General features: G+C 38.2%; 2 protein-coding genes across 5 annotated transcripts; both read left to right on the top strand.

The window, feature by feature from the left end:
* The first annotated feature begins 24,906 nt into the window (after window positions 1-24,906).
* LOC104232658 (two-component response regulator-like APRR2) lies at window positions 24,907-31,817 on the top strand. Of its 4 annotated transcripts, none has more exons than XM_070153034.1 (12): window positions 24,907-24,976; window positions 25,779-25,976; window positions 26,633-26,712; window positions 27,018-27,084; window positions 27,451-27,497; window positions 27,608-27,685; window positions 27,783-28,337; window positions 28,974-29,114; window positions 29,623-29,901; window positions 30,209-30,277; window positions 30,404-30,478; window positions 31,124-31,817. In XM_070153034.1, the coding sequence occupies exons 2-12, from the start codon at window positions 25,844-25,846 to the stop codon at window positions 31,289-31,291; spliced, it is 1,692 nt and encodes a 563-aa protein (XP_070009135.1). In that variant the 5' UTR covers window positions 24,907-24,976; window positions 25,779-25,843; the 3' UTR covers window positions 31,292-31,817. The 4 variants fall into 4 exon arrangements, with proteins under 4 accessions (XP_070009135.1, XP_009784220.1, XP_070009134.1 ...); XM_009785918.2 differs by lacking the exon at window positions 24,907-24,976 and adding an exon at window positions 24,990-25,165; XM_070153033.1 differs by lacking the exon at window positions 24,907-24,976 and adding an exon at window positions 25,172-25,306.
* A 19,772-nt stretch (window positions 31,818-51,589) lies between these two features.
* LOC138876198 (uncharacterized) lies at window positions 51,590-53,157 on the top strand. The gene is made up of 3 exons (XM_070155103.1): window positions 51,590-52,142; window positions 52,352-52,521; window positions 52,591-53,157. Exons 1-3 carry the CDS (start codon window positions 51,590-51,592, stop codon window positions 53,155-53,157), a joined length of 1,290 nt encoding a protein of 429 aa, XP_070011204.1.
* The last annotated feature ends 18,932 nt before the right edge of the window (window positions 53,158-72,089 follow it).

Below are 72,089 nucleotides of genomic sequence, written 5' to 3'. Positions count from 1 at the left end.
GGCTCAGAACCGCAGAACCGAGTGGATCGGTACTGATGACCGACAACAATTGGTCGAACAGAACAACAGGTTGGTAGAAGAAGTGAAAATGCTGAGACAGCATGTGGCAGACATGTATCAGGCATGGATAACGGGAAAAGCACCACCCCCTCCACCGCCAAGCCTCTTGAACTCGGTCATTTCCCAAGCACCCAACACCATAATGGAAGATTCTCCATACTCTCCATCCCAACCCATTTATGGCAGCTTTCCCAGCTATCCGAGTAGCTCCATCACTCTTCAATGTTTCTCCGCTCCCCAACACCACTTCTTTCCCCGTGACCTCAAAAGCCATACCTCACTTCCCAGGTACCCGACTCCACGAAATGCTTACCCACCCATACAAGCCTACCAAAAGCCATCTGGATCAGGTTTCCGGCCCTGTCAACATGCAAGAATGAAGAGGTTGCTGAAACGAGAAAAGGCTCTCACCCCTATCGGGGTATCTTATGCCAGTCTGTTTGAAAGGCTAAGGCATGCTGGCTCGATTGAACCACTCCCCGCATGTACTCCAAATCCACTTGCAAGGAGCTTTGATCCGGCAGCGCGATGCGCCTACCACTCCAATGTCATAGGGCACAACATTGAGAGCTGTCATAGTTGGAGAAGGGAAGTAGAGAAAATGATCCAAGAAGGGCGGGTTGTGATTAATAACAGTGACATGGTGCACTCGAGCCCCCTCGAACTTGCCAACGGATGTTGATGATATTGAAGCTGGTAATGGTCTTGGCAGTATCGATGCAAAGCTCAGTGGCTAAGATGTCAGTCTTGATAAAGTGGAAGGACGCTCTGTTCCTTGGTTAACAAGAAAGAAGCTTGTGGTGGCTTATTTTGTTGACATTTATGTTGTTCGGATTATTAGGGTTATAAGTCGGATATTGTCTTGTCCAGTTTGTTTTAGGATTTTGTTCTGGACTATTTTATTTGTTTTGTTATTTAAACCATTTCACCAGTAGTCTAATACAAAATCCGATCTTTCTTTATTTACAGTCATCTCTTTGTTTAGTCCTTTTATCATTTTTGTTCAGTGCCGATTCTAGTGACATGACATGCGCACACAGTTTGGGCCTAACTTTAAAAGTTAATCGTAAAACCCTGGAAAGGCGATCATACCATTTAAAGGAAGTAAGAACGGTTTGGGATTATTTGAAGCCCGAGTCATGTGGAACTGGGGCAAGTTAAACACAAAGAAAACCGTTAAAATCAAGATTTGCCAAATTGGCGTGAGGGTCATTCATGATAATGAGAGTGTCGCCCAACGATGTTTTAGAAATAACAAAGGGAAAAGCAAATGTTTAACATAATTGTCAAGCCCAGCACCGTCGGAAGAGACTATAAATCTATTGTTTGTTGTGTTGTTTGCATTTGGCATGTTTTGAAGACTGGAATGACGAAGGCATTTTGTTCTGCTACCTAAACACTTTATCCTTCGTTACCCCTTTTTGAGCCTTACTTATTTTTCTTTCATACCCCTCGTTCGGAATTAGTAAAAACGACTAGAAAACGCGAGCATGGCATGAAAACATAAAAAAAAAAAACAACAAAAAGAAAAAGAAAAGAAAAGAAAAGTGATAACAAAAAAAAGTCAAATGAAAACAGAGGAATTGGGAACTACGTTTGACCTGATTCCTCAAAGAGGATACGTAGGCGCTTCACAGCTCGGTCATAGGGTGCATAGTGTGCATAATGTGCATGGTATGCATGGTGTAATAAATAAAAAAAAATTAATAAATAATCCCCAAGCAAGAAACTGGGGCAAGGGTTGCGCTTGTGGTAAGCAAAATTGGTTCTGAATGTTGTAATTTTAAACCTCCAATTTATTTTGTTTTGAGCCTTTAATACCCTTTCTTTCTAAGCCTATCCAAAAAACCCACATTACGGTCCAAAGAAAGACCTTCTGATCAGTCTGCAAAAGATGCCAAGTCAGACAAATGAGAGTCTTACCGGCGAACATAACACTCTGTTCCACAACAGAAAGAACTCTAATCTCCAGCAGAGAGAGTCATACCGGCAACACTCCAAATCCCCAGCGGGAAAGTGATACAAATGAGAGAGTCTTATCGGTGAAAATCTTCACGGACACCATAAGGCGATGAAAGCTGAGAGAAAAACCAAAATGAGAGAGGCTTGATAGTGAAAACCCTTCGGGCACTACAAGTCGAATAAGATTAGGAATCAGATGGAGAATTGCCAATTGAAGGTCTTGAAAGACGATTGACGGCAGAGGATAGGCCACATGTGCATGTCATGACCATTAGAGTCGTTGTTTTCGTTTGATAGGTTTTTATTTATAGTTTCTTTTGTAAAAGAGTCATCGTTTCCTTTGTCTTTTATTTTGTTTCTTTTATCTTTCTCCTTTCATAGAAAAACTCCCCAATAGAGTCTGTCTGGTCATAACAAGTGTGAATTGACTTCAAAATATGTCATCAGCTTCCCAATTATACAAAATGAGATCTGACTAGTGCATCCAAATGGTATAGTCAGCGAGGAACAAATGCGAGGCCAGTGTCAAGAAAATATCCCCAGCAAAAGGGAATTGACAAAAGGATTGACGAGTGTCAAAAGGGATATCCTTGCCAAAACCAAAGTTATAAACCTCAAGGCCAAAACCCGTGGGCAAATCAAGGAGAGCAATGAGCATGATTTGGGAAATTCATACTAGGACTAAAAGGTCGGGGAAATGCCAGCTTCCGAGCTATGTCACAAAAGAAGACGGATATCCCCAGCAGGAAGGGATTATCCCCAGCACATAATATCATCCCCAACAAGCTGTGGAACGCAGAGCAAGGAAGGAGAAAGGGAAAAGCCATCCCAGTAGGGGTATCACAACCAACCACCATGTTTTAAACTAACAAATTTTGTTTGATTTGAAACAGGTAAAGGAAATGGCATTGATGCCAGAAATGCATGCCGCAAGGGATATTATCAAACTGGGGCAGAAAATTTTCCTTCCGCTTAGAAAATTTTCTGGAAGTCAGGTACCCATGCGGGGAAGAATAAAGATAACACCAGTCTCAAGGGAAGTGGTCTTAGAACCAGTGTTGCCCCCAACATAATAAGTTTCTATGGAGGAAGTTGTTCCCCAGCAAAGGGATGAAACTTGAGCTCAGTGAAGCACTAGTTCTGAAAGAATCAGAATCCCCCAACGGTGTTATCCTCGACAGCGTTATCCCCAGCTGATAACATTTTACCCCCCAACAGGTAAGTAAATAATTCCCCAACAGTGTTATCCCCAGCAAGTATTCGAGGTAAGACATTTTCAAGTCTTAAGGGTATTTTGGGTTCATCCGCCCTCGAATAGGATATTTTGGGTTCATCCGCCCTCGAATAGGATATTGTGGGTTCATCCGCCCTCGAATAGGATATTTTGGGTTCATCCACCCTCGAATAGGATATTTTGGGTTCATCCGCCCTCGAATAGGATATTTTGGGTTCATCCGCCCTCGAATAGGATATTTTGGGTTCATCCGCCCTCGAATAGGATTTTATTTTCAAAGTTGTTGTTGAAGCCAGGCGCCCACCTGAATAACGAGAGGAATACTTTTCTTGTCTGTCCATTGCATATTTTAGGCGCCCACCTGTATAACAAGGGAATACATTCCACGCCTTTGCCAATAGGAGACGCACTTCCTAAGTCTAGTTCCGCCAATAGGAGACGCACTTCCTAAGTTAGTTTCACCCATAGGAGACGCATTTCCTCCTAAGTTTAGTTTTACCCATAGGAGACGCATTTCCTCCTAAGTTTAGTTTACCCATAGGAGACGCATTTCCTCCTAAGTTTAGTTTACCCATAGGAGACGCATTTCCTCCTAAATTTACTTTTACCCACAGGAGACGCATTTCCTCCTAAGTTTAGTTTTACCCATAGGAGACGCATTTCCTCCTAAGTTTAGTTTACCCATAGGAGACGCATTTCCTCCTAAGTTTAGTTTACCCATAGGAGACGCATTTCCTCCTAAATTTACTTTTACCCATAGGAGACGCATTTCCTTCCTAAGTTTAGTTTACCCATAGGAGACGCATTTCCTCCTAAGTTTACTTTTACCCATAGGAGACGCATTTCCTCCTAAGTTAGCATTGAAGTTGGGAGCCCGCCCATATAACAGAGGCATACATTTCTGTCCTTTTACTTTCTGTTCTAGGTCGCCCACCAGTAAAATGCGGGAATACTTTCTGTTCTAGGTCGCCCACCAGTAAAATGCGGGAATACTTTATGTTCTAGGTCGCCCACCAGTAAAATGCGGGAATACATTTATGTTCTAGGTCGCCCACCAGTAGAATGCGGGAATACATTTCAGTTCTAGGTCGCCCACCAGTAGAATGCGGGAATACATTTCAGTTCTAGGTCGCCCACCAGTAAAATGCGGGAATACTTTATGTTCTAGGTCGCCCACCAGTAAAATGCGGGAATACTTTCTGTTCTAGGTCGCCCACCAGTAAAATGCGGGAATACATTTCAGTTCTAGGTCGCCCACCAGTAAAATGTGGGAATACATTTCAGTTCTAGGTCGCCCACCAGTAAAATGCGGGAATACATTCATGTTCTAGGTCGCCCACCAGTAAAATGCGGGAATACTTTCAGCTCTAGGTCGCCCACCAGTATAATGCGGGCATACATTTCATAATTTTGCATTGAAGCAACTTTTTAGTCTTGTATTACAGATTTTGGAATCAGTAACCCCACCAGAAGGCGGAAGGTTACAACAGGAATCACCAGCAGTAAACAATAAAATCCCCAGCACCGGGAAGAAGAAGGTTGCAACAAGAGGTCCCAGCATAAACTCAAGTCCATGTGTCAAAAGGAAGAAAAGCATCGGAAGAAAAGCACCGGAGGAAACACAAGCCGACAAGAAAGCAAGGCAACAAGAACAAATTTTAGTCTAGCCTAGCTTCTTGTTTTCTTTTAAGCACGGTGTAACAAGGAGATCGGTAAGCAGTGATAACAGCATGCAACAGCAGTAACATCGCAGTCCCACGGTAGTCCCAGCTACCAAAAACTTCCCGAACTACATTGACCTGATTCCTGTTTAGCCCAGGATATGTAGGAAACCTTTGAAGCAAAGGTTCGGTCAAATCTTTTTCAAAAAATGCTTCAACGGAGTACTCGGATGGGCAAAAATCGCTCGCTTTATCTTTGCACGAAAACCCTTCGTGTCTCCGGGCAAAGAGGGGCAGCTGTAAGCACGTGATTTTTGCCCTATATGAGAATTACTCCCAAAAAATTCAAAAATAAAATGATTTTTCTTTGGTGTGCAATTTTGTGATATTTTGAAGAATTATTTGTATTTGTCTGTGCGTGTTTATTCGCTAAATTAATAAAAAATACAAAAATATGTCGCATTTTGCATGTAGGATTTAATTCTACAATTGATAGTAATTAAAATTGTTTTACAAAAATTAAAAATTACAAAAATAGGCATCGTTTGCATTTTTAGCATTTAATGTCCAAATATACAATTTTATGCTTAATTAATACTTAATTGTGCGTTAATTGTTATTGGGAGTTAATTTGCGCCTTTATAACTTAATTTAGTTCTTAATAATAGTTTAAGTATTTTTATAATTTAGTTTTAGAAAAATAAAAGAAGAAAAGAGAGCGAAAATATAAAGAAAGTCGGAATTGGGCCTCTTCTTCAATTTCAAGCTATAGGCCCAAAAAATGGCCCAATATTCCCTACGACCCAGTCCATTTCGAACTGGGTCGACCCAGTCCATAACCCAAAAGACCCAAACCCCTTTGTCTTACATTTTTACAACACAAAACAAAAGAAACAAGAAGAAAAAACCCTAAAAAGACTAAGAAGTCATCCGCCCCCCTCCTATCTTCTTCTTCTTCCTCAAGTTTCTCCAAGGTCATCCACGGCTTCCCCCTCAAAGCTCAACCATGGCTGCCCAACGTCACACTCACACACGCACAACCCCTCGTCGGACCACCCAAATCGACCCCCGTCCGCCATTAAAACCAAACGACCACCTTCAAACTTCGACATCCGTGGTTGTCCCCCCCCCCTTGTTTCTTCGTCGTCTTCTTCACCACGTCCATTCATGGACGACTTCAAACAGCCCCAAGCAGCCATGAACGAGCAGCCATGACGAGCAGCAATGACTCCCAGCAACTACACCATCTTCGTCGCGTCCAAACAACCATCGTCGCAGCTGTTTCTGCGTCATCCATGTCGCCGCTGCTGCATCCTTTTTTGTCCGCCATTGCTGCTGTTTTTGTCCTCCATTGCTGCTGTTTTTTGTCCTCCATTGTTGCTGCTTTTTGTCCTCCATTGTTGCTGCGTTTCCATTGCTCCATCGACGACGAACAGCTCGTCGACCTTCACCAAACATGCTTGCCGCTGCTGCTGTTTTTTGCCTTCATCTTCTCTTCGTCTTCGTCGTCATTTGTTCGAGCTTTGGTCGAGGCTCGGACAGATTTGTTTACAATCAAAGTTCTTCGTTGATTCATCTTCGGTTAGTTGTTTTTGAGTTTTATTTTGTCCATATTTCGTTTTTATATTTCTCGAAGTTAAAATCGTTAAAGAATTCAATTCTTGTTTTGTTCGTTGTTCATCGTTGAAATCATTTTTCTAGTTTGTTCATGTTCATGTGCTTTGTTAAATTAATTTTCAGATTTCAAAATAGAAGTTTAATTAGTTGTTTTCATATTCATTTCATGTTTGTATTATTGTTTAAGTGAATATTTGTTAGTTTGATGTTTGTTAGATTCAAATTGAAATTTAATTAACTATTTCTTCAATTTGTTTCATGTGTTTATGTATTGTTGGAAATTGTTAATATTGTTAAGTTCAAGCTTAAGTTCATAATTGTTTATTCGTCAATCTTGTTATTTGTCTAAAAAGAATTTAGTTGTGTTAAAGGAAATATATTGATTTAATCGTTTAATCCGTCATGTTTGTTGTGTTAAAATAGATTCATTCATGTTCATACTTTGTTTGGATGATCTTGAATCCGAATTTTGTATAGTTTGATTTCTTGTTTACCATTTGTGATTATTTCTTGAATTTGTCTCATAAAGTTTAATATAGGAATTGTTGTTGTAATGTTGTTAGAGTAGTTGATTTTAAGTTCAATATTATTGAATTTAGAAATCAAAATATACTTGTTTGTTGTTGTTGTTGAATCCGAAAATAGGATTGTTTGTTGCTAAAATATTGTTCAATCAAATTTTAGTTGTTCTTTGTTGTTCAATTTGTGTTCATGTGATTTGTTGTTGAAATGTTGTTGAAATCATGTTCATGTGCTTTGTTGTTGAAATGTTGTTAAAATCGTGTTCATGTGATATTGTTGTTATGATGTTCATCCGTGTTCATATTGTTGTTTGAACATTGTTAGAAATTGATCATATTGTCTATATTTTGGTTAAGTTTGATTAATTGATGTGTTATAGCTGATGGGTAGTTTGGTAAATTTGTAGTACGTTCAGGGGTAGTTTGGTAATTTCAGTAAGGTCGGAGGGGGTAGTTTAGGAATTGTACATTTTGAAATTGTTTATTTGAAGCATGGGGGACAAAATGAAATGGGGTGGGTTGTGATATGATTATTTAATATAAAGGGGGGACAAGATTTAATTTAAAGGGGAATCTTGCATTATTTTAAATGAAGCATGGGGGACAAAATGAAATGGGGTGGTGTGATATGTTTATTTAATATAATGGGGATGAGTGGGAAGATAATGGGTTTGGTAGAGAAAATGGGTTGATTTTAATTGATTAAAAGATTTATGGGATGGGTTATAATAAGTCTTGAAATCAGAATAAAAAGGGGGACAGACAGAAAAAAGGGGAGAGAGAAACAAATCTGAAAATAAGAGAGAAAAGGGCTGAACATTTAAGAGATAGAAAATTCCGAAAAAATATTTAAGCTTTCAAATAAAAAAAACTAAAAAAATATTCTGCTTTCTTTTGTTGTTTGAAATCAGAATTGATTGTTGTTTCATAAAAGCTGAAGCTTTTGTTTTTTTTGGATTACTACTCCACCGGTCTGTTACTGGGTTGTTACTGTTGTTGGGCTATTGTTGTTGTGTTGTACTGATTTTACTGCTGCTGCTGATTCTCATCTTCATTTTCTTTTGCCTCCAATATCAGGTACACAACTGACACACTGGTTATTGTAATCCGAAATATGAAGCATGAATACGAAAAAATGAAGAGTTGAAATTTTGAATTATATTTAATTATATTCTGAATTTTATTTGTATGTATAAATTATGTAGTTTGCAAAAAATCAGAATCATGTAGATATTTAATACATATAGTGGAACATTCGACGATAGCTTAACAAATGAACTATCTACATCTATTGCCTAAAAATAAATAAATGGTGTAGTAATTCCGTTGAATAAAAAATCAAACGAATAGGCCATCTAGTAGGAAGTTGGTAGAAATTTATTTAGTTAAATAATATTGGTTAATTTCAGCATATAAATGGTCTAGGATTAAAATTAGAATTGCTATATTTTTTTTAATTTGACAAACTGAGAACATGCCTAGTATAATGTAACTAGGTAATAACATGTAAATAAATTAAGATATTTCTCCTTTATTTTGTAGAGACAAATTTCAATAAAAAATGTAGGCATTTTAGGACTGTCCTTTTAAAAATAAAATGAGATGAGCCTCGCCCAATAAAATGCACTAATTGCGGGGCCCTCAATAAATATTTAATTGAGTATTTAGAATTCGGGATGGACTGTTTAGTGAATTCCACAGTCTTACCCATAAATAATAATATGCTAATCGCTTTAGGCACGATTTAATAATAATACATTCTTAAACATGGGTGCGCATTTATGCGACCCAAATCCAAATCCTAAAACATTGAATAAAAATACGTTCCGGATCGCGGGTGCATTTTATGTGACGCAATCCAAAGACATGTTTTTAAACGATGTTCACATTCTTGTAAAAATAATAATAATAATAATAAAGTGGTAAAGAGTTAAAATTGGCACATCGGTTCATAATTGTATTAAAATCAGATAAATAAGCCAAATATGACAATTGAGCGACCGTGCTAGAACCACGGAACTCGGGAATGCCTAACACCTTCTCCCGGGTTAACAGAATTCCTTATCCGGATTTCTGGTACGCAGAACTGTAATATGGAGTCATTCTTTTCCTCGATTCGGGATTAAAATTGGTGACTTGGGACACCCTAAATCTCCCAAGTGGCGACTCTGAAATAAATAAATAAATCCCGTTTCGATTGTCCTTTAATTGGAAAAAACTCCATACGCCCTTCGCGGGGTCGAAAAAAGGAGGTGTGACATTTGTTATTGACTTCTGACCTTCATCACTAAATATCATAGCATAAGCTTGATTAACCGTAGGTACTGGACTCCTCATTAGAATCTGACTTCTAGCCTGGGCATACAAGTCATTAAGTCCCATTAAAAACTGATACAACTTAAGTTTTTGAAGATATACCACAAACTCCTTAGATTTAGGGCAATCACAACCTGGTGCAGGCACCAAGGCTTCAAACTCTTCCCACATATCCTTAAGTTTTGAGAAGTATACTGAAACAGATGCAGTACCTTGAGACAATGTTGCAATTTCTTTATGCAGATTAAAAGACCTTGAATCATCTACCTTGTTAAACCTCTCAGACAAATCTTCCCAAACTACTTGGGCACAAGATGCATACATAATCCCTCCTAAAAGATTTTTAGACACATAATTCATAATCCACGAGAGTACAATTGCATTTACTCTCTCTCAGTGATTCCATAGAATTTCTGGAAATGTTTCTTTCTTACATGAGCCATCAATTAGTCCTAACTTATTTCTTCCTAGTAAAGCAACACGCATAGATCGATTCCAGATTGAGTAGTTCTCAATACTTGTGAGTTGAAATGAGATGATTTGAATACCGCTCACATCGGCTGGAGACAGGAACAGAGGATGATTATAGTCGACTCCAACTGGTTGATTTCCAGTTCCAATAGTTGAATTTTCAACTCCAGAGTTCAATTGATCCCTTGCATGTTGTTGAGATCCAGATCCACGACCTAAACCTTGTTCGTTTTCCATTGACAAGAATTCACAAAATTTTCGAATTGTTTTTCTGTAAATGAGAAAGATCGATAACACGAGCTAGAATTTCAAGCTCTACTGCTCTGATACCATGAAGTTAATACGCAATTTCTAGATTATGAACTCCAGAATTCAGAGGAAGAAGATGAAGAATGTCTAGAAGAAGACTAGAGAGAAGTTAGAGAGAGAATGAGTGGAGAAGATAACGAAATCATATATTTTTCATATTAATGGAAACAATCGCGTAATTACAATATATATAGTTAGGTAATTAACTGATAATCTAACTCAACTAATTGACCTCTTAACTAACTAATGGACATCTAACTACCAGTAATTAAGAAGACCAAAAAGACTAAAATGCCCTTATACTTTAACAATTACGTTACCCCTTTCTCAACACTAAAGAAGAAGAAGAAAATCAATTTGCGAGACCGACAATATCATTTTAGTGCTCCAAGTTTCTAACTTCGCAATGATTAGATTTAATTAAGTTATTTACGCTGACAGGGTGTGGAAAATGTCTTCAACCACGTAATAATTTGAAACATACCCTAAAGCAATTGAAAATGTTTCAATATATCTCTGCATAATTGAAAAGTTCAGATATCTACATGGCTTCCATTTAATTCCGCCAAATCAGACCAATTTTTTTTAAGTGACGGAGGCACAAATGAGCTGCCTTTTTCACATTTATGAACCGATATATATATATATATATATATATAAGCTAAATTGCAAACAACAAGAGCAGATGTGAACCTTTCTCCTTTTTTTCCCCGGGACAGTATAGCAGGAATTTAGTGTACTGGGCTGTTCTTTTGTCCTTTTATAAATGTAGCTCAACTTATAATGACAAACTAGTTAAATTTTTATACAATTATTTTAATTTTTATCATAGATAAAGATGTGGTTGTTATTTACGATACCAATGCTTATATATCTTAACTAAATCCAATGGAAGAGGAAACGGTGGCTTCTTGATGGTATAATTTTTTAATACTATTAATTTTAATTTATTTTAAATAAAAAATCGATCAAAGTTGATCGATTTTATAAAAAAAATTAAAAAATATAATATTTTGAAAAATCGACTAACTTCAATATATGTTTTCCGGCCGATTTATTGACCTAGCTTTGATCGATTTTTGTCGAATTTCTAGTTGTGAGAGTTCAAATCTACGTGCTATTAAATCTATGTGCTAGTTCTGTCTGTGCATGTACCCACCTGTCCAATTACCATCAAAAGTGTAATGATATATCATCCATTTTTGTGATGGATTGACATTAAACCTGTACTTTTTGCTTACCATGCTCAAATGTTTGCCAGAAAAGGTCAATAGTAGTACTTTCTATCCAAGGTGGTAGACAACTTTCCTTACCTAATTCTTGATTTGGATATCATCATTTAGCACTCTCTTCTTGTTTTTTGCATTAATATTTTTACGGCTTGTGGAATCATTTTTAAGAGAAAGGCTATTTTATTCCCTTGATTATATAGCCATTGATCTATAAACCTCTTTTCCTTTGAAATTAAATTTGAGAATTAGGCATTGATTTTTATGTCATTATGATATTGCTTCACTTTCAATTAGCTTGAATCTATATATTAATAGCTCATTTTCTGCTTTCTGTGTGCTACTATCTCCATGCATGGGCTAATATCTGTTTTTTTTTAAAACATCTTTTTAAGCCAAACTTAAGTACTCTACCTAAACCTAATCTTTGAGTGGTCCATTTAAGAGATTGATTACTCTTCATTTCTATGTTGCAAGTACCTTCCCCCCCCCCCCCCCCCAAAACCCAATAATGTTGTGAGTACTTGGATGACATCTTCTTTTTGACCGTCAATTACTCGTCAACTATATATTAAAAAATAGTATTATTTTTTAATTATTAGTGTAGCTACGAAATGCTTGTTCGTGTTATATTCCATGTTAATGTATTTATACTAAACATAGTAGCGCCATTAAGTAGAGTAATCTCTCTATTTTCTCTTTCCCCTTTCTGATATTAATACATGCCCCATATTAAGCTTTGTTAATATACGTATTATTTTTTATTTACTACGTACATGCTCGTCTCACTTTGTAGCGACAAACATGCATATGTATATTTTGCAACTTTAATCAAATTACAACTATGGTACTCAACAAGGAATTCCGTTTTATCCCCAAATATTTAGTTAATACACTCGTTATAATTTGTACGTGTATAGTAGCTGGTTAGGTTTTAAATGTTCTGTAAAAATATTTTCTACCACACGTGCATAGATTTTAATTCATATAACAGTTAAACTTTGTTCGTGAGATCAACCACCCAAAAAATAGTTTGCATACAAGAGATGACTCATTCATGATAAGGAGCCATCACTATTGAATTTTTTTTGCTCATTCAAGTGAGAGAAAGAACAACGTCTTTAATTTGTTTTTTTCCCTGTTCATATTGGTTTTGTTGTTTGTGGGATTGGAAAACAAAAAGTGGATTACTGAGTACAGTAAAAGATTTCACGTGGGAGTAAAGGTGTCAGTCATAGTGAGCTCGTGAATTCCACATTTCATTTTCTACCCTTATCCAGTTATAGGAGCGGAGTCCGTTTGGCCATAGATTTTCAAATTTATTTTTGAAAAATTTGATTTTAATAAAGTTTAATTTGAAAATGAAAATGTATTTGGACATTAATTTTTAACACATATTTCCCAAATTTATTTTGGAAAAATATAAAACATAACTTATACCCACAAGTTCTAAAAACTATCATGTCACGACCCAAACTGGAGAGTCATGACTAGCACCCGACCATACTTGCCGAATACTAATGTATATTTTATCTAACCTTCTTTATTATCTTTTAGGGCTGACGAGATCAATATAAATGGTAGACATGGATCATGGACAACCAACAATAAAATATGATGGCATGAACATACATAACATGGGATGACCAGACAATCAAGAAACTACATATAAGGTACGAGCAACCACGCTACCATGAAAGACTATACAACAAAAACCAGTCGACAAGGCATACCAAACTATACATGAGTCGACACCTGTCTATGAGCCTCTAAATGAACATAAGTGCTGCAATATAGCCGGAACAGGGCCCTGACATACCCATAATGTCTATAACAAAAATGCATATCAAGACCACGGCAAGTCCGGAGAAGGGATCTCGCCAATCACTGCTGAACTGGACAGCCTACTGTGGTGGGGGAGCTGCACCTGCCTGTCTATCAGGGCCTGCAGCATGTCATGTAGCGTCCACAAACAAAAGGACGTCAGTACGAATAAAGTACTGAGTATGTAAGGCAGGGAACCATAAATACGAACAGTAATGTAAGTAGGGATAGAGAATATACAACCTGTAACATCTGAGTACCTCTGAGGGCTACTGACATGAAATGCATGATACATATATATATAAATACATAAACTTTTAAATCATACGCCTCTGTGGGCATCATCATCATCTTATCGTACCCGGCCGTAATAGGCTCGGTAAAAAAAACGTACCCGGCCATCATAAGACTCGGTAGTATCGTACCTGGCCACGTGGAGCTCGGTAAAACCCAACCGATTAGTGGATGCACAATAGATGTCGTACCCGGCCGACTATAGCGCGGCTCGGTAGAGTAAAATAGATACATATATATAATGCATGCTCGACTCATGGAATCAAATTCTAAACCTTTCGGAGTGATGTAAGGTCGGTAACCTCTGTACACGTTATTAGGACTAACTCTTCACTATGAACCTTATAAGAATCAGGAAGTACCAACAACATTGATAACATAAGAATAAGAGAAGCAACATTAACATCAATCGTTCCATAAGAGGGAAAACAATGTAAGTACTGCTAGCTTCTAAGAGTAGAGTATCTTTGGAAGCTCGTTCATTACATTATGTACAATCGGAGTCGTGCAAAAGAAGGAAAGGGATAGCCTCACATACCTTGTATATACTGCCCCAATCTCAAGCTATGCAATTGTCAAAACTCCTTAGTCTACAATAAGAGAAACGATACTATCGTTATCATTTAAGCGTCATAACTATTATGTATCGACCACAACCTATTTTACGATGAAACGGACAGCACCTCCCCTATATATATGACCTCACACCATTCAAAACAATCACCAAACAGCCCAAACAACATCAATAATAAACATATTGAGCCTCCCAAAATAGTCCACACACAGCCTAATCACTCCATACATACGACGACCACCGTAGTCGTGTCAAACAACCTGGAAATGTTACGAATAACTATCAGCCCATAACCCTACATATATATGGTGTTTCTCCACACCCTTCCTCCTCCAAAACTCCACAAGATAGTAGTAAAATACGCAGCCCAACAACAACGCAAAACAGTCCACAAAACAATAACATTACTACCAAGCCTTTCGATATATATCTCACAAGTTCTAGCTTCAATGGCTTAGCCGCAACTTGGATAATCTTAAATACATATAGAGTAAGAGGTTCCTTACCTTTATACAGAAAGAACAACTCCAATTTGACCTTAAATTTCCATGAAATATCCCTCCAATGCTGCCACAACAACAAAAAAGCGAAACTAGCGATCAATTAGTGTTTTTCGGCACTAGAATCACTTTAGAAGGCTTGAAATCACCTAGGATTGATATTAAGAACATTAAAAGTTCTCTCTTGGCCGACTTTGGGACTTTTACTTTTGTCCTCTCATTTTGGCAAGTAGGTGAAGCACCTACTTGTCACCTACCAATCTGCGCAGACTTGCAAAAATACGAATATCTCTATACTTCGAGATCGTATTGACAAACGGTTTAATGCGTTGAAAATTAGACTCATAGATCTTTAATTTGGTGGGTATATCACCCCGTAATTCCTTGTAAATTGGGAGAAAAGCTTAGAAATATTTGACCTAATGTTTAAGTAAAATTATGAACCTAAGTTGCGACAACGTTTGTCGACTTTTGTTTCATAACTCGTTTGACTTCAAGACTTATGATACGGATATTATATGATTCAAATACCTTAATACATGACCTCTTGAGTGTATTAAGAACCTCTAGGTTTACCTGAAAACATGAGTTACAACATCCTTAATTCGTTTAACTTCTAATACTTATTAATTACCCTAGTACACCCTTGTATCACTTAAGACCAATAGGATTAACTTCTTATCATCTCAAAGGTAATTCCTTCTTGGATTTATGTTAACTAATATATGACATGAACTAACGCGTGTGGATATGGGTTGTAACATATCACAAATATCCAATAGTACCATTATCAATAATATTCATTATATTATCGAACCATAGTCCTGAACATAAATAAATTTGGTACAAAATTATTATTTTTATAATGAAGTACATGATACACTATCAGATGACCGAGAAGACGAAGCAACATTGTTACAAAATAATAATTGGTTGGCTCTTTTATAAAATACAAAAGTTTGAAGCAATTTTTAAAAATATAGTAGTGATATTTTGGCCCAAAACCAGCTCAATAGCTGGTTTTGGGATTTGGATTTTGCCAAAATGTAGGCAAAATCTATGGTCAAACAGGTCCTTAGAATAATGTTAAAATTACTTCCGTATGATTTATAAATTACGAGTTCAAGCTATAAAATTAGCTATTAATATTTGCATGCAAATAAGTTGCATACATCATATTCTTTTGGGATGCGATCCTTCTTTGAATCTTATGTAAACATAAAACATTTCGTGCACCTAACTGTTATTTTATCATTATTCAGTTATACACAGGCATGACAACCTCTGCTTGTACTATGTGAATATTAAAATAAATAAATTTTGGAGGACACGTTAACAGGTGGAGTCAGAATTTAAAATTTATAAATTTAATTAAGATTATAGTTCATTTAAATTACTAAATTCTAAATTAGTAGTTTGTATATTAATAAATTTCTTAAAATAAATAGAAAATTTGGACCAAAATTATTGAATTCGGCAAAACCCTTAAGAATATGCTAGATCTGCCCTTGCATGTTGGTCCGTGAATAGTAAAAGGGGAAACGAGATCCTGTCCTTCAAGTGTGCAAGGAAAAGTTGCAGTCCCTAAGATCTAGATTTTAAGAGTCAATTTGGTATAATTCAAAAAGAAATAAATAGGTTAAATTGGAATTAATCTTTGAGGTATGTTAATTACATTTGTAATTTGAGAATATAACTTCATGTAGGTTTACTAACATCTCGTTTGGAAGGTTGTTATATCACTACTAGAAATCCGGACAAAAGCGATCACAAAAAGCGACCAAAGTTGGTCGCTTATGGCATAAAAAGCGACCAAACACGCCTGATAGCTATATTGATGGTCCCTTTTATTTAGGGACCAAAGTTGGTCGCTATTTAGCGACCAACTTTGGTCTCTAAGCTAAAAGGGCCAAATATTCTGATTTTGACTTTAGTGACCAACTTTGGTCGCTATATTAATTTAATAATATAAATTTAGCGACCAAAGTTGGTCTTTACATATGAAATACGTTGTTTTTAATTTATCATTAATCATTAGAAAGCGACCAACTTTGGTCTCTAATCCAAATATTATATTTTAAAATCTGGACAATAGAGACCAAAGTTGGTCGCTAAATTCAAGAATTTAAATTTTTTTTAAAGATAAGCGACCAACATTGGTCGCTATATTTCCAGAAATTGTATTTTTTTAATACAAATCTGGGCAGGTAGCGACCAAGATTGGTCGCTATTGCTCAGAATTTTTTTTTTTTATAGTGAAATGCGACCAAATAGAGACCAAAGTTGGTCGCTTTTCTTGGTATATTTTTGGCAGAAACTGCCTGTTTTGGCAGCTACACCACCTGCCAGCTTACCAAACATCCTAAACAGGCATTTTATGCCAGCAACAACAACAACAACAATTAAAAGCAACAATCAATAGAACTAACACATTAAGCTAACAAAACTAAGTTAACGCTTATTACAAGCCCATTCGAACTAAAAAGAACTAACACAATAGAACTAAGTTTTTTTTGTCTAGTTCAAAGTATATAAAGTACTCAAGGAGTGTTCTTTCAGCATCCTCGTCCGAAAGTTGGATTGCCTCGCCCGATTCATTAGGCGGTTGACTGCGTATGAATTCTCCCACGTCAGTTGCATGTGAAGCGAACCTATATAAAAAATTATATATATTGAATTAGTATTTCAAAATTTATATAAAAGTAAATCAAAATACTTAATGCAAAAGTAAAAAACTTACATGTATATAGTCGAGGCTCGACCCTCCTTTCTGAATCAGTCTCTTTCTTATTCTTTACAATACGAGTTTCATTGAATAGCTCATCTTGCTTCATTGGCATCATAAAGTTTTCTGGTGACTTTGGTGATTATCCTCGTGGTACTATTACTCGGGATAAACTTGGATACAGAGAATAACTTGGATACAGTACCTGACAGGGTGTGTCTTTGATCAATTATTGATCTCTATAGCTACAATGATAATGAGAAGGCAACGACATGTGTTTCAAAATAGTGATGGTAAAGGTAGGATTTAACATTTCCTAAGTAGATAAAAGAGGTTATAGAGGAATTCTCTACTTCACTTTCTAAGAGGAAAAGAAGTTTGATTGATAGTGACAACGTTGATGAAGACGGAATGTTTTCTGTTGGTCATGGTAGTTCCCATAAAGTGGGGATCATAAGACTCTATGATGACAAAGATTATAGGAAGTTTTGTTCTAAACTTTCTTCCAAGTCTGATCCGTACAAGCTTAATATGATATTGGTGATATTTCTTCGGATTCAGACAATGATTTGACCGACAAAAGTATGGAAATGCTCTTAAAAAGAATTAAAGGTAAAACGTTTTTCTTGGTAGAGAAGGATGCTGAAAAGATTTTACCTTTAATTCTTTTTAAGAGCATTTCCATACTTTTGTCGGTCAAATCATTGTCTGAATCCGAAGAAATATCACCAATATCACATTAAGCTTGTACGGATCAGACTTGAAAGAAAATTTAGAACAAAACTTCCTATAATCTCTGTCATCATAGAGTCTTATGATCCCCATTCTATGGGAACTGCCATGACCAACGGAATACATTTCGTCTTCATCAACCTTGTCACTCTCAATTAAACTTCTTTTCCTCATGGAAAATGAAGTACAGAATTACTCTATAAGCTCTTCTTTTATCTACTTAGGAAATACTAAATTCCTACCTACACCATCACTATTTGAAACACATGCCATTGCCTTCTCATCATCATTGTCGCTAATGAGAAGAACAATTAAAGGCACACTTTGCCAGGTATTGTGTCTTAGTTATTCTTGGTGGAAGTTCTATTGCATGTCTAATAGCGTTATCAACCTCTTCTAATAATCGTCCGACAATCTAAAATTCCAAAACATAAACTAAAAGTTCAATTCATATCCTAAACCTTCAATTCATATCCACAAAAGTTCAACTCATATCCTAAAAGTTTCAACTCATATCGTAAAAAGTTCAAGTCATACATAAAAGCTTCAATTTATATCGTACAAGTTCAATTCACAAGAACAAAATCTAAAAACTAAAAGTTCATCAATTCTTATCCTACGAGTTTAAACATAAACTAAAAGTTCAATTTATATCCTAAAGGTTCAATTCATATCCACAAAACTTCAAGTCATATCCTAAAATTTCTATTTATATCCTAAAAATTCAACTCATATCCTAAAAGTTTCAATTTATATCCTACAAGTTCAATTCACAAGAACAAAACCTAAAAACTAAAAGTTATATTCATATCCTACGAGTTTAAACATAAACTAAAAGTTCAAGTCATATCCTAAAGGTTCAATTTATTTCCTAAAAGTTCAACTCATATCCTAAAAGTTTCAATTCATATCCTAAAAGCTTCAACTCATTCCTAAAAGATTCAATTCATATCCTAAAAATTCAACTCGTATCCTAAAAGGTTCAATTCATATCCACAAAAGTTCAAGTCATATCCTAAAGGTTCAACTTATACATAAATGCTTCAATTTATATCCTAAAGCTTCAACTCATACCTAAAAGGCTCAAGTCATATCCTAAAAGTTCAACTCATATCCTAAAAGCTTCAAGTCATATCCTAAAATTTCTATTTATAACTAAACTATCAAGACAATACAAAGATTCAAGGTTCAATTTATATCCTAAAAGTTATATTCATATCCTACGAGTTTAAACTTAAACTAAAAGTTCAATTTATATCCTAAAAGCTTCAACTCATACCTAAAAGGTTTAATTTATATCCTAAAGCTTCAACTCATACCTAAAAGGCTCAAGTCATATCCTAAAAGTTCAACTCATATCCTAAAAGCTTCAAGTCATATCCTAAAATTTCTATTTATAACTAAACTAGTTTTATCCTAAAGGTTCAACTCATTGTTATTTCAAGCATTATTACACGGCTAATGTTAGTTATCCTCTATGTGGGTGACTTGTTGTACTCAAACAAGAGCCACGCAACGATTCGCTTAAGGCGTTAAACATTAACATTGTCTTGAACTTTAAGAGAAAATCCAAATATATATACTATCACGTGTCTATATTAAATATCTACCTATAAACTAATCAAGATTAAACTAAAAGTTCAATTTATACCCTAAAAAGTTCGATTCACAAGAAAAAATCATAAACCCTAAAAGTTTAGGGTTTCTTCTCTTCAAACCATTTCTTGCCCAAATTAATAGGTAAAACCAAATATTTTAGCTACTAACAATTATCATAGATTTAATTTAGCTAAGAACAATTAATTTTTAGGGTTCAAACTAGAAGGAATTAAACAAATTGAAATAAGTCTATTTCGAAAAAAAAAAAATAAAGGAGAGAGAAACCTACCAGTTGGGCAGTGGAGGACACCGACGGAGCTGCTGCTGCCGCCGGCGGGCGTCGGTGGCGCCGCTGCTAGAGGGAGACGGAAGGGGGGGGGGTTTGAGTGTGTGAGAGAGAAGAGAGGGTTTGGGGAATTCTTTGAAGAAAATAAGAGAATGGGAGGGGAAACCCGTTTTTAACTCTGTTTTTACAAAAAGCGACCAACTTTGGTCGCTATTTTTGGTACCAAATATGTGTTGACTATTTTGACCAAAATAGCGATCACAGTTGGTCGCTAAATTCTGACCGTTTTACCAGAATAGCGACCAACATTGGTCGCTATATCAAAAGAAATTAAATTAATTATAATTCAATTTAAAATTTATATTTATTTAATTCAATTAATTTTAATTCAATTTAAAAAATTCAATTAATTTTAATTCAATTTAATATATATAATTTTAAATTGAATTTAAAGTAATTTAATTGTTTAAAGCTTTCAATTCATATCCTATATATATATATAAGCTATATTCGATACAGTATTACCTAATACACTTATCCTCAGTGCATAGTATAGCGTAAGTATATATATATTATATGTATAAGCTATATTCGGTACAGTATTACCTAATACACTTATACTTAATGCATAGTATAGTGTAAGTACATATATATTACATATATAAGTTGTATTCGATACGGTATTACCTAATACACTTATACTTAGTGCATAGTATAGCGTAAGTACATATATTATATATATATATATAAGTTGTATTAGATACGGTAATACCTAATACACTTATACTTATGCATAGTACAGCTATATATATATATATATATATATATATATATATATATATAGCTGTATTTGATACGGTAATACCTAATACACTTATACTTAATGCATAGTATAGCGTAAGTACATATATATTATATATATATAAGCTGTATTTGATACGGTATTACCTAATACACTTATACTTAGTGCATAGTATAGCGTAAGTACATATATTATATATATATAAGCTGTATTCGATACGACATTACCTCATACACTTATACTTAGTGCATAGTATAGCGTAAGTACATATTATATATATATATATATATATATATATAAGCTGTATTCGATACGGTAATACCTAATACACTTATACTTAGTGCATAGTATAGCGTAAGTACATATATTATATATATATATAAGTTGTATTCGATACGGTAATACCTAATACACTTATACTTAATGCATAGTATAGCGTAAGTACATATATTATATATATATAAGCTGTATTCGATACGGTATTACCTCATACACTTATACTTAGTGTATAGTATAGCGTAAGTACATATATTATATATATATATATATATATAAGCTGTATTCGATACGGTATTGCCTCATACACTTATACTTAGTGCATAGTATAGCGTAAGTACATATATTATATATATATATATATATAAGCTGTATTCGATACGGTATTGCCTCATACACTTATACTTAGTGCATAGTATAGCGTAAGTACATATATTATATATATATAAGCTGTATTCGATACGGTAATATCTAATACACTAATACTTAGTGCATAATATAGCGTAAGTACATATTATGTATATATATAAGTTGTATTCGATACGGTATTACCTCATACACTTATACTTAGTGCATAGTATAGCATAATTACATATATTGTATATATAGACACACACGCCCGCTTCGTAGTACTACTCATCTCTTGTATTACAAAAGTATTAACGACTTACATTTATATTATTTACATAGTAAATACAAAAGTGATTTTTAATTTTGACCATTGTTGACCAGAATAGTGACCAATTATGGTCGCTATTTATTCATGAATTTAGTTTAGCGACCAAAGTTGGTCGCTAAATTTAAATCAGATTTAATTATATTTCATATAATAATTAAATTAATAATATAATTATTAAAATTGAATAACTGGGACCCAGTTTTGGTCGCTACCTTTCTTGCCTTTATGTAGCGACCAACGTTGGTCGCCAATTTTATATTATATATATTTATATTTTATAATTTTTTCAAAATAATAATATAATTATTAAAATTTTGTAAGCGGGTCCCACTTTAGCGACCAATATTGGTCGCTAATCTCAGTAAACGTTTGCCCAAGCAAGTCTGACCAATCCAGTCGATATTTTGACTACTTTAGCGACCAACCTTGGTCGCTATTTGGTTTCCACAATTTATTTTATTATTTTTGCTAGTTTAGCGACCAACTTTGGTCGCTTTTTCCCATAGACAAAATTTGGTCGCTATTTTTTGGTCGCTTTTTACAGGAATTCTAGTAGTGTATATAACTGTATCTTATTGTTACTTTAAATATAATATTTTTTTAAATTTTATTGTATCGTATCATTAAATATATCGTTACATAACGACGAAAAGTATCACTTTTGGAACGACCGATTTGATATGATCGCATCGTTGCCTTTTTGTTTTCTCTCATCTTGCCGTTCTTTATTATTAAATAATTATATTTTATCCTTTATCCTACCTTTTTATATAATTCTACCTCATATTTTACTTTGTTTTTATAATATTGCAAGTTACAATTTATCTATACATTGTATACATCAAAACGATATAGTACAATACTATACATTATGAAACATACATAACAACCGTCCAAACAAGCTGTAAATCAAAGGTGCTAAAGCCTTATCTTTCTAATTTCTGAAAAAAGTATTCTGAAATGAAAATTGTATAAGAAGTTTTCATGAAATAAAAGCGTGATTGGATATAATTATTTTTTGTTGAGTTTCGTGAGTTTTTCGTGTTAAACTAATAAAAAAAAATTGTTCAAACAACAATACCTTCAAAAAAAATTCTTCAGATCAAATTTCTGAAAATAGTGACACGTTTCGGATATCAAGTTGCATTATCATGAGCCCTAACTAAAGGGGAAAAGAAGGGTGAGAATCTGTATAAAGGAAAAAATCCATTCATCTTTTTGAAAGAACCAAATATTTCATTCATCTTTTAGAAAAGAATTCAACCAAGTTTCCTTTTCTCCTTTACCATCCCAAAATGATTCTTTATCCTTTAAGTTTTAGGTCGTTATAATTAGTGAGCTCTGTAAATAATAAAAGCAAAGAGAATAAGTGGAAAAGTTTGATTTGATGGTAAGTGGTATAAGTTGATTGCATTGCATTATTATTGACAGAAAAGGTAGCAAAAAAGTTGAATCTTTTGTTGGATTTTAAGGTACTTATTATACAAAGTGAGTGATTGGAAAAAAGAAAAGACTGATTAGCCAATAATGAGCTCACTTTCTTTTATAAAGGGGAAAAAACTAAAAGTAGGTATTAAAGAATTTTTCGCAAAAAAACGTGAGATTTGAAGCATACAATATTGCAAAAAATTTGTACGTCACTCCAGGTTATTAAATTTTGGAATAAGCTAATATTATACGTATGATATTAATCATATGTAAAGCTTGACAAAACATGCTGACGTATAACAAAATATTCTAGTAACAGAAATATAATTTGGGATAATTTGTTTCTAAACTAAGAAAATAGAATCTTTGAATCACTAAGTCATAAAGTACAAGACCTTGCTAGGAAATATGAAATTTTACTTAATGATTTGACTCTTAATTTTACGTCGATAAGAGTTTAGAATTAAGAAAAATATGTAGAATTGAAGGGTAAGAAAATTGTACGTTTAATTTTACTATTCGGCTATGGGATTTTTAAAAACCTTTCCTAGCTAATTTTAATACCTTTACATTTTTCCATAAAAATATGTGTTAGAGAAATTTATAACGTATGTTAGTGGTATCGACTCTTTTTTTGTTGCAAGTTTGAGTTTGCTGATTTATGTGAGAGGTCCCATCCCATTAAAAATACAACCAACTACTTTTTCCATATCAACATATAAGGGTCAAAATGTGTAATTTTCAGTATAAATTTAAATACTAATCATAATTTTTTTAAAATGAAACTACTACATTTAGAAATTATATTAAAGTACTGTAAATCATGGAGTATATCGTTAGTTGTTTTAAAAAATATTTGAAAAGTAAAAAAAGAAAAAGATATTTCAATTTTCAAATTAATAATAACTTCAAATTAAATGAGACCAACGGAATGCTAAAGATAAGCCCAATTTGTGTTTCGACAAGAATACGCAAATGCAATCATGACCTCATTTCTGTTTTAGATGTTTGAAATTTTAAAATATACAGTGTTTCTTTTTGTTTTTAGGTATGAAAAGAATGCAAGAGAAATAGTGTTTGAACTGTAGAAAATATTCATTTCTTGAGAAAATGGGAGGAATATTAAGAACATGAAATATTAGTGTCAAAATTGTCTTAAGTGTGAGTTTAATGAAAATGAATTAGGAGTAATTTCACCTTCAAAAAGTGTGATGGGATAAATATAAATGAAACTTTGACGGCGCCTAACCAAATCTGTTAGCCACACCAATTAACACTTTACACAATTCAAATAAAGATCATCAAATAAATAGTAAAATAAGAAGACAAAATTTAATACAAGCTACCCTAAGAACTGATGTTACAAGTCACACGGAACTAAGATTTAAAGTTACAATATTGGTACAAAGAAAATACATCAACATGCATAAACACAAATACAATTCATTTCTGAACGTTTCGAGTTCGAATCTTGAAAATAAATAAATTACTGATAAAGTCTGAATCTGATTTAAGTAGTTGGACAAGTTGGTATCGAATATTTTTTTTTTGTTTCCCGTTCGGTGTCCGGTACTCACATTAGAACGTGATTATATCCGAATTCGCACTGTGTAGGGCTCCATTCGGGGGGAAACGCTCCCTACCGAGGATTTTTTTATACCCAGAACTCGAATCTGAAATCTCTGATTAAGGAATGAGCAGTCACGTTCACTACACCACATCCTTTAGTTGTAAGTTGATATCGAATATCACATAGTTATAAATAAATAAAAATTAGGAGTAATTTTGTATTTGACCAACCAAAAGCAAAGTAGCTAAATGCATCTGTGGTCCGCAGCAGCAGATAACAACGAAACACAAAGACACAGCCAACTCCAGTAAGTGTACTTCAACACCCCGCGCCACTCTTCTCTCTCTCTCTTCTTCAAATTCTTTTTCTCTCTCTCTCTCTCACAGTCTCACTGTCTCCCCCTCAACCCCCCCCCCTACCCAGGTATCAAGAAACGACCAGTATAGGACGATTAAAAAAAAGAGCTGGTCTTCTTCATTTCCCAAGAGATATTTGGGTATATAATAATACTAGTACTACTATGCATAATAGAATTTTGCTTGCTTTTTTACATGCATTATATCCGTAGGATTTTTTAAAGCAGAATAAGTTAAGAACTTGTTTGTGCGTTTTCTCCACGTTTATCCACTTGTCTAAGGTTTTTTACATTTTTTTGTATTTCTTCATTTTCTTGGTCACTCTCAGGTGTTCTTGGAATTGTGATGTTTCTGTATTCACATGGATTTTATTTACTTTTGTCTTTTTATGTTAATAAAAATTGAAGATCTCTCACGTGGCGTTTTGTTAATTTTTGTTGCTTTACGTCGGCTATACCCTATGCCTAAAGCTAAAAGCATAGTCTTTTGATTGCCTCTTTGGTTTTTGGTTAAATGATGTTAAAGATTAAATCTTGAAAAGGTGAGTAGGAGAATGGGGGATTGATCTTTAATTTTTTTTCTCTTTTTTCTTAGACTTATATAAATATTATCATTATGAATTAAACTTGCTGTGAGGTTTAAGAGTGGTTTCTAAAGATTGTTGTTTATTATACCACTTTTGAAAATTTTAGCTGAAACTTATGGCTAAAGAGATTTTAAATCTGAGGATAATTCATTTTGGGGTGTGTGCAGATTGATTAGATGCTCATAAAGTAACCGTTTTTGGAAGGCTGACTGAAAAAGATGCCATTTTAGAAATGATTTGTACTGAGGATGATCAATTATTGGGTTGGAAAGATTTTCCAAAGGGGCTTAAAGTCCTACTTCTTGATGAAGACTGCAATTCTGCTTCAGAGATGAGATCAAGGCTTGAAAAATTGGATTACATAGGTTAGTTGTAGCAGTCTTCGAAAAATACTTACTCGCAGCCGGTGTTTACCTTTTCTTGTTCATCCCTTTTTAGTAACAAATTTTTTGGTCAATTACTTGCATTTTGTTTTCCATGTTAATTGTGCCTTCTAGTTTTAGGTTTCATATGGAAATACCTTTTGCATTTATTACTGAGGGTAAATAGAGTGTTCTGTTCCATGTTTCCTATTTTAAGATGAAAAGCATTTAAGTGATTCATGTTTCTTGCAGAATACTCTGAATTACTGGTGTAAATTTTATTAATACTAATGTTTTTCATTCTTCTTTCTTTAACTATTGAGAAAGGGTGCATTGACGTAACTGGTAAAGTTGTTGTCATGTGACCAGGAGGTCACGGGTTTAAGCCATGGAAACAACCTCTTGCAGAAATGCAGGGTAAGACGGCGTACAATAGACTCTTGTGGTCTGGCGAGATCTTAGTGCACCGGGCTGCCCTTTTTCTTTAACTATCGAGAGTTATAGTTGAGGATGATATTTTGCTCAAGTCCATAGCTTGTTATTTGTCCCAAATTTTTTGTGTTATTTTTCGCCGCTTCTTTTGCTTTATCTTCTGCTTTTGAAGAGGTCATGGATTTGTATCTATTCGTAAATCTTCCTGAAATTTCATGTTTTTGCAGTTTACTCATTCTGCAATGAGAATGAAGCTTTGTCTGCAATCTCAAACAAATCTGAGGACTTTCATGTTGCCATCGTGGAGGTACTAGTTTCATTTATGCTCCTCTTGAAACTTTCTCTCATTTAAGTTTTAATAATACAGTTGAGCTTGAGCTAGCTTGTTGAAGTAATATCATGTGCAGTAAAGCAGCAGGTCGATACTATTCTCAAATAATAATTCCATTTTAACATGTAAATGCTATAATTGGGAATTTAGGCTATTATATACCAGCTAAAACAGTAGGCACCCGTATTGATATTCGATTGACAATAGTTGATCAATAAAAATTGAACATAGGTCAGAATGTTATACTAATTGTCGATGAACTTGTCTATCATTTGACACAGGTAACTGCAGGCAACAGTGATGGAGTTCTCCAATTTCTTGAGAGTGCCAAAGATCTGCCAACAATAAGTGAGTGCTACACATATTGAAAAATAAGTGTTGTATTGTAATTAGACTTGGTTTATGACGACATGATGATATTGGCAGAATTGTAAGTGCTGGAATCGTAAAGTTTCTGGCTTGTAACACCAAATAAAATAACTTGTTTACGTATTCTAAGTTTTTTCTGAGAATGATTCCATGCTTCTTTTGGTAGATCTTAGTTTCCATTTATTCCTTTTGGTCTGTCATTGTTAATTGTTTAGAGCATTTATGGGGTCAGTATAGAATGGGAAGTCTTCTCTAGTAGAAACTTAAAAAAGATAACTGTACTTGTCTCTAAAGATTCTAAAAGCTAAAATATATCTAATAATCCATTTTGCTTACTTCTTGCAGTGACATCAAATATTCATTCCCTTAGCACAATGATGAAGTGTATAGCGGTGAGATTTGGGGATCAAGCTTTCATTTGAAGCACTTTTTAAGAAAAAAATGAAGCACTTTGTTTTCAGTAATTATGTAAAAAAAAGTTGATTGTGTTGATGTATTGCAGCTTGGTGCAGTCGAGTTTCTTCAGAAACCATTATCAGATGATAAACTCAAAAATATCTGGCAACATGTAGTTCGCAAGGTTTGTTGCGAAGACTTTACTGGGTCACCTTGTGATTCTTTCAAACTATTACACTTTTTATGTGGAGAGGACATCCTGATCTTATTGGTTGTAGCAGGCATTCAATGCTGGAGAAAAAGATGTGCCCGAATCGCTTAAACCAGTAAAAGAATCTCTTGTTTCCGTGCCACAGCTACAACCAGTAAAGAGTGCAGCAGGTGACAAAAGTTCAAACGAAACGGAACCTTTTACCACAGTACCAGGCAACAATAATGAACACTCATCAGGCTGTGATAAATACCCTGCTCCGTCAACCCCACAATTGAAACACGGAGTGAGGTCAGTGGACGATGGAGATTGCCAAGAGCATACCATCTTTTCAACTGAACAAGATAGTGGGGAGCATGATGGGGACGCTAAATCCGTCGAAACTACTTTTAACAATACAGTTGCTGAGAGTACTGTCCAAACAAGTCCTCGCGAGCAACAAGGACAGACTATTGTGAAAGAGGAGAATGGTTCATCTCCTCATCAAAAGATGGAGGCTGATATTGCTACCTCTTCACCAAGTAACAACTGCCCTGACAATCGCACTAGTCATTCTGCTGAACCTAGTAAAGCATCTGCTCCCCATAGTTCAAGTGGGACTAAAACCAATAAGAAGAAGATGAAGGTAAGATGGAAGAAATGGTGCCTGTTTCTCATAGAAATATAATGATGGTAATTATGTGTTCAAAGTTCCATAATATTGTGGTCCAAGAAAGCCATTATTTGTTTTCTATTGGCTCCAAAGGTACAAGAATGCTGTTTTCTGACCTCAGTTTGATTTTTTTCCTAGTTGCGTAGGTTCCTCATGCACTTTTGTGTTTGAAGGCCTGAAAAACATTTCGTCATTGCTTCTCTAGTTCAACAATCATGTGGTCTTTTTTTTCTTTTTTTCTCTTCTTTAAAGGAAAAAGGGATGAGATGTGGATATATTAGATGTGGCGTGGCGTATATCTTCCTCCTCTTGCATTCATGAACTTAGTCTTATGAACGGTTGCTTTGAGAAGTTCATGAACATCATAGAACATCCTCTTCAAATTTTGTAAGATCAATGCAAAGCTCATTTTTCTTATCTTGAAGTTTTAACTTCTCAAACAGTGCATGAAACATAGCAATCAGTATACGACTCTAGCTAGATTATATTTGTGTTGGCGATTTCAACCTCTATAGTATTTCACTGAGCAGTGGTCAAATTATCCTGCATATGCGGGAATTTGAATCAGTTGATTCAGGGGAATGAGTTTGATATCTCTTTCTGATTCAGGTAGATTGGTCACCTGAACTACACAAGAAGTTTGTTCAAGCAGTAGAGCAACTTGGTATTGATCAAGCCATTCCTTCTCGAATACTAGAGCTGATGAAAGTGGAGGGTATAACGAGACATAACGTAGCTAGCCATCTCCAGGTTTGTGAGTTATGCTCTTTGTCAATTTATTCGACCTTTTCTTTTGAGTTATTTCCAATGCTAAAAATTAAATATTAGCCAAACAAGCCTTTGTCTGCTGTGGAAAGGGAACGTTTGAAACCTGACCTTCTACTGCAGTATAACAAAAAAGGGCCAGTATCTAACATTTTGCTATATTTAGCAGGGTCAGATGCAATTTGGCTGAAATGTATTTTAATGAAAATGATCAACAGTTGGGAAATAAAATAGTACTAAATCTTGGCCATTTTAAGTATGTCGGCATGATTTTTCCATATCCTATCAGGGAATATAGTTGAACAAGAACAATAGCAACAACAAACACAGTGTAATCCCACAAGTGTCTGGGGAGGGTAGTGTGTACGCAGCCTTACCCCTACCTTGAGAAGGTAGAGAGGCAAGGGAATAGAGTTGAACACTTGAGCTAAATATAGTTGGATACGGACATGTCGTTTGCTAGACAATAATAGTGTGTTTGCTTTCCAAGCAGAAATACAGAATGCATCGGAGGCAAATTTTGCCAAAGGAAGTCGAAAGGAGATGGCCTCATCCACAACCTAGAGATTCAGTACAAAGGGGCTGCTATCCTCATCATACACCTATCATGACCTTCCCACCATATCACTGTAATCATGTTCCCGCGGCTGGTCAATTATATCCTGCTTGGGTACCACCAGCAAGTTATCCTAATGGTTTACAAGTGTGGGGTTCACCTTACTATCCGGCATGGCAGCCTGCAGATTCTTGGCACTGGAATCCTCATCCAGGGGTAAACATTTGTTCTCAGCTGAATTACTTCCTTCTAGCTTGGCATGCCTATATCGCGGGACAACTCTAGGATTTAAACATAATGTGTTCAACTTTTAAGGTTCTTATCATTGAGCTCATCGTAGCTTGAGATGGATTCAGAATTTAGTATTTGTTGAAATATAAGTGATTTTTTACGTATATATTTATACTCCGTGTCAAAAATACTGGGTTCAGTTGAACCTATGGTTTATTCGTCTCTGCCTATGTCACAGAATTTTGAGCTCGAAGAATACGAAGCTGAAAACTCATGTTTTGTAATAATGCAGCTGCATGCTGATACATGGGGCTCCCCTGTCATGCCACCATCATTAGGATCATATCCACCATATCCTCAGGTGAATACATTTGCAATACCACCTCCACTTGATTCTTTCGTACAGTTCAGTGATGTTCTTGAGCTATTTAATGTGAGTGCATTTCTTGCATTGAGTTCCTAATGGCACGTGAGTTGGATTATGCAGAATGGTGGAGTTTACCGGCCTAACGGAATGCAGAATAGATATAGCATGCTAGAGAAGTCATTTGATCTTCACCCGGTAAGTTTGTCACAATCGGATTTTTATGGATATCTTCATAGATTTTGGATCCTATTTTCGACAACAGAGTTCTTTGTGGATATTTGTACTAGGAGATTGATACTTCAGTCTCATTTTCCCCTTTGGAACTAGAAAGGAAAATCAGTGACGTAATTGTTTTTTAACTTTTCTTATAATTCTTTTGATAATAGTGCTTAAACTACAAATGTGTGTAATGAGGAGGTATTGCGTTAAACTTTTTGTCTATCATCTTCAAAATGGATCTAATTTACATATAATGACAAGTTAAAAGAATTTCATCTTATTATTTAAGTTGTACGTTTAATTAGTTGTAACTATTAGTGTCTCTCACGTTGGTTCATGGAGTGGTTGTAGTCTCTTTGTATGGTCTTGGTCGTCATGGACAATCCTTACCATGCTAGCTTTTGAGGCTTGGGTAGGCCTAAGGTCCATTTTTATCGGTAACCGGCTTACTAGCTCTCTTTTCTTGATTATCAACCCACTCTTACACTGTTTTCCTATAACTATTTTAGGTTACCTAGTAACTTGATAGAGTAAAAACTTTACGCTTCGATGTATCAATGCTAATCCTTTTCAAGATTGTAAGTTCTTTCGGTAAAATTTTGGTTGTTGGTTGTGGTGCAGGCTGAGGAGGTTATTGATAAAGTAGTAAAGGAGGCAATAACCAAACCATGGTTGCCTCTTCCTTTGGGCCTAAAACGTCCTTCCACGGAGAGTGTTCTTCGCGAGCTTTCAAGACAGGGGATCTCAACCGTCCCACCACAAATCAATGGCTCTCGCGGTCGGAGCTGATGTGGCAATCATTTTACTTTACTCTGGGTCCCACAGGTCCATCCCAAATTTTTCGCCAACAACTTTGATTGGCCCACGCAACCATAAGAGAACCCAGTGCCCTGACCCGACCCGACCCTGACAAGACAGAGGGTTCTGATTTCTGAAGTATGAATAAATGAATGGCAGAGAATGAGCCACGTGTATGGTCTTAATTTAAAGGCCAAAATGGGGCTGTTGTAAATATTGGTTTCCCCCTTTTTGTAGCCCAATTTTGGACGTTTGGGCTGTTGAGTGTGCTCTGTGAATTGTTTTTGAGAATAATGGATTGGGTCATTTTGGGGATGTATGAGTGAATGTGGGGCTATATTCGTACTTGTCAACAATAATTGACCCAATGCAAACAATTGAAGCTTACAACAATCTACAGTGATGGAATGAGAGTATGAAACATTAACCATATGATATATGTGTTCTGTTTGTTTGTTGGGACATTTTAGCAGAGACGGATCCAAAATTTAAATTTTATGGGTTCAAGTTAAGTTCATATCTACTATGTGTTTTTATTTTAGATAATTTTTATATACAAATTTATATGTCGCACAAAAAAGTATTGGATTTAAATGACGAGTTTGAAGCCCAATGATCTTATTGGACACTGTTGTTCAATTAGGTCTTTCTCACTCCTCGAAAATTGTGAGATAACAAAACGTCTGAACATTTAATTTTTCGCTCTGTTATGTCATATCTGAACATTTGCTGATGCTGGATTACAATTTACAATGGTCAAGTACTTGCGTTAATATGTTAAATTCACACGGAGAATGTTTCTTCGTTTAATCATCCGATATTAGCAACCTATTAGCTTGACTAGTTCAAATTTGCACCGTGTAGGGACCATTTAAAGGATAAGCATTCACAATCACAAATTTTATTATTCCTAAACTTTGATCTAAAGTTCTAAACTAGTCAAATATACTCTTAATATAGCATGACATTGTCCGTTTTAGCTCAAACCTGTACGGTTTTCCCCAAAAGGCCTCATACTATTAAGAGATCCTTACACCTTATACTTAGGCTCCCAATTTTTTCAGCTACCAATGTGGGACTTTATTCGCACACCCAACAATCTCACCCTCGAACTAAGTTTCACGTGGCTCACTACCACGATTCACGGGTTTTCCCCTCGAACTAAGTGACCATTGCCACGATCAATTATCATTGTGTACCATCCATATTGTTAGAGCAGTATGGCAACCGAAGCTCGCAACTAGCTTCTTCTTGTGTGCGCACTTCCTCGCACCATCACTTTGCTTTCTCCATACTCATCCTGTTGAACCTAACCTCTGATACAAGTTGTTATGTCGAGGAAGAGGCAAACCCAAAAATAAAAAAATAAAAAAACTAGCTCGCACAATTGTTGGAATCTAATATCAGTTGTTGGGCTAGACTAGCCCAAATACACTCTTAATGTTACAACTCATATCCACATGTGTTAGTTCATGTCATATATTAGTTAACATAAATCCAAGAAGGAATTATCTTTGAGATGATAAGAAGTCAATCCTATTGGTCTTAAGTGATACAAGAGTGTATAAGGGTGATTAACAAGTATTAAAAGTTAAATGAATCAAGGATGTTGTAACTCGTATTTTCAGGTAAATCTAGCGGTGCTTAATACACTCAAGAGGTCATGTATTAAGGTTTTTAATCAGATAATATCCGTATCATAAGTCTTGAAGTCAAACGAGTTATGAAACAAAAGTCGACAAAGTTGTCGCAACTTAGGTTCATAATTTTACTTAAACATTAGGTCAAATGTTTCTAATCTTTTCTCCTAATTTACAAGGAATTACGGGGTGATCTACCAACCAAATTAAATATCTATGAGTCTAGTTTCCAACGCATTAAACCGTTCATCGATACGATCTCGGAGTAGAGAGATTCGCATTTTCGCGAGACTGCGCCAAGCACCTCTCTATGGGGCCCACTAAGGCGATTTAAGATATTTGGACCTATATAGGATGCCTCCAACCCGTTTTAAGTCATTTCTTCTCACTATTTTCAGACCTTAAACCCTAGGAACATCCTCTCAAGGTTCTCTCAAGATTCAAGACCCAAAAAAAGGGCAAACAACACAAATCAAGTGTCGGGAATTCCGTGGCGCTAGTAAGTCTCTTGTTCTTCTTGTTGTTGCTCATTTTTGTGTCGTTCCAGCTCATGTGGGAGGTTGTTTTAAAGGGTTTATGTTCTGTAAATACTCCCTCATGTTCTTAATATCAATCCTAGGTGATTTCAAGCCTTCTAAAGTGATTCTAGTGCCGAAAAACACTAATTGATCGCTAGTTTCGCTTTTTTGTTGTTGTGGCAGCATTGGAGGGATATTTCATGGAAATTTAAGGTCAAATTGGAGTTGTTCTTTCTGTATAAAGGTAAGGAACCTCTTACTCTATATGTATTTAAGATTATCCAAGTTGCGGCTAAGCCATTGAAGCTAGAACTTGTGAAATATATATCGAAAGGCTTGGTAGTAATGTTATTGTTTTGTGGACTGTTTTGCGTTGCTGTTGGGCTGCGTATTTTACTACTGTTTTGTGGAGTTTTGGAGAAGGAAGGGTGTGGAGAAACACCATATATATGTAGGGTTGTGGGATGATAGATATTCGTAACATTTCTAGGTCGTTTGACACGACTACGGTGGTCGTCGTATGTATGGAGAGATTAGGCTGTGCGTGGACTATTTTGGGAGGCTCAATATGTTTATTATTGATGTTGTTTGGGCTGTTTGGTGACTGTTTTGAATGGTGTGAGGTCATATATATAGGGGAGGTGCTGTCCGTTTCATCGTAAAATAGGTTGTGGTCGATACATAATAGTTATGACGCTTAAATGATAACGATAGTATCGTTTCTCTTATTGTAGACTAAGGAGTTTTGACAATTGCATAGCTTGAGATTGGGGCAGTATATACAAGGTATGTGAGGCTATCCCTTTCCTTCTTTTGCACGACTCCGATTGTACATAATGTAATGAACGAGCTTCCAAGATACTCTACTCTTAGAAGCTAGCAGTACTTACATTGTTTTCCCTCTTATGGAACGATTGATGTTAATGTTGCTTCTCTTATTCTTATGTTATCAATGTTGTTGGTACTTCCTGATTCTTATAAGGTTCATAGTGAAGAGTTAGTCCTAATAACGTGTACAGAGGATACCGACCTTACGTCACTCCGAAAGGTTTAGAATGTGATTCCATGAGTCGAGCATGCATTATATATATGTATCTATTTTACTCTACCGAGCCACGCTATAGTTGGCCGGGTACGACACCTATTGTGCAACCACTGATCAGTTGGGTTTTACCGAGCTCCACGTGGCCGGGTACGATTCTACCGAGCCTATTATGGCCGGGTACGATATGATGATGATGATGCCCACAGAGGCGAATGCTTTAAAGGTTTATGTATTTATACATATGTATCATGCATTTCATGTAAGTAGCCCTCAGAGGTACTAAGATGTTACAGGTTGTATATTCTCCATCCTTGCTTACATTACTGATCGTATTTATGGTTCCCTGCCTTACATACTCAGTACTTTATTCGTACTGACGTCCTTTTATTTGTGGACGATGCATGTCGTGCTGCAGGTCCTGATAGACAGGCAGGTGCAGCTCCCCCACCACAGTAGGCTGTCCAGTTCAGCGGTGATTGGCGAGATCCCTTCTCCGGACTTGCCTTGGTCTTGGTATGCATTTTTGTTATAGACATTATGGGTATGTCGGGGCCCTGTTCCGGCTATGTTGCAGCACTTATGTTCATTTAGAGGCTCATAGACAAGTGTCGACTCATGTATAGTTTGGTATGCCTTGTCGGCTGGTTTTTGTTATATAGTCTTTCATGGTAGCGTGGTAGCTCATACCTTATATGTAGTTTCTTGATTGTCTGGTCATCCCCTGCTATGTATGTTCATGCCGTCATATTTTATTGCTGGTTGTCCATGATCCAGGTCTACCATTTATATTGATCTCGTCAGCCCTAAAAGATAATAATGAAGGTTAGATGAAATGTACGTTGGTGCTCGGCAAGTATGATCGGGTGCTAGTCATGGCTCTCCAGTTTGGGTCGTGACACTTAATATGGTGTGATATTGTCCGCTTTGGGCCAAGCCCGCACGGTTTTTCCCAATAGCATCACACCATTAAGAGATCTCTACACCTTATATGTAGACTCCCAATCTTATCAGCTACCAATGTGGGATTATGTTTGCACACCCAACAAAGAGTTAAAGGATCTCATCTGTCCGAGAATGTTAAAGACTATAAGGACTACCATGAACATGTTCTTAATCAACACGATTAGGAAAAGGCCTAGTGCAAAGAAAATTGGCTTTAAAAGGTCAGTAATCATTTGTAATTCATTTGTCGAAAAACCATATTATCAGAGTCAAAAAATTAAGTTGACATGTACAACGCCAAACATTTTCCTTTTGGAATGACTATAGTTTCTAGCACATTCTGGGAATATGCCACAGTGCTGAGAGCCAAACACTCGAGGAAAAAGGTTGACATTACTTGGTCCACTAGCAGAACTAGATGTTTTATTAATTAAGTAATGTGTTTGCCAGAAAAACATACAATATTGGCCTAGATTGACAAGATTGTCACAACATGGTCGGAGTTATTCAATGATTGAGTAAGATATACTTTCATTTTCAAGCTTTTGATTGACTTATTTTCAATTTTCTCACCAGCCAAATGCCAATAACATTAATCTTGACCTACCAAATGGGCTCCTTCAGCTTGATGTTTATTGTTTAGGTCTTCAAACCCAAGGCAATAAGTTTTCTTAGTACTCGTCGAATAGGATAGAATATGGTAATTTTATCTGGTCCATTTGTTTTATCTTGTATTTGATGCACCAGAAAATGGCATAAAATGATGAATAATACTCTTTATCTGGCATATGCAAGATATAAAGTTGGAACATTAGTGTAGAATTAATATTCTACATTATCTTCTTCATTTTGATGTTATAAGCATTAGCCTAAAAACCCAAGAAAATTGTATTCACATTCCTTTATGTCCAATCAATACATGTATAATAAATGACATTCATCAACTAAAATACATTTATATCAGAACGAAAATTGATTGTCAGTGTACAAACAAATACAATCTTAAATTAGTTTGATTTGGTGCAAAAAACTGTATTATTAATTTGAATGCACCTTGCCTCCCAACGGAAACTGTAAGCACTACTAACAACACCACCCATTTTCAAGGACTATAATATTAGCCAATAAAAGTACATTGACTTTAAGCATTTTACCGTTTAAATAAATACATCATTGTCGACTTAATTGTTATTTTAGTTTAATAAAATAAAACAATGACATGTAGCAGTAGAAGTCTTATCTTTAGCACCGTCCCACTTTTGATGTCTTCTTGTGGCTCAACTCACTTGTCCTTATTATCAGCCTTAATTTGGCTATATTTAGACAGAACATTGATTTTCACACAATAAAAGGTTTCATTATGCACTCCTCTTGCTTTCTAATTAGATTCTAACTTCATAACTCATAAAAGGCTTGGTTCATCGTGGCGACTTTACGTGACGACTCCTTTATTCGTCATAAGAAACAACGACTCAAAAAGTTACCAAGAAAAAAAAAAGTTTTCGTAGCGATTCTTGTCCACTTTTCTGTGCGGTGACCTAGGCGGACCCATAATTTAAAAGTGGAGTGTATCATTGTCGAATAAAAATTTAAGCAAATGTTACAATCAAAATTAAACCCATACAATGTACCAAAAGTCAATTTGTTTCCGTTAAATCTATTAATGTTACTCTATAAAATTTGAATTTTAGGATACCTATCAAATATATATACGTACTTTTTTTTCGAAATTACTGGAGGCCGATGACCCTACTAATGGATAGGTCTCTGGTTAGTAGACTATAAAAGCCCCACTTGTGAGTCCATTGACGACTCATTCCAAGAATTCGAGTTGTCTGAGATCGGTTAACAATAATGCTATGCAGCATTTGAAATCTATGTTCGAAGTGAAAATTAGAAAATGAGTCAACAATCCTATATCATCAATTATCTAAGGCTAGCTTAGCATTTATAAATTATAGATAGCCGGCTATTTTAGGTAGAGAAAAATAAAATTCTCTGTTTTTTTGGTCAAATAAAATATAAGGTATAATAGATACATACATACATATAGAAATTTTTTTAAAAAAAATGTTTTGAAACGTACACGGAATTTGTGTTGGTGAAGGTATCTTGTATTCAATGAAATAATCGAGGGGTGCACAAGTAGTCCCGACATTACAATAATAAAAAAAACTTTGAAACGTGTGTTGTGTTTACCTTGAAAATGGTATTAACAATTATATTTGATTTATGGTTCTAAAAATACGTGATTTGTCTTAATACTAGTTGTTATGTGAATAATACTGAGTATAAATGAACAAGAAATGATAAGCAAGGACCTCTCGGGCTGGGTTAGACCCTATGCGGTCAAGGACCTCTCGGGCTGGGTTAGACTTTTAGACTTCGCCTTTTCGTATAACAAGCGCGTTTGGCGTGATCTGGCTAAAACTTGATGGGAGGCCAAAAATCACGGTACGCCCTCACCATTATCACTTCTAAATCCCTTATGAATAGATTTTCTTTTTGGCGGCATGTTTAACATTTTAAGCATGTACAGGCCTCGGGGAAGCCGGCTTATTGAGACAGCCTCTTCCTGGTGAAGAGGAGACCCAAAAGCCTGCCAAAGATAGAAAGAGAAAGAAGGAGACGCTGGTAGAGTCCTCGAAACTAAAGAGAGCCAAGGCTCGAAAGCCCAGGATCGATGCAACGGTCCTAACTTTAGCAGCTGCTGAGAGTCTACGAGCTGAAGACGAAGATGATGACGGTTGCCCATTGGTACATCGGGCAAGGGGAAGCACTAATGCTTCGAAGGTTGCTGGGCAGAAGACTGTCGAGTCTGAGGTGGCCGGTGTGGTCCCGCCTCATATTGAGGAGACCTCAGAAGAGGGTTTAGATGTAGTCCCCGAGCCGACCATTGATCGGGATACAACTTGTGACGGCAAGCACTTGGTTGGTGAACTCGAAGGATCCAGCTCTGAGGACCCTCGAGGGCGAGAGGAAGCCCCGATAGAGGTCGATGCCTTAGGCGATCCTCAACCAGGGTCGTCGTTTTCCCCAGGGCAAATAAGGGATGCCAGGACAGGGAGACTCCCGGTGTGGGTGCATCCCAGGGAGAGAGGACAACGCATTTGGAGACTTCTTTGTCGGCATTGAAGAGGATGATGATCTCTATGCCCCAGTCATTCTTGAGGAGGTTGCGAAACTCCAAAAACAAGTGATTTTGACATAACCTTTGTGCCTTGAGTTTTGATCTTTTGTTTTTCTAACTTCTTTCCTTCGTGCTACAGGTCATGATATTGTACGATCAGGCCTTCTCCAAGTTAAGAGCTGAACTGACTCATAGTGAAGAGGAGCTCGAGAAGCTCGCCAAGTCGAAAGAGCTAAAAACTCTTTACGCCCGAAGGGAGGAGGACCTAAAAAGCCTTCGAACGAGCTCGGAGAAAGTGCTCCAAGAGCGGGCCAACTTCATCGAGCAAGTAGTATGGTATTCATGAGCTTGCTTTTGTTACCATAACTCGGTGTTTACTATCCTGACTCGGCATTCGCAGATTGAGCAAAAGGATGCCTTAGCAGAACAATTTTGGGAAGAAATCACGGCTAAAGATGCCGAAATCCTCGAGCTGAAGCGGTGCAAGGATAGTATAGTCCTCGAAAGGGATATTCTCCGAGGGGAGCTGGCCTCAGCCCAGGGTCTTCTTCATGGTGCTAAGGAGGAGGCTCAATCATTCTAGGCGCTTTATGCTGAGTCGGCTACCGCGCTATCTATGGCCAAGTCTGAAGCCAATGCGCTCTTTTCCTCATATCAGGATGACATTTTTGCAGCAAATGCTCTAGCCAAGGAGATATCTGAGGAGGCCGAGCTCACTTGGCTCGCTCCCTTGCACATGCTCGGTTGGAGGCTCGAAGAAAGGCCTTCGAGGAAGCACATGCCAAGGGTTTTGATCTTTCTGCCGAGATCGAAGAAGTGAGGTCCTTAGAAGAGGAGTCAGCAACTCCGACTACTTCGGACGAGGGCTCTACGAATGGCTCGGGGAGTGGTGAAGATGAAGACTAAGCCATCTTTGCTTTTTTTACTTCTTCTTCTTTTGTACATGGACTCTGCGTGGGAGTTTTGTAAAATGCACCTTTGTAAATATATTTTTGGAATACAAAGGATTTTAATGTCTTCAAAGTTTTGCCTTTTAGTGTTCATGCCGAAGTCAAGCTTCGAACTTGATTTTAACTTCTTCGAGCTTGGTCTCGAAGCAACAGAGACCTTCTATATCAGATTGTTCTGGTTTTGACTGCATATTTTCCCTAGGTTGGGTTGGTAAGGACTTGATTTGACTCCTCGATGTCTCGAACATGGGGTGGTAACATTATTCCTATGACATGATCGTGAAGTGACCGAAATGGCCCCGTCGGTACATTTCCCAAGAAGTCATAATTGTATCGTGAGAGCTGATTGGCTATCAAAGTTAATGAAAAGTCGTCGCTCTTCTTATATATACTTGATTTCCTTGTTTTGAAGGCTTTGCCGCTTCGTGTAACTACCTTTCTCTGTAGAGTCCCTTTCTTGCGCTAGTTCTAGTGTCGCATCTGATCAAAGCTTTCGCCTGAGTTTTCATCTTCCCTTTCTTGTGTTGAAGGAGCTATGGCTACCTGTGACGACCCGGCCAGTCGTCTCATGAGTTACCACTTTGTTTCCCCCGTTTCTGCTTCTTATTGCTTTTTTTATTGGTTCTATTCGTGATCGAGTTGGTTGGCTCAGGTTCGGAAAGGTTTTGGTAAGGTTCGAGACACCTAGTCTCTTTTGAGGAAGCCCAAATTGCAAAGTCAACCGGATGTTAACTTATGTGTTAAAGGGATCGGATGTGAGTTCCGATAGTTCGGGTAGCTTCGGGAGGTGATTTGGGACTTAGGAGCGTGATCGGAATGTGTTTTGGAGGTCCGGTGTAGATTTTGGCTTGAATTGGCAAAATTGGAATTTTGGCGTTTTCCGATTGATAGGTGAGATTTTGATATAGGGGTCAGAATGGAATTCCGGGAGATGCAGTAGTTCCGTTGTGTCATTGGGGATGTGTGTGCAAAATTTCAGGTCATTCGGACGTGGTTTGGTAGACTTTTTGATCAAAAGCGTAATTCGGAAGATTTGGAACCTTAGGCTTGAATTCGATGTGTTTCGGGTGATTCGATGTTGTTTGGGGTGTTTTGAAGATTGGTATAAGTTTGATAGTGGTATAGGACTTGTTGGTGCTTTTGGTTGAGGTCCCTGGGGCCTCGGGGTGATTTCGGATGGTTGGCGGAAAGTTTGGAATTTGGAAATGGCAGCTGAAGTTTTAGGACTGCTGTCATAACCGCATCTGCGGTTGGGAGGCTGCAGGTGCGACCCCAGCAGATGCGGAGGACTGTCGCAGAAGCGAAAAGAGCCTAGGAAGGCAGGAACCGCAGAAGCTGTTGAGGAACCGCACCTGCGATGGCGCAGATGCGGAGATTGAGGATTTAAGTGAGTATCGCAGATGCGGCGTCTTGGACCGCAGGTGCGAAAAGCCTGGGCCAGAAGGTATAAAAGCATTCCTTCACGATTTTTGAGTTGTTCTTCACTATTTCAAGTCGGTTTTGGAGCTTTTGGGAGATTTTGAAGAGGGAATCAAGGGATATCTTCTAGAGGTAAGAGTTTTGAATTTAATAATTGATCCTATGGCATTATTTCACTAATTTGGCCTAAGATTAATGGAAATTAAGGGTTAAAAATTGGGAAACTAGGGTATGTTATTGGAGACCTTGACTTGAGGATTTGAGGGGCTATTTGTGGTCGGATTTTGGGACTTTTAATATGTATGAACTCGTGTGGAGATAAGGAATCTATTGATTTAAATTTTATTGAATTCCGAGGCGTGGTCTCGGGGGTCGAGTTTTGGTTAATTTCGGGATTTATGTTGTAAATTGATTATTTTTCGCATGGGCTTCATTCCCTTAGAATACTTTGACATCGTGATTCTGATTTTGGATAGATTCGACACGAGTTGAGGCCGATTCGAGGGGCAAAGGCGTCGCGGGCTAGAGTTTGGACCGGACTGAGGTGAGTAATGATTTTAAATGTTGTCATGAGGGTATGAAACCCCGGATTACACATCATTGTGCTATATTGAGGTGACGCACATGCTAGATGACGAGCGTGGGGTTGTGCACCGTTGGGGACTGTGACTTAGTTCGTCCTGAATGACTGTCTTACCGTGTATCTGATTGAAAATTGTTTGCTATCGTCATGTTTTGGGCGGAACGCCATATTTGGGCCTCGTGCCAACTATTTGGACCCTTAGGGGATTTTTTACTGATATTTCCTCATTGTTTTGACTTTATACTTATACTCAGTCATGCTATATTCTACTGTTTTCATAACTCGGTCATGTTTACTCTGTTTTAATACATTAAACGATATTTTAAATGATAATTTGGGTAGAGCATCATGTTTTACTGTTGCCCAAGTGGCTTATGAGATTCTGACTGAGTAAGGCTGAGGTCCTGTGTTGTGAGGATACACTGATTTATGATTATGAGGATGAGGGCCTGAGTTGTACACCACGAGGTGGTTTGATATGAGGCCGAGAGCCTATTGATTATGCCACGAGATGGCTTGATATTTCGCTTGGGCCGTAAAGGGACCCTCCCGGAGTCTGCACACCCCCAATGAGCGCGGGTACCCATTGTGATGTGAGATATAGCCCGAGGGGCTGGTGTTGTTCCATGATAATACCCGAGGGGCAGATTTTGTTGACATTGTGCCCGAGGGGCGGATTTTTATGTGTCTATCTATTCTAGCTGCTTTTCATTTAATTGTTTAACTGTTAAAAATGTGTTTTAAAAAAGCTTATTCTGAACTAAGGTGTCTTTATGTCTTCACTGTTTCATTGCTTTTACTGGTTTTATACGGCTTCTTTATAGCGTGTTGATGTGATTTTATGTGATTTCTTATCGCTCAGCCTTCATTTACTGTTATTACTCACTGAGTTGGAGTACTCACTTTACTCCCTACACCCTGTGTGCAGATTCAGGCGCTTCAAATCCCGCTAGTGAGTGTTGATTCTTCCAGCTCAGGTAGATTCGGAGATTCACTAGGTAGCTGCTCGGCGTTCGCAGCCCAGTTCTTCTCCCTCTATCTTATTTTCTCTTATTTTAGTTATGTAATAGACTATGTAGACTCTTCCTGTTTTTGATCGGTTAGTAGATGCTCATGATTGGTGACACCCCGATGTCGGGCTATGTCTATTTCGCAAATTGTATTATTCACCTTTATTTTGGGATTATTATTATGTTAAAGACTTAATTTGTATTATTATAATGGCTTGAAATGAATTGGGTGTGTGTCGGCTGGCCTTGTCTTCACGAGAGGCGCCATCATGACCGGGTCCGGGTTTAGGGTCGTGACAAGTTGGTATCAGAGCCTAGGTTACATAGGTCTCGCGAGTCATGAGCAGGTTTAGTAGAGTCTCGCGGATCGGTACAGAGACGTCTGTATTTATCCTCGAGAGGCTACAGAACCTTTAGGAAAAACTTCATATTCTTGAAATTCTTGTCGTGTGAATCTGTTGATCCGAGTACTAAACTTCTGTTATTCTATTCTCTCATAGATGGTGAGGACACGCGCTACCAGTCGGGATAGACGACCATAGTACCACCAGCTGTGGCTACTAGAGGCAGAGGACGCGGTCATGTTCGTGGTAGGGGCAGGGGTGTTGCCCACACAGCAGTTAGGGCAGCACTTGCAGATCCACTAGCTGCCCCAGTTCAGGACCAGATCCCAGTTGTAGACACTCCAGCAGCACCAGCTCAAGCACCAGTTGTGCCCATTGTGATTCCGGGTCTTCAGGAGACCTTGGCTCAAATTCTATCAGTATGCACTGGCCTAGCTCAGGCGGTCTCAGTTACTACAACTGCAACTACTTCTCAGGCCAGGGGAGGCAATCAGACTCCCGCCGCTCGCACACCTGAGCAAGTCATGCAGGGACTTCATACACCAGGGGCGCATCTAGCCCAGCCGGTTGCAGCTGCTTAAGACTATGTAGCTCCTGCCATGCCAGAGGACGAGCAGCACAGGTTGGAGAGGTTTGGTAGACTTCAGCTTCCGACTTTCAGTGGTGCAGAGGGCGAGGATGCCTAGGGTTTCTTGGATAAGTGTCAGAGGATGCTTCGTATAACGAGTATTCTAGAGACCAGCGGAGTCGCTTTCACTACTTTTCAGTTTTTTGGAGCTGCCTTCACTTGGTGGGAGGTTTTTGATAGGCGTAGGCCTATTTGTGCAGCACCCCTTACCTATCAGCAGATCTCCATTCTCTTTTTGGAGAAGTATATGCCGCAGTCTTGTAGAGAGGAGCTGTGCAGGCAGTTCGAGTGGTTGCGTCAGGGAGAGATGACTATGATGCAGTATGAGATGAGGTTCTCTGAGTTAGCTCATCATGTGGTTTGGTTGGTTCCGACAGATAGAGAAATGATTAGGGGGTTTGTTGATGGCCTCACTTATCAGCTTCGTATTCTCATTACTAGAGAGAGGGTGACTGGTGCTACTTTTGAGGAGGTTGTAGATATTGCTCGTGAGATTGAGTCAGTTCGTTTCCATGAGCGAAATAAGAGGGAGGCCAAAAGGCCTCGCTGATTTGGTAGTTATGGTGGTGCTCTTTCGAGAGGTCAGTTTCAGCACGGCAGAGGCCGTCCATTCAGGCATGCTCAGCCAGCTCGCCTAGGTTATCGTGGGGTACCATCGGGTCATGGTTCTCACAGTTCTCATCAGGGCTAGTCATCACTTAGTGCCCTTCCAGCTCAGAGTTCATCCCGTGCTCCATCAGTTCAGGGCTCTTCTATGCCAGGTGCATCTGCTAGTCATTTCGGTGCTAGAGGTTCCCTTCAGTCCCCATCTCCAGCACTCGGGAGTTGCTATGAGTGTGGAAAGATGCATCATATGTGGAGGTAGTGTCCTCGTCGCCTTGTGGGTTTATCTCAGTAGAGGAGTCAGCCATCAGCTTCAGCGCCAGTTACTTCACCACCACCCACCCACCCAGCTAGGGGTGGAGATCAGTCAACTAGGGGTCGCCCTAGAGGGGGAGGTCGATCAGGTGGCGTTCCGGCCCATTTCTATGCACTTCCAGCTAGACCCGATGTTATTGCTTCCGATGCTGTTATTACTAGTATTCTCTCAGTCTACCACATAGATACTTTTGTATTATTTGATCCCGGTTCCACCTTTTATTATGTGTCATCATACTTTGATCGTTATTTGGATACTCCTCGTGAGTCTCTTGTTTCACTTGTTCATGTATCTGCTCCAATGGGCGATACTGTTATTGTAGATCGTGTGTACCAGTCGTGTGTGGTGACTATTGGGGGTCTGGAGACTCGAGTGGATCTGTTGTTATTATGTATGGTAGACTTCGATGTTATTTTGGGAATGGATTGGCTATCTCCATGTCATGCTATTCTGGACTGTCATGCTAAGACAGTGACATTGTTTATACCGGGTGTGCTACGGATTGAGTGGCGAGGTTTGACTGATTATGTTCCTAGTATGGTAATCTCATTCTTGAAGGCCAAACATATGGTTGGGAAGGGTTGTCTTTCGTATCTAGCCTTTGTGAGGCATGTCGGTGCAAAAACTCCCAATATTGATTCTGTTCCAGTTGTGAAGGAATTTCCTGATGTGTTTCCTACAGACCTGTCGGGCATGCCGCTGGACAGGGATATTGATTTTGGTATTAACTTGGTTCTGGGAACTCAGCCCATTTCTATTCCACTGTATCGTATGGCACCAGCGGAGTTGAAAGAGTTAAAGGATCAGCTTCAGGAACTCCTTGATAAGGGGTTCATTCGGCCTAGTGTGTCGCCTTGGGGTGCGCCGGTTGTATTTGTGAAGAAGAAGGATGGCACAATGAGGATGTGCATTGATTATAGGCAGTTGAACAAAGTAACAGTTAAGAACAAGTATCATTTGCCTCGCATTGATGATTTATTCGACCGGCTTCAGGGAGCGAGAGTGTTCTCCAAGATTAATCTCCGTTCAGGTTATCACTAGTTGAAGATCAGGGACTCGGATATTCTTACGACGGCTTTCAGGACCCGATATGGTCATTATGAGTTCTTGGTGATGTCTTTTGGGCTGACCAATGCCCCAGTAGCATTCATGCATTTGATGAACAGTGTGTTCCGGCCTTATATCGACTTGTTTGTCATAGTCTTCATTGATGATATTCTGGTGTATGCGTGTATTCAAGAGGAGCACGTGGAGCATTTAAGAGTTGTGTTACAGAGTTAAGGGAGGAGAAGCTTTATGCAAAGTTATCAAAGTGTGAGTTTTGGATTAGTTCTGTGGCTTTCTTGGGACACGTAGTGTCCAGTAAGGGTATTCAGATTGATCTGAAGAAGATAGAGGCGGTTCAGAGTTGGCCCAGACCATCCTCAATCATAGAGATTCACAGCTTTCTTGGTTTAGCGGTTTATTACTACCAGTTTGTTCAGGCATTCTCATCTATCGCATCACCCTTGACCAAGTTGACTCAGAAGGATGTTTCATTTGTATGGTCAGATGAGTGTGAGGAGAGCTTTCATAAGCTCAAGACAGCCTTGACCACAACTCCAGTGTTAGTTTTGCCATCAGCTTCAGGTTCATATACCGTGTATTGTGATGCTTTGAGAGTTGGTATTGGGTGTGTATTGATGTAGGAGGGTAGAGTTATTGCTTATGCTTCGCGCCAGTTGAATCCCCATGAGAGGAACTACCTTATTTATGATTTGGAGTTGGCTTCCATTGTTCACGCGTTGAAGATTTGGAGGCATTATTTGTATGGTGTGTCTTGTGAGGTGTTTACTAATCATCGTAGCCTCCAACACTTGTTCAAGCATAAGGATCCCAATTTCAGGCAGCGAAGATGGTTGGAGTTGCTAAAGGATTATGATATCACTATATTGTACCATCCGGGGAAGGCCAATGTGATAGCCGATGCTTTGAGCCAAAACGCGGTGAGTATGGGGAGTTTGGCATATGTTCCAGTTGGGGAGAGACCTCTTGCAGTTGATGTTCAGGCCTTGGCCAATCGACTCGTGAGGTTGGATATTTCGGAGCCCAGTTGGGTATTGGCTTGTGTGATTTCTCTATCTTCCTTATATGATCGCATCAGGGAGCGCCACTATGATGATCCGCATTTGCTTGTCCTTAAGGATAGAGTTCAGCACGATGATTCCAGAGATGTGACTATTGGTGATGATGGGGTGTTAAGGATGTACGGCCGGATATGTGTGCCCAATGTAGATGGGCTTCGGGAGTTGATTTTGGAGGAGGCCCATAGCTCGCGGTATTTCATTCATCCGAATGCCGCGAAGATGTATTAGGATCTGAGACAGCATTATTGGTGGAGGGTAATGAAGAAAGGCATTGTGGGATTTGTAGCTCGGTGTCTCAATTGTTAGCAGGTGAAATATGAGCATCAGAGACCGGGTGGCTTGCTTTAGCACATAGATGTTCCAGAGTGGAAGTGGGAGCGGATCACTATGGACTTTGTAGTTGGACTCCCATGGACCTTGAAGAAGTTCGATGCTATTTGGGTGATTGTGGATTGGTTGACCAAGTCCGTACACTTTATTCTTGTGTGTACTACCTGTTCTTCATAGCGGTTGGCAAAGATCTATATCTGGGAGATTGTTCGTTTGCATGGTGTCCCAGTTTCCATCATTTCAGATAGGGGCACTCAGTTTACTTCGCAGTTTTGGAGGTCTGTGCAGCAGGAGTTGGGTACTCAGGTTGAGTTGAGCACAACTTTTCACTCTTAGACGGACGGACAGTCCGAGCGCACTATTCAGATATTGGAGGACATGTTGCATGCTTGTGTCATTGATTTTGGAGGGTTATGGGATCAGTTTCTACCACTTACAAAGTTTACTTATAATAATAGCTACCAGTTGTATTCAGATGGCTCCATATGAGGCTTTGTATGAGAGGCGGTGTAGATCTCCAGTTAGTTGGTTTGAGACGGGTGAGGCTAGGCTATTGTGGACAGACTTGGTGCTAGATGCTTTGGAAAATGTGAAGGTAATTCAGGAGAGGCTTCGTACAACGCAGTAGAGACAAAAGAGTTATGCTGACAAGAAGGTTCGGGATGTGTCTTACATGGTTGGCGAGAAAGTTCTGTTGATTTTTTCACCCATGAAGGGTGTTATGAGGTTTGGGAAGAAGGGTACATTGAGTCCTCGGTTCATCGGGCCTTTTGAGGTGCTTCCGAGGATTTGGGAAGGTAACTTATGAGCTTGCTTTGCCACCCAGCTTGTCAAGTATGCATCCGGTATTTCATGTTTCTATGCTCCAGAAGTTTATTAGGGATCCATCTCATGTTCCGAATTTCAGCACGGTGCATTTAGATGGTGACTTGACTTATGATGTGGAGCCATCAGCTATTTTGGAGCGTCAGGTTCGAAAGTTGAGATCAAAGGATATAGCTTCAGTAAAGGAGCAGTGGAGAGGTTGGCCCGTAGAGGAGGCTACCCGGGAGACCGAGCAGGAGATGCAGAGCAGATATCCTCACCTGTTTGAGGCTTCAGGTATGTTTCTTGATACGTTCGAGGATGAACATTTGTTTAAGAGGGGGAGCATATGACGACCCGGTCAATCGTCTCATGAGTTACCGCTCTGTTTCCCCTATTTCTGCTTCTTATTGCTTTGTTTATCGGTTCTATGCGTGATCGGGTTGGTTGGCTCGGGTTCGGAAAGGTTTTGGTAAGGTTCGAGACACTTAGTCTCTTTTGAGGAAGCTTAAGTTGAAAAAGTCAATCGGATGTTGACTTATATGTTAAAGGGCTTGGATGTGAGTTTCGATGGTTCGGGTAGCTTCGGAAGGTGATTTGGGACTTATGAGCGTGATCGAAATGTGTTTTGGAGGTCCGGAGTAGATTTAGGCTTGAATTGGCGAAATTAGAATTTTGGCGTTTTCCGGTTGATAGGTGAGATTTTGATATAGGATTCAGAATGGAATTCTGGGAGTTGCAGTAATACAGTTGTGTCATTTGGGATGTATGTGCAAAATTTTCAGGTCATTCGGACATAGTTTGGTAGACGTTTTGATCAAAACCGTAATTCGGAAGATTTTGGAACCTTAGGCTTGAATTCGATGTGTTTTGGGTGATTTGATGTTGTTTGGGGTATTTTGAAGATTGGTATAAGTTTGTATAGTGGTATAGGACTTGTTAGTGCTTTTGGTTGTGGTCCCGGGGGCCTCGGGGTAATTTTGGATGGTTGGCGGAAAGTTTGGAATTTGGAAATGGCAGCTGAAGTTTTAGGACTGCAGTCATAACCGCATCTGCAGTTGGGAGGCCGCAAGTGCGACCCCCGCAGATACAGAGGACCAGTCGCAGAAGCGGAAAGAGCCTAGGAAGGCAGGAACTGCAGAAGCGGTTGAGGAACCGCACCTGTGATGGCGTAGATGCGGATTAGGCATCGCAGATGTGGGGTTTGAGGATTTAAGTGAGTACCGTAGATGCGGCGTCTTGGACCGCAGAAGCGGTATCTGGACTGCAGGTGCAAATAGCCTGGGTCAGAAGGTATAAAAGCATTCCTTCGCGTTTTTGAGTTGTTCTTCACCATTTCAAGTTGGTTTTGGAGCTTTTTGGGAGATTTTAAAGAGGGAATCAAGGGATATCGTCTAGAGGTAAGAGTTTTGAGTCTAATAATCGATCCTATGGCATTATTTCACTGATTTGGCCTAAGATTAATGGAAATTAAGGGTTAAAAATTGGGAAACTCGGGCTTGGTATTGGAGACCTTGACTTGAGGATTTGAGGGTCCATTTGTGGTCGGGTTTTGGAACTTTTGATATGTATGAATTCGTGGGGAGATAAGAAATCTATTGATGTAAATTTTATTAAATTTTGAGGCGTGGGCCCGGGGGTCGGGTTTTGGTTAATTTCGGAATTTATGTTGTAACTTGATTATTTTCGCACGGGTTTCGTTCCCTTAGCATATTTTGACGTCGTGATTCTAATTTTGGATAGATTCAATGTGAGTTGAGGCCAATTTGAGGGGCAAAGGCGTTGAGGGCTAGAGTTTGGACCGGATTGAGGTGAGTAATGATTTTAAATGTTGTCCTGAGGGTATGAAACCCCGGATTACACATCGTTGTGCTATATTGAGGTTACATACACGCTAGGTGACGAGCATGGGGTCATGCCTTGTTGGGGATTGTGACTTAGTCCGTCCCGAATGATTGTCTTACTGCGTATTTGATTAAAAACTATTTGTTATCATCATGTTTTGGGTGAAACGCCATATTTGGGCCTCGTGCCAACTATTTGGACCCTTAGAGTATTTTTTTTACTGATATTTCCTCACTATTTTGACTTTATACTTGTACTCAATCATGCTATATTCTACTGTTTTCATAACTCAGCCATGTTTACTCTGTTTTAATACATTAAATGATATTTTAAATGATAGTTTGGGCTGAGCATCATGTTTTACTGTTGCCCGAGTGGCTTATGAGATTCTGATTGAGTAAGGCCGAGGGCCTGTATTGTGAGGATACACTGATTTATGATTATGAGGCCGAGCGCCTGAGTTGTACGCCATGAGGTGGCTTGATATGAGGCCGAGAGCCTATTGATTATGCCACGAGATGACTTTATATTGCGCTTGGGCTGTAAGGGTCCCCTCCTGGAGTCTGCACACCCCCAGTGAGCGCAAGTGCCCATTGTGGTGTGATTTATAGCCCGAGGGGCTGGTGTTGTTCCATGATATTGCCCGAGGGGCAGATTCTGTTGACATTCTGCCCGAGGGGCAGATTTTTATGTGTCTATATGTTCTAGATGCTTTTCATTTAATTGTTTAACTGTTAAAAAGGTGTTTTAAAGAAGCTTATTCTGAACTAAGGTGTCTTTATATGTCTTCATTGTTCATTGTTTTTACTGGTTTTATACTGCTTATTTATAGCGTGTTGATGTGCTTTTATGTGATTTCTTATCGCTCAGCCTTTATTTATTGTTATTACTCACTGAGTTGGAGTACTCACTTTACTCCCTACACCATGTGTGCAGATTCAGGCGCTTCAGGTCTCGCTAGCGAGTGTTGATTCTTCTAGCTCAGGCAGATTCGGAGATTCACTAGGTAGATGCTCGGCGTTCGCAGCCCAGTGCTTCTCCCTCTATCTTATTTTCTCTTGTTTTAGTTATGTAATAGACTATGTAAACTCTTCCTATTTTTGATCAGTTAGTAGATGCTCATGACTGGCGACACCCCGATGTCAGGCTATGTCTATTCCACAAATTGTATTATTGACCTTTATTTTGGGATTATTATTATGTTAAAGACTTAATTTGTATTATTTTAATGGCTTGAAATGAATTGGGTATGTGTCAGCTGGCCTTGTCTTCATGAGAGGCGCCATCATGACCGAGTCTAGGTTTAGGGTCGTGACACTACCATGCCCAAATCCGCTCAAGAGGAAGAGGGAAGTCCCACCTCTGCTTCCCGCCTGGCCGGTGGTACACCGCCGGTGTTTGGTAAGCTAACTTCGAACTGCTTCATCTCTAAGAGAGATTTTACGATAGAGAAACCTCTCGATGTTTCAGGACATCGAGGTTCATTCGATCAATAGAAGAGAGACACCTCGGGGCTGTGAGGAAGGACTGAGGATGGGGCGAAAAGGTGAGGCTGCAGGTACCCTCCCGGGAAGAGGATATTATGGCCCATGTAGAGGGGTTTCTAAATGTGTACATGTATCCTTTTATGTTGGGTCCTCTCAACCGACTCGTGCTCGAATTCTGTCGAAGATATCGAGTCACTTTGGCTCAGATCCATCCGTTTTTCTGGCGAATTGTGTTGATGATAAGATGTTTTGCTGAAAAGGCAGAGCTTGAGTTCACTCTTAGCCATCTCATCAGATTGTATCGGCCTTTACATCATCGAGGTCTAATTACACTACGACGCCGATCCACCAAACCCTTTATTTCTAGTGATGAGGAGGACAGGGATCGAGGATGGATGAGTCGGTTTGTTCGAGTGAGGACTATTGATATTATTCCTGCGGAGTTTCCTGCCTTTTCCCGAGAAATGGAATTTCAAGCGTAAGTGATACACAGTATTCTATTATTTTTGTTCTCGGCGGAGCCAGACTTCGTAAGGACATTTTCTTTCCTTTCCGTAGCGATCCCATGGATGCCAGATGAGGTCCTCGATCTTGTGGGCTGGGCCCGCAAACTGGCAGCCTCTTTGGCTTATGACGAGCGCAATTGGAGAGATTTGTCGAAAGCAAATGGGAGGCTAAGCACCATGGTATGTGCTATGTGGTTTTTTTTAGGAGTACTTTCCCTTTCGAACACTAATTTCTTTGTAGCAGGCATCAGTGAGTTCTCTGAGGTGAGACCATGCCCTTTGAGGAGGAGGAAGGACCTTCAATTTTTGAGACAGAAGGATAATAAAAGGAAACGGTCCTCGAAGGACGAGGATTCCCATAGCAAAGCAGGATCCGCCCGGGGGCACGAGGAGGACGTTGCCGCTGACGAAGACCTCATTTTTATCGGTCGCCCTATGGACATTAATGCACCTGGAAAGGATGACTCTATATTGATGGCTCGAACTAGGAGGCCTCCCGAGACTGTTGAGCCTGCTGGACTCGAGGCCCCTAGTCTCGAGGGAGAAATTCCACAAGTGAGGAAAGGTGAAGGTCTTTCACTACCTGGTTTGGCAGCTGGTTCTCGAACGTCGGGAAGTATTTCGAGGGGAATGGGCTTCGACGCATCTCCGCCCAATCAGAGCACCTTGGGTTGTCCTACCAAGGCCGATAAGAACGAGCTGGTGGATGTGAAGTCGACCTTCAAGGAAGATTAGCGGCTCTACTCTATGGTGAGTTTTGAAGTTATTACAACTTTTCCAATTTCATGTTCTCTCCCTTTCAACTGAACTTTTCTTTCTCATAAGCCTTTGATAAGCTCAAGTCTGAGCTGCTTCGCTATGAGGCTAAGTTGCGTAATGCCTTGAATGGGGAGAAATCTCTCAGGCTTCTTTGTGATAAGAAGACAAGAGAGCTGACACATCTTCGATCGGAGTTGGACCAAAGTCGTGATTACAAAGGCATCCTCAAGAAACAGGTAACTTCTATTTAGAGGGAATATAGGCTTCTTCTCCCATCTTCGGAAATTAACATTTCGGTATCCCAGTTGCAGAGAAAGACAGAGATGCTGGAGCGCCTTCGGGGTGAAGCCAACCAGGTTAATTCTGAGTGCAACGACTTGAAGGCACAGATAGATGCTCATGTTGCGGCCAAAAGGAACACTTTGGCTAAGGCCTCCGCCCTTGAGATACAGCTTCGTAATGCTCGAGAAGGCGATTCGGTCCAGGCGAGCAGGATTGCTAAGCTTGAAATAGATCTTTTGAAGATGAAGGCCGAAGTCGTGGACGCTCGAGCCGAAGCTGAAGAGGTTCGAGCAAAAGCCGACAAGAAGGTGGCCATCTATCTGAAAGATACTGATGAGGCTCATACGAAATTGAGGGAGGCTTCCGATCGAGAGAGTAGAAGCAATGAATATGCCCGATGCAAATCCCGGAGGGAAACTCTCGAGGAGATTCATGGTAAGGGCTTCGATCTCTCAGAGGAGATAGAGCATGCCAAGGTGGATGAGTTTGATACCATGTTCCTCGTTTCTGATGTTGAAGACAACAAGGAGGGGGCCGGTGAGGGGGCTGGTCCCGAGGGGAAAAAAGCTAAGTTCCCGAGGGTAGATTAGGTTTTTCTTTATTGTTATTTGTATAGGGCTCCCTGCGGGAGCGTTGTCAATGTATCTTTGTACCATTATTTATAATAAGAAAGGAACCATTTTGGTTTTTCCTTTATATGAATTTCCACTTGCTTGCATCTTTGTTTATGTTTTGAGTGTTGATACTTGTCGATAATTAGTCTGATATGTTGAACTTTCAAGATAGGAACCCTTAGGTTGTGCTTGATGAGTAATTGATAACAATTGACCGTTAAGGGCTTGGTCCTCGAATCAAGTTTTGACTCAGGCTCATTGACCCTTAGGTTTTCAACATATTGGCCCTTAGGCTCTTTAGGCTAGTCCTTAGGCTCTTTACGCATTGGCCCTTAGGCGCTTTTAGATTGGGTCGATGCGACCTCTAATATGGCTATAGTTTTCCCCATTTCGGCTGAAGACTTTGAAGTTTTGATTATGCCTTGGCACGCCTTGTGTTCGTCCGACTCTTCAACGCTCAAATAAGAACCTCGATTATGAGTCGATATGTGACGATAATTGAGTACTTCGGGAGGTTCACTTGGAGGCTGATTTTTCGAAGCCTTTTTGCTGAAGGCTGACTATCTCGATGCCTTGTCATTATTTTGGGGATGATATGATCGAAGCTCTTTTGCTTATGCCGGGGGTAGCCTGATTAACCGGTTCTTTTCGAAGTATTTTTGAAGCATTTGTAGGCCTTTAATTTTATGGCGGTGGTCGGACGTCTCCGAGCCGCGTTAATTTGGCCAGAGCCTTTCGATATGACCATAGTCTTTATGTTCGGTCGTTGCTTTTAGTCCCCTAGTGAGATAACCTCAGCGTTTATGTTGATACCCAATTTTTTCCTATATATTTTTAATATGCATAAATACTTACAAAATAGCATATATATGCATATATAAGCATGCACAAGGTTTTTATAATTTTTTCTATAATTTTAAAGATTTTAAATTGATTTATTTCCTCCCCTTTTGCTCATAAAATCCCCGATAATTACCCCTAAAATTATTATTGTGGTAATTTAGTCATCTAAATTCTATGTTTATGCCAAAATATTGTTAGAATATTTTTAATGCATTTTTATAATTGCATTTTGCATTTTTAAAGCTAATTTGCATATAATTGCAATATTAGCCTTATTAATGTATAATTACATTTATATGCATAAAATCGACATTCTATATTTTTAAAATGTTGAATATCTATTTTTAAATCATCTTAGTACATGAAGTTATTCTTTTAGAAGTTATCTATTATTTATTAAAAATTATATGGGGATAAATTGGCTATTTAAAATCTAGCCAAATTGCATTTCAATTTTAACCTTAATTGAACCCAACCCCAGCCCAATTTCGGATTAAATAACCCGACCCAGGCCCTAGTTACCCCTACCTGACACAAAACCTATCAAATCCTGATCGTTGATCTAAAAGATCAACAACCCTCGTTCGTTCTTGCCTTTTTTATTCCAAACGACCCCCCAACCCTAATCATTTTTTCAAATCCGTCGCCCTAAGATCCTCTTTATCTCAGTAACCCTCAACCAAACCCTAGCCCTTCAATCACCGACCTCTCTTCTTCGGTCATCTCCGGTGACATCTCATCGTCTCCTAAGCCTCCAATGGCTTCTCTCATGCCACACCTGCCTTCTCTAAGGTCTTCAAGGGCCCAGGGCCATGCCGACTTGCATCTAGGGTTCGTCACTTATCTGTTCTTAGCTACTCTAATGTGATTTCGAGCAAAATCATGTTGTATCTGTTACGATCCTTGGGATTCTAGACAAGTTCTTTCATCTCTCTATGGGTTTCTTCTGAAACCCTAATTTCTTCCTATATCTCTTAGATCTATACAGATCTAAGACGATTTGAGTTTGTTTCTTTAATGTTTTACACTGTCCTTGGAACTCTTTTGCAAGAATCGTTGATTTCAAGTGTTTTTCACCTTCTTCTAAAAAATTAGGGTTTCAGAACTTCTTTTAAAATTTTGTTTAACTGATTCGTTGTGTTTAAACTTCTATTTCTTGCATATTTTTGATTGATTCTATGATTTTACTACCTCTTCCACTCGTCTATGTTGAAAGCCCTAATTTTCGAGGTTTCTTCGTTTGGTTCTATGTGTTAGTATGACTGGTCATTTCTTGTTTGAGTTTCTCTGACTATCTTGCCTTGAATATGTTCCTACTGAGTTTTTAGTCTAACATATATCACTTCTATGTGCTTGTGTCCATCTTGACTGTTCAAGACTTACTTCTTTCTCAGTGCTGTTTAACCTTCGTGTTTGCTATGTCTGGTTGTTCTTATCTTACTCTATTTATATGCTGAACACTGAATCATGACTTTCTCTTTGATTGATTTTGGATTCCCTATTTCATGGTTTGATTGGAAGACATTCCTTTAAACCTTCAATTCCTACTCTTTCTATTCAAATTGATTGATTTGCTTACCTTGTCTGCATTAGTATTTTATTCCTATTGATTATTTCCTTAATTAGAGTTTTCTGAACTTAGCCCTAATTGTTTACCATATACTTACTGAATTTGAGATCTTTCCTTATTGGTCATACATTGATTTCTTTCCTTATTTGTTACTTGTTCTTACCGTTTGAACTGATTCCCTTAACTTATGGGAATACTTGTACTGATTTTACTCTAATTGGTTCTGAGTTCCATAATTACTATACTATTGTGATTCTTGCCTTATTTTACCTAGTTTCGAACTACTATATATACCTACTTTCTCATTGACACAAACACGACGACATTGGTTCAAAAACTCTCTCTTTCATACTAAAAGCTTTCTGCTCTCTTTTGTGTTACTTACTACTGTCTTAAGTTAGCCGGCTGCAAGCTAAGGCTAACTACTGGTTTCTCTTTCACTTTGTGCTTACTATCCCCTTACTGGTATGTTCCAATTTTAATTCAAGTCCCAAAACAATATGCATCTCTTATTACTTCAATTTTCCATGTTTCTAATATGCTTCTATCTATGGTTTTATTGTTCAACCTGCAATTAACATGTATACTTCACTGTCTTTTTTGTTGCATGTTATATACTCCTCAGGATTCCCTTCTAGTATGACCCAATGTGACTATGTTTCTCTGATCCCTGGCATGCACCTTCCTGTATGAAGTAATTGGCTATCCTAAGCCTATTAGTTCTGTATTAACTCTATTGTTCATGCTATACTTTAAAAGCCTTGACCCCTTTTAAGGCTCCTCTAATTCTGTACCTATGTCATCTATGCTTACTATGTGCTTTATGCCTATCCCAAACCCCCATTACCCCTAAGTGGATGTGTGCACCTGTTTGACTCCATGTATTGAAGTGTTGATGAACCTCTTTCTGGTTCTGTATTTGGTTTGACTGATTGTTAGTCACCTTACCTTTTTAAACTGTCTTATTTAGTAACTCCCTATGTGTTTTCTTACAAAACTATTTCAAGCAAATCTCTTTTTAACACTGTTTTCCCACTAAAACCTTTCAAACTGTGTCAAACACCCTCACTCTATTCCTAAGTCACTAGGTTCTGCCCCCTGCAGTGTGTGTACTGCCTTGGGATCCTCTTGAGAACCCTCTGAACTCTAGCACACTGAGGCTGGCCCTTCCACACTGCATTTACTCAATTTGTTTACAAAGTCTAGGTGTGAGCACTGCCCGGGATCCTTAAGATCCTTAGGGAACTCTGACGCACTTAGACAATGATATTGTCTATGAAATTGGCATTTGAGGCTATTGAAGGTCTTGAGAAATCATTTGGGCCTGCTTCAGGCTCCCTATAGTGTAACTTTTTCTTTTCTTTTTATCTGTTCATGTAATTCATTCATCTGGTTTGTAATAATTTGTAAATGAATATTGGGGTAAAAAGTGAAAAAGGGTGGGTAATTACATATTTGTGGGGTAATATGGCTAGAAACCATGCCTATAGGATGTTATATTTGCTATGTTTGCCTTACCATATTAGAAATCATGCCTACAGGTTTCAAGTGGTTCCAATAATAGAAATCATGTTTATAGGTCCTAAAATCAACTTCACAAGTAGATACTATGCCTATAGGATATGATCCAGTTCAACTTCTGTTATAACGAGTGTTTACATGTGTTTTCATTTGTTATCATTGTCACACCTCCTTTTTCACCCGCGCCGCCGCAAAGGGGTGCGGAAGGGAGTTTTTTCCAATTAAAGGACAATCGAAACGGGATTTATTTATTTATTTCAGAGTCGCCACTTGGGAGATTTATGGTGTCCCAAGTCACCGGTTGAATCCCGAATCGAAGAAAAGAATGACACTGTTTAACAGTCTGCGCACCAGAAATCCAGATAAGGAATTCTGTTAACCCGGGAGAAGGTATTAGGCATTCCCGAGTTCCGTGGTTCTAGCACGGTCGCTCAACTGTCATATTCGGCTTGATTATCTGATTTTATACAATTATGAACTTATGTGCAAACTTTAAACTCTTTACCGCTTTTATTATTATTATTATTTTAACAGAGAATTACAACATTGTGAAAAACGTATCTCGAACCACGTCACATCAATGTACCCGTGGTTATTGATACATTTCAACTCCGTTGATATTTGAATTTGGGTCACATAAATGTGCACCCGAATTTAAGAGTATAACATTATTAAAGACGCGCCTAAAGCGACTAGCATATCATTATTTTGGGTAGGGCCGTGAAATTGACTAAACGGCCCGTCCCTAAGTCTAAGTATTTTAAAACAAATAATTATTGAGGGCCCCGCAATTTTGTATTTATTTTGGCGAAGCACGCCTCATTTATTTTAAGGATATCCTAAAGTGACTACATTTCTATTAAATTCGTCTCTAAAATAAAAGAGAAAAAATCCTAATTAATTACATGCTTTAACTAAATTTAGCTACATGTTCACGATTAACCTAATGTTGACAATATTAAAACCTTCATAGCTAGTGAACTAATCAGTTTTGCCAAGCCGATTCACTAAAGACACTAACTTATGTTTCCTCTTATTCCAATTATTAAACAATTTGACAGTAATGAGCATGCTTAAATATATACTACCTAATAATCAAGCTAAAGCAAAGTATTATTTAATACATCACTACAAGATGCCTAGTTATGCAAATCGACAGAAATTTACAGAATAATAATACATGAAATAGCCTAAATACAATTAGTAAAAGAAACAAAGAAAAAGCTAAATTAAAACTTCAAAGTTCCATTCTTCATATGTATTCATGCTTTCACATTTCAGCTTACAATATGCCAAAGTTACAGTTGTGTACCTGGTATTGTCAATACAAGAAAAAGAAGATCAGCAAAGTAGTATGTAACACAACAACATACAGTAGCAGAAAGCCCAACACAGTAGCTTCAACACCTCAATCCAGAAATCCCAGCAACACGGAGAAAACTAGTAAAAATGGAGAAGAAAAATAGTCCGAAAATCTCTCTTTGTTTTTTCTTTCTAGCTTTGAACTCTCTATGGTGTTCTTCCACTCTCAATATTTCATAAAATTTGGTTCTATCTTTTTTTAATCTGTCCACAATGAATTCTGTCCCTGTATATCCAGTGTATCCAGAGTGTATATCGAGTGTATACCTCTCTCTCCGCCCCCTTTTTTTTTCTTCTCTCTATCTAGTTTTTCTTCTTTTTGGAACCCCCTTCTTCCTAAATTTTCTCTTCTATTTATAGCAAAAGTTTCGAAATTTTCAGATTTGTTTTTTTATTATTTTTTATTTTTTAATTAAAAGAAATCCCACTTACAAATTGCTTTTATTTTTTTAGAAAAAGAAATCCCACCTTTATTTACTTTTATTTTTAAAATTCCAACTTTAATTACTTTTATCTTATTTGAAATCCCACTTTTATTTTTTTAAAAGAGAATCTCACTTTATTTAACTTTTCTTTAAAAAAATAAACCACGATCTTTTCTTTTTCTTTTAAAAATGCTACTTTCAATTACTTTAAATTTTTTAAATTTTCAGATACCTTTATATTTATTTTTTAATTCCTCTTTTACTTTTTAATTTTTTTAAAATTTCCACAAAACTTTTTATTTTTTTAAATTTTCTACATTCTTTTACTTTTTTTAAAAGAGAATTCCACATATTTTTACTTTTATATTTTTTTTTATTCAATACTTCCCTTTTTCTTATTTTTTAAATCATTCCCGAAATTATTTTTTTTTATAAAAAAAAAAAATAAATATTTTCGAATTTTTTTATATAAAAAAACAAATAATAAATAAAAAAAATATATTAATAGTGATAATTCACCTTTTAATTTTTTTGGTATTTTTATCCTATAATAAAAAGTGTAATAAAGCTAAAATAATAGTAGGTTAAAACCCCCTAAAATATTTACATAAAAGAAGTGATAAAAAATTAAATGTTGTCAAAAATTAGGTGTTCACAATCATGCCTACAAGTTTCTAACATCAGCTCTTAAATAATTAGATGTCATGCCTATAGAAAACAACATCAGAAACTCTACCTAGATCTAAAATCAGTTTAGTTTAAGTAAGTCAATCCAGTTCTTGAGTAGTTTGCTTCGAAGTTGGTCTAATTAACGGTTTGTTTTCCTGAAATGAATTCTCTCAAAATACTGCTTTAATTCACTATTAGAAAGCATGTTTGTAGGGACTCAAGAGTCAGTTTTAAAATCTTCCCAATGTTTTACTATGTCAAGCATAGTTATCATGCTCTTAGGACACCGCTATTCGGCGTGTAGACAAGCCTATAGGACGTTTTCAAATCCTGCAGTTCTGAAACTGTTTCTGCTACTTAATGTTGTTTTGATTTTAAAATCAGTAGGCAAACGGATAGGGCCATTACTTCTGAATTTATAAAAGTAAAAACTGCATATCTCATGTGTTCTGATATTCGCCTAGACCTCATGTCTTAGGATACTGTTTAACAATATTGCCCTTATTTGTGTTTGAGTAATGTTGTTTACATGCATTATTTGTGGAGGTAAACTTGAGCCTCTAATTGCTTCTTTTCTGCCTTATGTGCTAAGTTCCTATTTGTTCTTTCCTGTCGCCTTAGAATTTCTCCTTTTAAGCACCTTAAGGGTCATCTAGAACCGTCCAGATTTAGAGGTCCTAAAATACCTCTGGGGCCACAAGGAAGGAACGGGTAGTGCACGCGTAGGCATCGTCAAGTTTACTAGCACGCTTTAGGCTAAGACCACGGGGTGGGAAGGGTAGATATGGGATATGATGACTACGCGCTAATGTCACGTGTAGCCCCTCATTGAGGAGTATTTACCGGACATTATGTGGGGTGATCCTGTAGGCTAACCAACCTAGGACCCCTCATTTCCCAAATCCCTTCTGTTTAAAACTTTGTTTTATATATAACTTGTTCAAAATCTTTGTCTTATTATTTGAGTTATACAACGTCCAACGTGCTTTACTTGCAAATTATTTAATTCAACTATTTATTTGCTAATGGACTGATTCGTGAATATAAGTTCGGCCGGGACCCACCATTGTGGATCGAGAGGGGTGCCTAACACCTTCCCCTCAAGGTTATTTCGAGCCCTTATCCTAAACCTCTGGTAATGCAAACCAATCCAAGAGTTAATTGCTCTAGGTGCCCTAACGCACCATAATCCGTTAGGTGGCGACTCTTCAAATACCCAATTCCCAAAAGGAAACGAGTTATTACCCCCTTATAATGTCGAAATCCAAACTTTCTCCGCGAAGGGAAAAAAGGCCGCGTGACAGTCTATATCGAGGGTATGCCTTTTTAGGGGTCTTACAAGTTCGATATATAGCCTTGGTCTTAATATTGACGTTATGCCTTTTTAAGGTCTTTTAAGTTTTGGCATGCCTTGTTGAGGTCTTACAAATTTGGTGTTGCCTCACTTAGGGCCTATGAGCTCGAAGTTGCCTGATCGAGGTCTAACGAATTCGAGTTTTCAATGGCTCGATGAGCTGACTGTCGATGACAGTCCCTGAGTATTTGAGAGTTTTTGGCCCTCGAGCCGTCTTATGAGAAAGTAGTGAACTTCTTCGAGGCACAAAGTGTTTTGATAAGCATATGGGCTTTTTCAATTACTTGACATATGCATACATGCTTTTTGCCTTTGGAGGCTCGATTATTCTACATGGACGCGGTTCATTTGACCGTTTGGCCTAATACAACATTCTCCTATCGAAGCTCTCCTAGGCATAGTTCAATTTCTTTGAAGAGGTGACCTCATTGGGCGATGCCTCCCAGTATTTGGGGTTGATCGAAGAGAAGCCTCGAATACTTGATGAGTTCTCCTTAGGTAGCATATGGATGTTGCCTTGTTAAAAACCTCGCCGGTAAAACCCGTTTGGGATAAAACCCGGTCTAAGGGAAAAAGAGTGCAACACATGCCTTAAAACCTAAGGTCTTCGAGCTAGAGGGTGCTTCGACTCCTCTTAATCGAACGCTTGCAATAAGTTAGTATAAACAAAAGTGAAAAGGGAGAAGTTTGTACGTTAGCATTGATAGCGTTAGAGCCTCGATCCGTTTTAATTGCTTGCCCCGAAGACGCGTCAAAATCCTTTATTTACTCTTGTCTTTTCGCTTCTTCGATGTATAGGGTTTTGATGCTGGTGCTACGTCGTGCACTGTGAACATCTCTCTCGCTGCGTGCTGCTCCCCGTACACTGCTTTTACTCTATTCTTGGTTGGGAACTTTATCATTTGATGAAGGTTTGATGGTACTGCCCTCATACTATGTATCCACGGCCTTCCAAGTAAGGCATTGTATCTCATGTCACTTTCGATGACATGAAACTTGGTATCTTGGATTATATCGGCCACGTTAACCGGGAGGATGACCTCTCCTTTCGTTGTCTCGCTCGCCATGTTGAATCCATTGAGGACTCGAGAGGTGGGTACGATATGATCGAGTAGTCTAGTTGCTCCACCACCCTCGACCTGATTATGTTGGCCGAGCTACCAGGATCTACGAGCACACATTTAAATTGAAACTTATTTAAAAGAAAAAGAATTACCAGTGTTTCATTATGAGGCTGAGACAAGGTTTCGATGTCCTCTTTGCTGAATGTGAGAGCATCCTCTGGTATGTAACTCCGAGTTTGTTTTTCCCTGGTGATGGATATTTTCGTTCGCTTAACGACGGGCCCCTATGGGGCGTCGACCCCTCCAATGATCATGTGGATGACGTGATGTGGTTCTTCTGGTTCGTTCTTCTTGTTCGCCTCTCTTTACCGAAATTGAGTTTTAGCTCAGTCGCTGAGAAACTCTCGAAGGTGCCCTTCATTGATAAGTCGGGCTACCTCCTCTCGAAGCTAACTGCAATCCTCAGTCCTATGGTCGTGAGTGCCGTAATATTTGCATACTAAGTTAAGGTTCCTTTGTGAAGGATCTGACAATATGGGTTTTGTCTACCTTGATGTGATTCTTTGAGTTAACAAAGAACCAACCGACCAGGATCAAGATCTTGAAACGAAATAGTAGTTTGTGGGCCGGTTTCAAGATACATCGTATCTCAAGTTTTAGGACTCAGAATCTGATGATTCAAAAACAAGGTGAAAGATGACGATCTGAACTATAAGAAAGACTATTTACTCGTTCAAAACAAGTAAATATTGATGATGTACCGGTTCAAGGAAAGTTATGATCCTATGATAACAAAAAATGAATTTAGATCAAGAAACGGGTTCTTGAATGATCAAGAATTATAAGATTCTTAAAGTCGCCACTTGGAATCAATTAACGTGATAAAGAAACACCACACACAATTGAAAACAAGATAAATACTATCACCACCTTGCTCGGAACCCAAAACAAGGATAAAGAAGATAAAATAGAGAAACACACTCTATTGTAAATTAGGGTAAAACTCAAAAACGTTGAATTCTACTCTACAAAGGCATGAGAACCCTTTATATAGACCTAGGGTCTTTTCTTTTATGACTACAATTCCTATTCTAATAAGGAAATAAAATAACTAAACACAAGAAGAGTAAAATCCCTATTCTACAAGGAAAAGAAACTAGAATCCAACTAGAAGGAAAATCCTTATTCTAAAAGGAATAAATTAAATCCTATTTTAAGAAGGAAAGAATCTTGGCTTCTTGAAATCAATCTTGAGCTTCTTGAACTTCTTGTGCTTCTTGAAAATAAGTCCATATGTTTGGACTCGAGCTTTAAAACATGATCTTGGCCAAATTTAATAAAATTTAACATAGATTCTTCTTTTACATCACACCTAGTATCTTTGATTTTACCTATGTCCGATACGATGTCCGAGACATCGATGTTGAAGTTGTACTCAGTTAACCAGGGTGCCTTTACCGGCCTAGCGTGCCTATCGAACTCGGCTTTACTCATGAGTCCCCGGGAATTTTGAACTCGATCTATCTTTCAATCTCCTCGAGGTGTGTTATGCCTCGGGGCGTTTCTTCGATCTTCTACATACGGCTGATATCTTTCCTTGTTTGGTCTCGATTCTCTTTCCGTAAACCTTTGTTCCTTTGTTAAGAGCCTGCTAGGGTATACTGAGCCAGAGTGGGCTCCCAGTTGGTCGTCCTCGACCCTGATCTTTGATTGATATCGGTTGTATACATCTGCCCAAGTCACGACGAGATACTCAACCAAGTTATGCTTTAGCTGCTTCGAAGCTATCGAGCTTCGCTCATTTAGACCCTAAGTGAAAGCCTGCACTGCCCAGTCATTGGAGACTGGTGGCAATTCCATTCGCTTCATATGGAAACGAGACACAAATTCCCTCAGCATCTGTTCTCTCTTTGTCTAATCTTGAAGACGTCGGACTTCCTTGTAGCAACCTTGATGGCACCGGCATGCGCCTTCCTAAAAGAATCTGCCAACATGGCAAACAAATCCATCGAGTTCGGGGGTAGGTTATGATACCACATCATGGCTCCCTTCGACAATGTTTCTCCAAATTTCTTCAGCAGGAGGGATTCAATCTTATCATCTTTTAAGTCATTCTCTTTTACAGCACAAGTATAAACAATAATGTGCTCATTAGGGTTCGTTGTCTCGTTATACTTCGGGATATCGGGAATTCTGAATTTCTTCGGGTGGGCTTCAGAGCCGCACTTGATGGGAATGGTCTCTGCATGAACTTCTTTGAATCTACACCCTTCAGAATCGGGGGGGGGGTTGCGCCTGGGATCTGATCAACCATCGAGTTATAAGTCTCCATTTTTATCGTTAACCTCTATCTTCTTTTCCCCTGACTCGATTCTTTTAGTCAATTCCTCGAGCATTTTCATGATTGAGGGGTCAGTCCCCGAGCCGCTTTCATTGGGTCTTTCCAGTGCTAGTTCGTGCTGCATGTTTACTGGTTCGACGGTGTTCAAGGTTCTGTTCTGACTTTGAAGTTGAGCGATGGCAACTTGCTGAGCTTGCAACATCTCGAATATTACTTGGAGGCTGACTCCCCCTTCTTCCATTCCTCGTGCTTCCTGACCTCCAGCCCGGGCTTCCTTGCGTTCATTCCTTGTGGGGTCTGCGCATGCTTCCACGTTTAGAGCATTATGGGAGCTAATATCAATTGGCTCCACATTTGGCACCCCCTCAAGGTTTACAGGTGGTATATTGAGCCCTATGCCGCTGTTTTCTCCAAGTCCTTCACTGTCATGAGCAGGCGCATTTTGTGTGCTAGACATGATTAAGCTTGAAATCAAAGAATCTTTGACAAGAAAAAGTGTGAAGAATAACGTGCGTTATTAGAAAACTAGCACCAAAATAATCACTATTATTTTTAGTCCCATGGTAGGCGCCAAACTGTTTACCTTGAAAATAGTATTAACAATTATATTTGATTTGTGGTTATAAAAATACATATTTTATCTTAATACTAGTTGTTATGTGAATAATACTGAGTATAAATGAACAAGAAATGATAAGCAAACCGGCGTGGTCACAAAACTGAGGGCCTCGAGCTCGGCAATATGGGACCTCGAGGGCAGCCTTTAAAAGCTGACATGAAGAATAATGAACGAACACAACAAATGAGAGGTGATAAATGAAGAACAATGTAATAAATTCGTAGAGTAATTGCTGAGAATGTTTAGGCAAGAAAAGTAGAGAATGTTCTATTGTATTCAATATTGTCCTCCTCACAAAATAAAAAGGGTCCCCTTTTATATAGGAGAAGGTGGGGGATCCCTATATAGTACATGTTTAATAATAACTAGGAAATTCTATTGGTACAATTGTATAATGGCTTAGTACGGATTTGTACTATTCTTGCAGACTTGGTCAGCTCTAACCATGTGTATTTGAGAATTTTCCCGTCTCTCCATGACGATCATCGATTGTACTTCTCCGAGGTTGACCATAATGGGCCTTCCAAGTGCTCCCTCGAGGGACACACCTCGGGGTCATACCTCATGCTCTGCTTCGGGCTTCTCAAGGTTGGACGTGGAGCAGTAGAGTAGTCCCAAAGTCGAACTCCCCAATTTTGGCCGTATACATGTACTCAATGAAATAATCGAGGTGCACAGAAGTTGTCCCGATATTACAATTATAAAAAATAAAAGCAATAAGGTAGACTTAAAAATTTAATTTAGGTGGATAAGAAGGCTCGTCCGCACAAGTCATCCGGTTGTTCATCTACTTCTCCTTAATAAAACACTGTAGGACTTGCATTATTACCTTTTTTAAATTTTTGTCTACAATGCCCCATTATTAATGGTTTTTAGAGAATTAAATAGCACAAAAATTTCTCAAGAGAAAACTTAACAATTTAATAAAAAAATTCATTTCAATTTCAAATATTACACTTTTATATATGTCCACTAGGTGAAAAGTGACAACATCAACCGTTTCAAGTAGCAAAAAGTGACAAGATGTAGTCTACAAATAAAGAGGGAGTGACAACACAACCATGGGGTAGGACTCGCTATCGTCCTTGTTAGCATATTTATGACCCCCCCCCTTCCCCCTCCCTCTTCCCTTTCTAACATTCTGTACTTCTCTTTGATAGCTTAAAATTTTAAAATGCCTTCACTACACCTGCCCTCCAATTTTCATATATAAATAATAGGACAAGTTGATGTATAAAGTATTCCGTATTCAAGTAGAATCCGAGAAAGAATCGTACTTTAAGGATAAAATATAGACAGTATATCTTAATATAAATATTAGTGGTTAATTTTACAACTTAAAACCATAATTTATAGATCACATAAAGATAATTTTATTGTTGATCCCATACAGGATTATCTAATTTAAGAGCATCTTGTTTGCGTATCTTTGTCCACGTACTTGCATTACACTCTTATCTCATATTCTATCTCTAAAATAATTAGTATATAGATTCTAGTATAAATTATAATCAGAGTAGTAATAGATCGTTGGTTTATACGAAAATCAAATGTATACGAATATTAGCTATGCAGAATTTTATATAGAATCAAACATTTAATAAAAAATAATAAAATTTTAAATAGAAATTGGATATTTTTATCTAAAAATATTTATGTCAAAGTATACTGACCATTGAGTTCGGTTTTACTTGGGATTGTTCTAAGAATAAAAAAAGGTTTTACACGGGATTAATTAAGCACTGACACTGTTTAACGTAAGTGGATAGATCAATTAGTGACATTTGTTAGGGTTAAAGAACACACTTTAATTGTTGATTTCTGTCTTGATTTTCTGCAACACTTATATGTTTTCATGCTAACTTTTGAAACAAAAAAGAAAAAAATCAATTTAACATGACTATTGACTAATAAATGTTAGTATTGCCTTTTCTTACCATATTTACTTTCTTGTAACATTGTTTATACAGTCAGACCTCTTTATAACAACATTCATATATAATAACATTTTACTATAAAAGTCAAACTTTTTCCAGAATCAATTTTCATATTATGTTATAATATATGTTCTTTATAACAACACTATATAGGTCAAAATATGACCGCAGTGATCGCCACCAATAGGAATGATTGGGGGTCGACCAAGCTGGGATCCCGTCCAGGTGGCCAAATAGCAAAGAACACCTCGGCCATCCTCGGGGTCAAATCATCGAAAGCATACGCCAAGTCAATACTGTGTTCGAGTGATGACAAAAGGAACAATCGCAAGAAAACATGTTGGTCAAAGACCTTTGAATAAAAAGATCTATATATATAGTTCCTAAGCTCAGAAAAAGGGGGGGGGATTTTTCAAGGGAAAAAGAGACAACAGACAGGGGAGGAAAAGAGAGAGAAAATAAGAAGAGGAAAGAAGGATCTCTCGCGGATGAACAATTGCTTCATTTTTTCCTCTATACTCCTTCATTCACGATTCTTTTTTGCTTCAGATGTAAGCTCATCTCTCGTGTTTGATGTAAGATTATCACATCAATAAATCTAATGTGTTCCTATCTTTCGTTATTTCCCGCTGTATATGTTTGGATCAGAAGATTAATTATGTTTGACTAAAATTTACCTTCTTCATTGATGATAATTGATTTGGCAAAAGAGTCTTAAACTTTTTGTTCAAACAATTTGGCACCGTCTGTAGGGAATTCTTAGCCAAATTTCCTAGTTTCCTTCAGATCCGAAACCGGCGAAATGTAACCACCCACCCGAAAGAGTGGTAAGTAAACCTCACATGCTAATCCAGATCACGCTGCTACATAAAAGCAGAAGTTACAACCAATATCCACTCAAAGCCCACACATGAGAGGACGACACCTGCTGCGCAATCCTGTAAGAGAATGGGCACATCCTGCCTTACTCTTACACCCCCCCTACGCATGAAAAAAATATGACATGTCTCCCTTGTTGTGGGTACGAATCAGACGAGATCGAACCGGGACTCGATTTCAACACCGCAGCAGTTCCGCCGAATCTAAAAACCACCATTCCATCAACTATTTAAATGCTAGGCAGAGCAGGCAACACTATAAGGCTACCCTCGTTCACCGACTCATTTGATCGAGGTAAGAAAAATCTCATTTTGGTTTACCCTCTGTTGTTTGTTTAAACAGGAACACAAGCGCCACACGGGCAAGCGAGCAAAAGAGCATTACAACTAGAAACAATGGAAGGAAAACTACTACAAAACAACTGGAATGTCGCCCATCTTAAATACTTCAACTTCTGAAAAATGACGCCCCTCAAGTCGTACTCTTTTTCCCTCATCCGGGTTTTGTCCCAATTAGGTTTTCTCAGTGAGATTTTTAACGAGGCAATGAGGGGGACATCTCTAAGTTCAAGGTAACATTCATCGCCCTGCCTACCGACGAGCTCTCCAGGCCAAACGATGAAAGGACTAGATATAGGGAAATTCCAATATATGCATGAAACGAACGCATACTGCACCCCCCAGTTAGCGAAACAACAACATTTTATACTCCCTGTCATCATACTCTCCAATGCAAACAAAATTAAGCAAACCGGGATTCACCCAGGAAACGCAGAAGTTAAGCAAACCCGGGACTCCCCCAGGGGACACCCAAAATTCTCAAAAAAAAAAAAAACCGAGTACGCTAGGATCCGCTCTGATGTCTACACACACAGTATGGTAGCCTATGATTCGCCAAAATCTGCCAATGACATAACAAAAGAGAAGAGTTCGACCTCGTTCGAATCATAACGGGTTAACGTTCCGACATTAACTCGAAATAACACTCCTACGACCAAGGGCCATTGCCAAAGAGAAAAGTTCGGCCTCGTTCGAATCATAATGGGTTAACATTTCGACATTAGCTCGAAATAACACCTCTACGGCTAAGGGCGATTGCCAAAGAGAAGAGTTCGACCTTGTTCGAATCATAACGGGTTAACATTTTGATATTATCTCGAAATAACATCCCTACGGCCAAGGGCCATCGCCAAAGAGAAGAGTTCGACCTCGTTCGAATCATAACATGTTAACATTTTGACATTATCTCGAAATAACACCCCTACGGCCAAGGGCATCGCCAAAGATAAGAGTTTGACCTCGTTCGAATCATAACGGGTTAAAATTTCGACATTAGCTCGAAATAACACCCCTACGGACAAGGGCCATCCCAAAGAGAAGAGTTCGACCTCGTTCGAATCATAACGGGTTAACATTTTGACATTAGCTCGAAATAACACCCCCACGGCCAAGAGCCATCACAAAAAAAGAGAAGAGAAGAGTTCGACCTCACTCGAATTATACGGACTAACATCCTGGTCTTACTCTCAATAATGCCTTTGCAGCCATCGGTTGTCGTCAGACATTATTTTTTACTTACTAAGAAATTGATTTCGCTAAAAGCCCCATGTTCGACCTCGCTCGAGTATATATATGAAAAGAGCGACTTCGCCTAAGTTAACAATAGTTCAATCCCCCTCGAATGACTCAAGTCAAGACTGACTTCATCTAAAACGACGAATCCAAATACAACCTCGTTTGAGTCAAAGACGAATCTGCTTAAAGCAACAAGTCAAAAGTCAATCTCACCCAAATGTGTGAATCCGAAGAGACTCTATTTGGACTCACGCGATGAAATCCTACTTGTTCCGGCTAAAATTGGTTTCCCTAAAAAGTCGGGGATTCACCATACAAAAATCCGAAAGTCTACACCAAAGCAAAAAAAAAATGTGTAAATCAAGGGGAAGGGAGAAGAATACAAAGGACGTACAACGATGAAAACCCCTTTATTTAGATAGTTGCACAAATGGCCGTAGATTATACTCGGCCAAAACCGGCCCAGTACAAAAAAAATAGAGAAAAAAAAGGAAAAAAACAGACTAAGGTAACAACTTTTCACTCGGCGTCATTACTGTCGTTCTCCCCATCACCATCTCCAGGAAATTCCTCCTTAGCATCAACATCCTCGCCGGCCTCCGGTGTCGCAGGATCGTAGCCACAATTAACATGAGCCTCTCGTGCCTTCGCCCGAGCTCCTTCATAAGCAACCTCAGAAATATTGTCCGCCTCCCACAAACTCTTGTATATGTCCCGCAGGGCTTCAGCATAGACCCAGAGCTTGTGCAAATGGCGAGGGACAGTGGCGGAGGCAGATTCGACTTGTGCCAACAATTGTGCCTTTTCGACCTCAAGAGCATCGACCCGATCTCCTATGTTTGAAGCTTCCCGGTCAATTTCGCCAATGCGATCTTCAAGCCTCGCCTCCCTCAGCGTAGCCGCCTCCCTCTCGGACTCCTTCTTGGATTGAAGGACGCGGATAGTGTCCTCTACCACCACCGCCCTCGCTGAAGCCGACACCCAAGCACTCTCCAACTCGGAGACCTTCCTCTCCAGCCCGATTAATTTGCCCATCCACTCCGCATTCAAGGCCTCAACTCTGATGGCATTTTGATCCAACTTGGACTGCAACAACAACACCTTCGCCTGAAGATGATCACACTCTACGGCGACCCCTTTTCCCAACTCAAGTTCTTCATCATTTACACGAAATAACTCCTCGAGATCACTATTCCTGTGAATAGACTGTATCAACTCCTGATCTCTCTTCTACAGTTACTCCACGAGAGATTGATTACCGGCGTTCGCCCTGAGCCGTTCGTGCATCTCACGGCACTTTTTGCGGTAGCACCGATACTTCTCCAACATCATCAGAAAAATTTTGGCTCGAGTGTCGACCTTGCGAGCACTTTAAATCTCCAGCATGTACGACTGAAAGCCCAAAAAAGAAAAAAGTTGGTAAAGGTCAAGGTTGCCAAAAACAAAAGCTTTACCATTTATGATTATTGCTTGAATTGTTCTCATAATCTTGTTTTAAGTTTAATATAAGAATTGTTTGTTGTAATGTTGTTAGAGTTGATTTTAAGTTCAATATGATTGAATTTAGAAATCTTCATACTTTGATTGTTGTTGTTGTTGAATCCGAAAATAGGATTGTTTGTTGCTAAAATATTGTTCAATCAAATTTTAGTTGTTCTTTGTTGTTCAATTCGTGTTCATGTGATTTGTTGTTGAAATGTTGTTAAAATCGTGTTCATGTGATATTGTTGTTATGATGTTCATCCATGTTCATATTGTTGTTTGAACATTGTTAGAAATTGATCATATTGTCTATATTTTGGTTAAGTTTGATTAATTGATGTGTTATAGCTGATGGGTAGTTTGGTAAATTTGTAGTACGTTCAGGGGTAGTTTGGTAATTTCAGTAAGGTCGGAGGGGGTAGTTTAGGAATTGTACATTTTGAAATTGTTTATTTGAAGCATGGGGGACAAAATGAAATGGGGTGGGTTGTGATATGATTATTTAATATAAAGGGGGGACAAGATTTAATTTAAAGGGGAATCTTGCATTATTTTAAATGAAGCATGGGGGACAAAATATAATGGGGTGGTGTGATATGTTTATTTAATGTAATGGGGATGAGTGGAAAGATAATGGGTTGGGTAGAGAAAAAGTATTGATTTAATTGATTAAAAGATTTATGGGATGAGATTATATATATGTGGGAAGTCTTGAACACAAGACAGAACAGAAATAGAGAGAGAACACATACAGACGAGAAAAAATACACACACAGATAGAGAAAAAAACGGATAGAGAATAGAAGAGAGAAAAATTCCGAAAAAATATTTAAGCTTTCAAAATAAAAATAAAAGCTAAAAAATCTACTGCTTTCTTTCTTTGTTTGAAATTAGTATTAATGGTTGTTGTTTCATTTAAAGCTTAAAGCTTTTGTTTTTGGGGATTACTACTCCACCGGTCTGTTACCGGTTTGTTACTGTTGCTGGGCAGTTGTTGCTGTTGCACTGTTATTACTGTTGCTGATTTTCATCTTCATTTTCTTTTGCTTCCAATATCAGGTACATATCTTTTAAACTCATGTTGTGAAGAGCTTCAACATGGCAAGTAAATGAAGTTTGGAATTATAAGGATGTCTTCTACTCATTTAAATTTTATTAGTTTAAATTTCAGTTTTGTTTTAGTTGGTTAATATAGTATTAAATCAATTAGTAGATTAGTTCTCTTTCTTAATAACTAATGGCTTAGTTATTTTAGGAACGCGATCAAC

This window comes from Nicotiana sylvestris, chromosome 8 (genome assembly GCF_000393655.2).
Source record: "Nicotiana sylvestris chromosome 8, ASM39365v2, whole genome shotgun sequence".
Taxonomy (NCBI): domain Eukaryota; kingdom Viridiplantae; phylum Streptophyta; class Magnoliopsida; order Solanales; family Solanaceae; genus Nicotiana; species Nicotiana sylvestris.
This window is presented reverse-complemented; position numbering and strand designations above follow the sequence as displayed.

What these genes read in the sequence shown, in the direction of transcription:
- LOC104232658 (XM_070153034.1), top strand. Translation starts at nt 25,844, where the DNA reads ATGATTTGTACTGAGGATGATCAATTATTGGGTTGGAAAGATTTTCCA. An exon ending in TTCATGTTGCCATCGTGGAG is followed by an intron (nt 26,713 to 27,017) that starts GTACTAGTTTCA and finishes CATTTGACACAG; the next exon opens with GTAACTGCAGGCAACAGTGA. An exon ending in GGCAACATGTAGTTCGCAAG is followed by an intron (nt 27,686 to 27,782) that starts GTTTGTTGCGAA and finishes TGGTTGTAGCAG; the next exon opens with GCATTCAATGCTGGAGAAAA.
- LOC138876198 (XM_070155103.1), top strand. Translation starts at nt 51,590, where the DNA reads ATGCCAGATGAGGTCCTCGATCTTGTGGGCTGGGCCCGCAAACTGGCA. An exon ending in TGGTTCTCGAACGTCGGGAA is followed by an intron (nt 52,143 to 52,351) that starts GTATTTCGAGGG and finishes CTTTCTCATAAG; the next exon opens with CCTTTGATAAGCTCAAGTCT. An exon ending in AAGGCATCCTCAAGAAACAG is followed by an intron (nt 52,522 to 52,590) that starts GTAACTTCTATT and finishes TCGGTATCCCAG; the next exon opens with TTGCAGAGAAAGACAGAGAT.